Source organism: Wolffia australiana, chromosome 5 (genome assembly GCF_029677425.1).
Source record: "Wolffia australiana isolate 7733 chromosome 5, ASM2967742v1".
Lineage (NCBI taxonomy): Eukaryota > Viridiplantae > Streptophyta > Magnoliopsida > Alismatales > Araceae > Wolffia > Wolffia australiana.
Window position 1 is genome coordinate 2,345,565 of NC_135839.1, and position 71,936 is coordinate 2,417,500.

At 38.3% G+C, this 71,936-nt stretch overlaps 4 protein-coding genes across 12 annotated transcripts; 1 reads left to right on the plus strand and 3 right to left on the minus strand.

Annotated features, from left to right (window-relative positions):
- Positions 1-4,364: 4,364 nt before the first annotated feature.
- On the minus strand, positions 4,365-10,872 carry LOC144702896 (Vacuolar protein sorting-associated protein 26). 3 transcript variants are annotated; one of them, XM_078574908.1, is made up of 11 exons: positions 10,688-10,872; positions 10,490-10,582; positions 10,337-10,401; positions 9,433-9,487; positions 7,392-7,481; positions 7,190-7,274; positions 7,008-7,103; positions 6,195-6,379; positions 5,546-5,634; positions 4,615-4,714; positions 4,365-4,542 (listed from the first exon to the last, which is right to left on the minus strand). In XM_078574908.1, the coding sequence occupies exons 1-11, from the start codon at positions 10,739-10,741 to the stop codon at positions 4,507-4,509; spliced, it is 948 nt and encodes a 315-aa protein (XP_078431034.1). In that variant the 5' UTR covers positions 10,742-10,872; the 3' UTR covers positions 4,365-4,506. The 3 variants fall into 3 exon arrangements, with proteins under 3 accessions (XP_078431034.1, XP_078431033.1, XP_078431032.1); XM_078574907.1 differs by lacking the exons at positions 10,337-10,401; positions 10,490-10,582; positions 10,688-10,872 and adding an exon at positions 9,653-10,221 and having other exon boundaries at positions 9,433-9,572; XM_078574906.1 differs by lacking the exons at positions 10,337-10,401; positions 10,490-10,582; positions 10,688-10,872 and adding an exon at positions 9,653-10,221 and having other exon boundaries at positions 6,195-6,382; positions 9,433-9,572.
- Positions 10,873-17,081: 6,209 nt separating this feature from the next.
- On the minus strand, positions 17,082-32,041 carry EMB1895 (ARM repeat superfamily protein). Of its 6 annotated transcripts, none has more exons than XR_013581498.1 (9): positions 31,933-32,041; positions 29,948-30,390; positions 29,665-29,850; positions 28,729-28,839; positions 27,357-27,560; positions 25,504-27,281; positions 23,029-23,521; positions 21,976-22,047; positions 17,082-18,279 (listed from the first exon to the last, which is right to left on the minus strand). XR_013581498.1 is itself a non-coding variant. In XM_078575317.1 (9 exons), the coding sequence occupies exons 2-8, from the start codon at positions 30,327-30,329 to the stop codon at positions 23,035-23,037; spliced, it is 3,039 nt and encodes a 1,012-aa protein (XP_078431443.1). In that variant the 5' UTR covers positions 30,330-30,390; positions 31,933-32,041; the 3' UTR covers positions 21,794-22,047; positions 23,029-23,034. The 6 variants fall into 6 exon arrangements, 3 of the variants coding, with proteins under 3 accessions (XP_078431443.1, XP_078431444.1, XP_078431442.1); XR_013581496.1 differs by having other exon boundaries at positions 21,954-22,047; XR_013581497.1 differs by having other exon boundaries at positions 17,082-21,740; positions 21,954-22,047.
- A 7,793-nt stretch (positions 32,042-39,834) lies between these two features.
- On the plus strand, positions 39,835-49,790 carry MGT10 (magnesium (Mg) transporter 10). Of its 2 annotated transcripts, XM_078575131.1 has the most exons (14): positions 39,835-40,309; positions 42,123-42,195; positions 42,907-42,977; positions 43,563-43,648; positions 43,778-43,868; positions 44,461-44,529; positions 45,656-45,736; positions 45,820-45,979; positions 46,598-46,643; positions 47,078-47,158; positions 48,558-48,640; positions 49,363-49,406; positions 49,523-49,584; positions 49,669-49,790. In XM_078575131.1, the coding sequence occupies exons 1-14, from the start codon at positions 39,872-39,874 to the stop codon at positions 49,670-49,672; spliced, it is 1,389 nt and encodes a 462-aa protein (XP_078431257.1). In that variant the 5' UTR covers positions 39,835-39,871; the 3' UTR covers positions 49,673-49,790. The 2 variants fall into 2 exon arrangements, with proteins under 2 accessions (XP_078431257.1, XP_078431256.1); XM_078575130.1 differs by having other exon boundaries at positions 49,523-49,790.
- An 11,472-nt stretch (positions 49,791-61,262) lies between these two features.
- LOC144702890 (uncharacterized) lies at positions 61,263-68,650 on the minus strand. Its single transcript, XM_078574894.1, has 10 exons — positions 68,411-68,650; positions 67,069-67,242; positions 65,826-66,231; positions 64,720-65,000; positions 64,556-64,624; positions 64,399-64,455; positions 64,265-64,317; positions 64,112-64,187; positions 62,758-63,084; positions 61,263-62,087 (listed from the first exon to the last, which is right to left on the minus strand). The coding sequence occupies exons 1-10, from the start codon at positions 68,452-68,454 to the stop codon at positions 61,442-61,444; spliced, it is 2,133 nt and encodes a 710-aa protein (XP_078431020.1). The 5' UTR covers positions 68,455-68,650; the 3' UTR covers positions 61,263-61,441.
- Between the last annotated feature and the right edge of the window lie 3,286 nt (positions 68,651-71,936).

The following is a 71,936-nucleotide window of genomic DNA, read 5'->3' on the forward strand; positions in this document are numbered from 1 at the left end:
AGAGCGGGCATCTAAATTGGGTGCTGAGTTTCTCATTAGTGTTTTAAGCTATGGATTCTCCTGGTAAGGTCAGAATTTCAAAACCATGACAATCCCCTTCACTTTAAAATGGATTTCATGTCATTATAGTTATGAAAAATATTGTTTTATTAGTGTAATGAAGATGTATGATTCTTTTAGGAGTACAATTAAAGCATTAATGGAGATATTTGGTGATCATGGTCAAGAACCACTCACATTAAATTATAGTTTTGTTATGGGGAAAAGCTAGATCAAACACTAATAAATCCTCCACTAATAGAAAATTATTGAAAATAATAAAGAAATATGTTGCATTAGGCCCAGATTTTTCTGCCATTAACATATTGTTTTTTTGTGGTACTCATCCCACCTGCATATATGACCAGGCCAAACTTATGCTAATGCCCAAATAATTCGTTAGTATATCCATAATTGACATCCACTATATTTTTGTTAAATTCATGTAATATATTTTTTTTTTACAATTAAATTCATGTAATATATAGTTAGTATTAAGGAAAAGTTTAATATAGCACTATTTTTTCTCATAAAAAAGTACAATTAAAGCATCGCTTATTGAGATACATTACAAAAAGTATTAGATGCCTTCAAAGATATGAAATGAAGGTCTAGAATGATTCCCTCAATATATTTTACCGTATTCCAAATAGGAAATACATATGATGGAGTAAGCACGAAATAAGAGAGTAGATTGACAGGACACTGCATCTTCAAACTGACATATTCCCTTACACCTGACGTCAAATCAAACCCCCGAAATTTTATAGACACTTCCTAAAATGAATATCTGTGATATTTTTATATTCTGATAAGACTTTTAACCCATATTAATTTTTTAATATTATAATACGTGTGAAATATATTGTTGCCAATGTTGGATGATTCTGATAGTGGCATTTGGCTAATTTCATAAGTTTACTTTAATATTAATATAATAAAGTAAAGAATTTAGTCAACCTTATTGCAGTTAAAATTTTTTGATGCCACATCCTCAATTGTATCTAACATTAATATTCAATTGAGGAAAGGTTAAGAGAATTACAAAATAGTAACAATGTCAGCTGAAATCATCTTATTTGTGTTTTCAATATTGTATTCTGTACAATGCATAAGTTAATATGTATTCACTGACTTAAAAGATATAAGAACAAAAATATTTATTAACTCTTAAGTATAAATGAAGATCCTAAAATGCACCAATCTTAACCCAATTGGTAAAAATTATATTTTAAATCAAGATCATTTGAATACATATTAACTTATATAATTTGTTGCATGTAAATTATTTTCATTGATTCAGGTTTCATTGTAGTTTCTTTAAATCATGTAAAGCAAACAAAAAAAAGTGACTCTTGATGATCTGTTTATTTTTAGTTCACTTCATATTTTTTCCTACAAAGTGACCCACATTTATCAGGCTGTTTGCAAATTATTTCAGAAACTTCAGAAAGAATTAAATCAGTTTATTGATGATGTATCCAAGACATAGTCATTTAATACTGATATCCCTCGTTCTTGTACCAAAAAATCACATTGCAAATTTATATATATAAATATATCTGTATAAAAAAGAAATGTAGGCTTATGGGTGATTGAATCTTTGGAAGGGTGCCTCTGGAGAGACACTTTCAACAGATGATAGAAACTTCAAACCTCTTTCAAAGATCTTTCATCATAGGATTAGATTTGTCTATTTGTGTGTGATATTGTAATTGGAGGGGCCAATACTCTAAGATCTTTCATCATAGGATTAGATTAGGCTTTGATATCAACTCAAATCATTTGATTATAAAACATTTTATTATGTATATATATTTAATTATTTTTTAAAAAATCACTTTTTAAACATCACTAAAGCTTATTTTCATCAATAAAAATATTAAAATTTAATGTGTACGGAGAAAAGATAATCTTTAGATGACATCTCGACCCGTTGGTTTTAGATGAAATAAAGGTATATATATCAAATGTTCCATCAAAAGAGTGCTAAGTATAGATACTGTTTCTTTCAGAATTATGTAAACATTTTTTTCTAAAAAAGTTATCTTTTAAAATGTAATTAAATAATTCATTTAATACATATAAATTCAAATAATTGATTATAAAACATTCGGTCCCCATCTTACAGAATTAACCATTAAAGTTTTACATACATGATTTCAGTACAGAAAATAAAGATGATTTATAGATAACAAAGAGCATATATTGTGATTAATAGGCAACCAAATTTTACTTTTTTACTAATATTATCTTATTTATATATTAATTAAGAAGTGATCAACTTAATCATTGCATTTCAATACTGATAAATTTATAATATTATTATGTGACATTTTATTTCAGTTTTTAATTATTACATTTCTTAAAAGCTTGATAAATAGCTTTATAAAATAACCCATATCATTTACCAAGACTTTTTACAAAAAAATATTATTAAAATAATTTTGATTTAGAAAATCTAAAAATAAGTATCCCCACTCTTATTATAATAAGTTGCCATAAAATTTTCATATTGGAATATTATATTGAAAGTGTTGAACATTTATCTGAATGTATGAAATCGATGCTATAATGTGTCTAATATCCAATGATATGGAATTGATTCTGAATCATTATAGTTTTTTAGACATAAATTTCAATTCAAAATTTAAATTTTAAATTCCCTCCATGAAAAATCTATCTACCTTTATCAGTAATCATATCTTGATGTAGCTCCACTTTGTTGTTCATCATATGTGGGGTAGAAGATATCGATAAATAAAGGACAGGGACCCCAAAAGAAGTGTTCAATTTATATACATTAGGAAATTCATCCTTAAATTTTCTTGAATTCCTTGATTATCTGTGGTGAAATTGTTTATATTCACCCAAAAATAGCTAACATGTCTTAATATTATAAATACATTCATAAACATGTGCTTACCAACTCTTAGATGCTTATTTAATGAGACGATGGTTTTAATTTAAATGAATTAATTAATCTCATTTTTTTTCAATTTGTATAAGTCGTCCTAGTTTATATCATATCGAAGATCAAATTCGTTTGGAAATGTTTTTTAAAGTTTAAAGACAAAGCTTATGTGATTTCAAATGTTGTAGTTCTAACTAATGTGCATGATTGTTTTTAAATAAAATGAATCCGTGGAGTATTTTCTCATGCCATGATAAAATTTGAATGTCATGTTATTTATAATCTATTTTCCAAAAATAATTTTTAAAAATAAAATACAAATGAAAATTATCTAAATCTAATAATAATATATAAAAATAAAACCATGAAATATATGCCTTAATGCCTCCAAATAATGTTTACACTTACAGAATCACCTAAATTTCTATTCAATTACAAATAATTTTTCATCAAAATGAATAATTTTTTCATATCATCTTGTGTGAAATGCTTTTTATATTATGTAAATATATGCTTTCCCTAAATCAGACCATTTCTTAGTATTATTCAGTTCTTGAAAAATATATTAGTATTTGCAGTCACACCTTTTTATAATTTTAGCCCATCAACCAGATCTAAAGGCACTCGCAAGTCTCCTTTGTTTCTCCTCAAATTTTTTCTTCATCTAGTGTTTTTATATCATGCACTTTCATTCCAGTTTCACAATCCCTTCATATATAATGATTTTCTTGCAATAATTATATCTTCAATGAATTCTTAATCGAATTAAAAACTTAGTGAGTGTTATACAACATAATAATAATACAGTTTTGCTTTTGAGGAGATGGTCAAAAGCCATATTCGCCAAATAATATTTGTGTTATTTCTATTTGTAACTAATATATGACACATCGATGTAGCTAATTTAAATGTATCTGAAAGAAGTGAAATAATTTGAAGAAATTCGAAAGTGCTTGAGGGAGGACTATTTGTCATAATTGGAGAATTTCCAAATTAAAGTTATATCGAGTACACTTATATGGATGTGAAGAAATTACTTCAGGTATTCTAATACAAAAATTGACATCAAGTGAGCATAATTCCAGGGGATAACTGCAAAAGTTTTTATAGTTTTGAGGAATCTGAATTCCCTATATACTGAAATTTATACATTTGAGTTTTAATTCATCGTAACCAGGAATCCTTTTTGAGATCGTTTCTATAGTGCATACCCTTTTCAAAAGAATTAAAGTCATTATCATTTGGATATTAAAGTTAATATTGTGTCTTCAAATGATTGATCATTTGAGTACTATGAATAAAAGTTATCAATTTAAATCATACTGGTTTAGTCTATTTTATTTAGAGATACACATGATCATATTTTGGAGAAACTCTGGTGGATATATATATATTTTTAGAAGAATATCTCTTGGGAATAATCTAGAAAGTTTCTATTTTAGATCTAGAAAAAAAATTAGAATTTCATACAAAAAACTAGTCTCAAGCTTAATAAGCAATACAATCCGGAGAATGACACCTTTTTCATCCGTATTTTTCCGTATTTCAATAAATCAATATATTCTCAATGGCAGAGTCTCCAACACCACCTGAGGATGACAAAAAGATGATTTTTTATTTCTTCCTACTTAAGATAAATATTAAATATTAATAAAACATACCCATGGCATTGGAGTCTTGAGATCAGACTTTGAGTAGAGTTTTGATAGCTCTGATTCGAAAGTAATAGAGATAGAAACCTGAAACTCCACTGAAAATGGCCTGAAATTGAAATCAATAGCATACATAAAAAGGAGTATAAATAATGGCCGTGATAACAATAAAATGATTCTATAAAAGATATATTTTAACAAAAAAATAAATGATATTACAAAGGGATCTTCTCATCTGACGTCCAAGAATCATACTTTTAGGCATTTTTATACTATTTCTTAATCTTCATGACTTAAAAGGGGAAAAAAAGTCGTCTCATATGAACATAAATGTACAGTATCAGACTTGTCGTATTACAAAAATGCCAAATGCGCAGGTAAAATGCACGATCGGAAAACTCAGAAGGCAAAATATCCTACAATTCACACGGCCTTACTGATACTTAATAAAGTCACTCTTTTTTTATCCTCTCAATGTACTCATTACACTTATGGGTTACTTAATATTAAGGCCAGTCATGTGACCAAACTTAACGAGTCCCAACACAACATATGTATATAAAGACACACGTCTAAGTGAATGGCAGATTGAGACTAGGCAATCTTTAACTTTTATCTCTCTTCTACAAAAAATTCGAATTTTGACTACTAATAAGAAACTGTTGAACTCCACAGTGGATAAGATAGAGTGCAGAAACAACGACAGGAGAGAGATAGGAGGGAACAAAACCAAACAAAATTAAACTATATCGATAGAAACCTTAATAACGGGAAATCAGAATGATACCCATACTTTGAAAATAGTCAAATCCAAGTTAGTAATCATGCAGTATAAGAACGAATCATTGTACATTCGCTCATGCTAGAAATAAAAGTACATCGCATAAATCTAAGAAATGGATGAAATGCAATAGAATTTCTGGAATAGTACAACACTAACCCAGCTATCAATGTAGGACAAACCAAAAGGCGTGGAAGAATAACATATATAGGAATAGCCAGCGATCTGCATACATCTCCATCAGCAATCTTCAGAGAAATAGAGAAAGATTATAACCTGGTATACATAACATCGTGCACTTTTCAATAGAAAACCATTCGAACTAAATAGATGATCACAGGAAGAATGAGTACCAGCCATGGGTACATGCAAAAAAAAAGGGTTGGAACCAAATAGATGAACAGGAAGCGAGAGAACCGATTATGATTATGTCATGGTCCCAGACGGGCTGTAGAGAGTGAGCGGAATGGGTGAAGAGTGATAGATGGATGTACAGAGATGTGGAAAGAGATAATGAACAAGAAGATGATTATCTAGATGAATAACATGAACATAGATAAGGCTGTGGTTTAAGAAACTCTCCCTCTCTAAAGTCCCCAAATTCCCAATATATTTGGAATAGGGATCAAATCACCTAATATTGATTGATACAAGATCCTTCACTCCTTTGTATAGAAGGGTTTACATTAATGCTCCATTGATCCATATTCATATATACACCTTGGGATCTAACAGCTTACCTGCCTTGAGAATTATTAAAGCAAATACATGACCGCAGGATGTATGAGTATTGATTATGTTTTCATGCCTGCGTTGTCTGGACAGTGGCAGCCTCTGTAATAATCCTTTCTCCAGCAAGAATGGACTCCACGCGGAGTAACAGTATATCTATCGACCTGATGATTACAGCAGATGATTCAACGATAAGCTCTCCACAAAGGGGACTAGAAATGGCGCACTCTGTCGGAATCGTTCCTGTCACCCGAAAATGTCCTGCTTGAAAACCAGTTGATATTATTAACAGAGTGAAACTAAAGCCAAATGAACTACGGGAGAAAATGGCAGTTCCTCAATCCAATTGTTAATGTTCGAGTTGTATCATTTGAGGAAACATTTCAGCGAGGAGAATGTAATTTTCAAATCTCTAAAAGGATTAAAAGTGAAACAAAAGAAAAGCTCAAAGAGAACCAATTTGATAAACAACCGGCGTTTAGTAAAAGAACAAATTCGTAATGTACAACTTCAAACATTAACTCGTAGCCCTTCTAAATGTATGACCCGAAACTTTTGATACGAGACCTGTAAAAAGGAAAACATCAATCTAATTTGTTGTTTGCCCTTAATAAGCAATCTAAGAACTAATACGCTTGTTTAAGACTCAAGAAGAAAAGGCCAAAAGCTACATGATCCCTATTATTTCTACCGAGACTTTAGGAAGCCATTCAATACAAAAGAATACGAGTGATTGACAGATGGACAGACTTTTGTTCATTCGCTGTCTTAATGTCTCGTGAAAGTTTTAAACTATGATTGTATCTCTGTCTGTAGTCAATTCAGAATCCAAAATATATAAAGTAAAACAAAATAAACTTTAAGGGATAACTCAACATTGCTTGCACACCAATGGTAAGCTCGGGCATTAGTTGGTGTTTCTGAGTGTCTTGGGTAATATAAAAGCTCACGACATTAGCTCGAATAGACTGCTCTGATGTAAAGCCTGGAACATTAGTCAAAAGATCAATTTGCTTTCATCAGGCTATAGAAACAAAGGATGATGCATTCAAGAGAAGTGGGTAAATTTACCTTTGTCACATTCCACTATGTATTCTTTGGTGACAGACAAGGACTTCTGAAGATATCCTCTGCTTAACTCTGCGGTTACTAAATACTTACCAACAAAGTGCATTGAAATAAGTTACAAACCTCCCAGAATGAAAAGGACAAATCTCGCACTCCACCTTAAAATGAATTAGGAACATAACAGCTTGCAGGTGAGAGCATTAACCTGAATACTAATATTTCCGCCATGAAATGTGTCATAAAACCTTTGATAACCAGTTTTACCATCGTTGCTCAGAGATATGGAAAAAGGTATCTGGATAACAGGAAACAACTGCATTAGGGAGTATGGCCCTGCAGTCAGAAAATGACTCACTCAAATATAGATTAAATGAAGCTGTATGTTCATTAAAAATCTCAGATAATCTATCTATTCAAATGTCAATTCTCATTTTCTGAAATACAAGATATGGGAAGCGTGCCAATCGTAGCAGGGCTTTCATTCTGAGGTGACATACGACTTTATACCTCTAGTTTGAAGTGTATGGATAATATATTGAAAAGCCAGTGGCTTACTATCAGGTGCACTAATGATAGTTAATGGCTCAAAAATGACAAAACTCTAAGTATACAGTCAGGTACTGTTTATGGTTTGATTTACTGTTTGCGTTTTTGCTTCTATTTCTGCATCACTGGTTTTTCATTCCAGTAAAGGGTGACTAAATGAGCTTTTTTATTCTTCTTTACTTATATGGCCACAACCCCCTACTAAAGTAACTGGAATCTGATATGTTCCCCATCCTATCTAGGGTTAAGTTTGTCATGTTAGGCAACTAGAGGCATTTTGGTCATTTACCCAATGCATCTCCTTTGAAATGGGGAAGGCCCACTCTAGGAGGACATCCAAGAAGAATGAAGTTAGAGTCCCCTAATCATGCTCTTGTACCTGAGTACGGTCCACTTGTTATAATGGGGATAACTTAAAGGCAAGCCTACTAATTATGTAACGCGTCCAACTTGTTACTTAAGTGGCACAACCTTGATGGGAATATGACGTGGGTGCAAGGATTGTCCAACGATTCAGTAAAAAAAAAACACTTTGATTCAGGGAATTGTTCCATATCCAGAAGATAGAGAGGTTGAGGGAGAAGAGAGAGAGCGATTCCCAAGATAAAAGGGAAGAAACAGGAGTGGGAGAGGATGACAAAGTATCGTCCATAGAAGGTTTGAGGGTCAACAAGGTATTCCCACTGTTATCCAGGGGACATCGTAGAGCCTATAAAGCAAGGGAGGAGGCACGAGAGAGAGAAGGATGACAGCTAGGGTTGCTTATGTCTCAATTCCTGCTGAGCCCCTCCATGAGAAGGGGCTTAAGTTCACTCATTGGTGGGCCTGCCTCTGGCAGAAGTTTCTTATGCTTATAAACACGACTTTGGATCATACCAATAAGCAAAAAGAATTTAAACTAGCACTGCATAATCAAGAGAATGTGACTTTACTTTATGCAACAACCCTAGCACTGGAGACCATAGAGAGGCTCTAGTGGCTGACAGAGTGTATTAGTGGCAAATACAGTTCAACCATCTCAGCAGTGCAGAAATAACCACCACAAACCAGAACATTAGTTTGGGCCGTTGATTTCAACTGTTAAGAATAAATCTCAAACTGGTTAGCAGAAAGTAGGATGAACTTTTGAACCCAGAAACTAGAGAGAGGAGTAGGATAACCTCTAAAACAGAATTTCCCCATCCAATAATCATCAAGATGAGCAGAATCTTTAGATGATAAGTTGTTTCTCAAGAACAACGATAAGGTTCCCTTATGGACTTATCTTTTGTTCCTTCCTGTATCCACCCTTCTTTTGTTCCTCGGAGAAACGGTGTTCTTGAAGTCTTTCTTCTAGAGAATATTTTGTGGGGACTATAGTCAGAAATATATTGAGGGAGATTCACAATCCAGGATCGTAACAAACAACTTGACAAATTGAGTACCAGAATTCTCCCAAACTGTTGCCAAAATGGCCAAATCCATTGATCAAAGCATTAGCTGAGTGTCGGCTCAATGAAATATTAAGAGTCTCCATTTAGGAATTGAGATACCATCAGCAATGTTTCAGATATCTGAAAAAAGTCCTATATCACTCAGATGGAAATATTATACAGTATTTATTAAGAGGCTATTAAGTCCAGACATATTACCGGATGTAAGAATATTTGAAAGTGGATGCTTTATAGACAGAACGTACATCAAAAGGTTTAATTTTTCACCTCATTTGTCCCCGGCGCAAGCTTCCCTGAAGATTTAATAACAACACTGCTATTCCTGATCTCCAAAAGATGAAGACAAATACACAGCAGTAACATCCCACCAAAAGCCATAAAATTTTAAAGAAAGAGGATCCAAGAAACTGAAACAACGACATTAATTCAATATGATATGTCTGATACAAACCTCCCCAGACACAATCGAGAAACAAATAAAGAAAACCTGTGTTGCATGTGCCACTTCAAGCAGCACGTGTGGCCCTGACTCGGGTGGGAACTCCAGCATATAAGTACTGATCCGAATGAGGAAGAACGGGCCATTCTTAGACGGGCTGAGTGGGAGATCCTCCTCAGAGGGAACATAGGCGATTCGCCTATTCTCTCCATAGTTCTTGGAAAATCTGTGGATCGTCTACATCGTCGGAAAATCTGAATCTTCTTGGAATATTTGAGCTATATGTTGCGTGTTTAGTCACAGATTCATAGATATCTCCATCAGAAGCATATCAATGTCATACAATTTTGAAATACATGCATCCAGGGGTTATAACCAAATTTCCCGTCCCATAAAACTGATCAAGGGAGAGCCTAAACTAAATTTAAGGTCCAGAGCCCCTAATCTGGAAATTCTACTAACGAGAGACACGATTAATCTATAGATTTTGATTCTACTCATCGTTCTAACAAGAATTTCCAACTGTTACTAGATATTTTATCCATTCTACCAAGATTACATCCCTCCTATACCTGAAATCATGCGTCTTCAACAAAGAATGCAATTAATCTAGTAGATTATCTTCTACGATCGACGGAAATCTCCGTAGAAATCGAAAAATCGTTCATTCGACAGCAAAACGAGATACCGACGTGAGGAAACTGATCCTGGAAAGATGAGTCGGAAATTAACACAATCGAAAGAAGCTTGACGACGGTGTACAATGATTCGACCATGCCCGCCAAACCACCTCGGACCTTCATCCAACGAAAAACAAAAAATTACGCCAACAACAACGAGAGATCAGAAGAAGAAGATCGAAATTTTGTCGAAATACATACATGCCTGAAGATTGACGGCACCGGAGATTGACACGCGGATTTCTTGGTGGGAGATCGAACTCGTAGACGTCGTCACAATCCTCCCCTCTATCAATTCCTGCCGATATCAAAACTTATACTTAAAATAATCAAAATTGCGTAAAAAAAGCCGGAAAACTTCGATTGAAAGCGTCAATCGCTAGATTTTGCACGTAAATCCTACCGATGGACGATACGTGCGATTGGATCGCGACAGCTTCAGCTCGATCGACGGCATGGCGGCCTCCTCTTCCTCTTCCTCTTCTTCTTCCCCTTTACCAAGGTTCAGAGTTCAGACGGTCGTCTCCTGACGGCGGACGACGGATGACGAATGACGGATGAAGACTGTTCGATGACGGATGATGGATAATGGTTGATGGATGATGGATGATGGGTGATAGATGATGGATGATGAATTATAGATGATGGATGATAGATGATAGATGATAGATGATGGATGACAGATGATATATGAAAGATAACTGATGATGTATAATAGATGAGGGATGATGAATAATAGATGATGGATGACAGATGATAAATGATAGATAACGGACGAGGAATGATAGATGATGAATGATAGATAACGGACGAGGAATGATAGATGATGAATGATAGATGATGGATGACGGATGATAGAAGACGGATGATGGATGATAGATGACGGATTATGGGTGATAGGGATCAGCAAGCGTCATCCATCACGTCACATGTCACAGTGACGGAAACATGACAGATGACATGACGGTGATGGTTTTAGGGGTTCATGACAGTGACAGTGATGAATGACGAAGTCGGCGTGACATTGACGTGATGATGACGGGGTGCCAAGAATGCGTGACGTGACGGAACCGCCCATCACGAATGACGGTCAGGACGTTATTACTGAATAGTTTTAATGGTCAGAAAATACATTTAAAAACCATTATTTTAAAACATTTCAATTTTCTGGCATTTTGCACAGAAGTCCCTGGTTTTTTTTGCGCGCGCAAACCGACACCGCCTATAAATAATTGGAGATATATCCCTGAAATTTTCTGTCCTCTAAATTTTCCCTAGTAAAAACCAAAGGAAATTTTAACAATTATATCACTAAGTGTAGAAATTACCGAAACATACTAAAAAATAAAAAACTAAAAAAATAAAAAGGAAAAAGTGTAGAAATTACCATATTATCCTACTTTCTTGATAAGTATATCTATTTTATACTAAAAAATTATTTTCTTTGAGCAAAAAAATTTTGCAAAAATCAATTAATTTCTAAAGAAATTATCAAAAATTCAGGGACCCATCCCGACATTAATTAACAATAAAATAATTTTGAAACTTGGGTGAACCTATTGATATAAGTTTAAATTTGATATTTACCTGGTTATTCGCCAATTTTGTAAAGTATATATTTAAAATTATGACATAGTGTGTTCACATCAAAACATATGCCAGATTTTTCAAAGAATTTCACTAAAACACATGCCAAAATGGAGCGCACCATATAATTAAATTTTCACTAATTTGTGCAATTGTTTTCAGTAGTTTTAGCCATTTCTCTAAAGACTCTCCTCAATGAACTTCAGCCCGGAGCACCAGTATTTTTCAAAACTGCCTCAAATGCCACCTTCACTCATCAAGATATGCACCAGGAGAAAAGCTGTGAAAATGCTATCCACCCATCTGCAAGGACGACAACTCCGGAAAATTGGAAAAAGTAAGTTACTGATTGGATTAGTGGAAAGTAACGTAAACCATAAAAAGTGAAAAAATAGTTGCAGTAACGACCATGAAAAACACATACGAATAATACGTTCCTGAGGGAAATTATAAACGATCGCAGCCTAAAAATTTATAGGATATCAAGACTACTGTCAACAATTAGTTTAGCACGCCATGTAACTAAAATAGTTGAGAATAAGTAGTTATCATGGTTACATGACACAATATTTCCATCCTAAAGATGAAGTAAAAGACTGAAAAAAGAAAAAAACACAAGGCATAGAATTTTTAAAGACACTAAAATTAGAAACGGTCAGCTAGGAAGTAAAACCACAACATCTTAAAAAAGGTCATTAGGAAAATAGCAATGAATGTAAGTTTAACGGTTAATCACTCGACTGATAGCAGACGTGAATAAATTGACTAATAAGAAAGAATTAAATATATAAAGAGAGATGTCTAATCAAATGAAGTATTTTAATACTCAGTCGAGTATATCACACAAATAATCAGATTCAAAATTATACATGAACATCCTTTCCCTCCCAACGCCCTAAATCATATGCCTCATTTAAAACATCTGTCATCCATTAGCACAAATAGAATACAACATATAATGATCCTACAATTAAGGCATAAATAGAATACAACACCAGTTGCTATGGTATGACCAAAATGAGCAGCGAAATAAGGGTTTACGCAAGAAGTAGATAAAGTACATCAAATGTACTAAAAGAATCTGTCAACTCCAATGCTGACAGAACTAATAAATTTGATCTCAATTCCAAAAATATCTAAGTTATGGTTTACCACAATAAGAAACATGGATATGAAATGACAAAAAAATGACAAAAAACCAGATAAATCAAGCCAGATAACTCAATTATGTGTCATAAATCAATAGAAAATTGAAAATCATAAATCATAAATAAATTACACAGTAATAACTATTTGGGAAAAATAGATATGTTTCCTGCGTTTACCCATTATATCTGAAGCATCAACACAAATTCATAGAGTCATTTGGTCTGAACGGTAGATCAAGACCATAAAAAACTTGCGTTAGAACATAGGTTATTCTGATGTGTTGTGATCGAGGGTCGTTTTCAAAGATTTTGGCCTTCTGAATCCAATGAAATAGATTTCATCTCAATCTGAGATTAAATAAAGAAGTTTCAAGTGAAAACTTCAACTCATACGGCAAAATTAAGTTTCGATTTTCATCAAATTACTGTTTGGGAGTTAATCTTGATGCGAATATGAATAAAAAGGAAAGCACGAGCTATTCCGGCGAATCAATCATGAAATTTGGATTCAACATTCAGTGGAATACTTTTAAAGAACCTAATCTTGTCGCTGATCGCATCAAAAACAAAATCACGAGGTAAATTGACAAGGAATCAAAGGAGATCTCGGCGAAAAACAAGACGAAATTGCAAAACTTACAGCCCAAAGAGGATGCTGGGCGCCCTCCTGGTGACGATGAGCCAGACCCAGCCGTAGCCGAAGAGATTCTGCAAGGTGAAACTTACAAAAAAAATGGTCGTCGCAAGCTTGCAGCCTGTAAATTTTTTGTAATGTAGGGTTTTTTCACGTCACCGGTGATGGTGACGGCGTCACGGTGATGTGGACTTAACGGGATGCCCTATGGAGGGACGTGTGATGGAACGTTACATTTTTGTATATGCTGGGTTGCGTAACGGGTCAGTGACGTGACGAAACTTTCATCACGTCACCGTCTGTCATGTTCCGTCATCCGTTCTGTCACGTCTCATCCCGGACGTGTCGTACCCTAACGGGTGATGAGTGATGGGTGATGGGTGATTGGTGATGGATGACGGATGGTGGATGGACGGATGGTGGATGATGGATGAGGGATGACGGATGAAAGATGATGGATGATGGGTGATGGGTGACAGATGGTGAAAGTAGGATGGTGGATGATGGATGGTGGATGATGGATGATGGATGATGGATGATGGATGATGGATGATGGGTGACAGATGATGGAAGTAGGATGGCAGATGATGGATGATGGGTGACGGATTATGGATGGAGGATGTCGGATGGTGAATGATGGAACAGGATGGAATGGCATTTATATATATATATCTTCGGTCGCAAATTCTGTAGATCAGTTTCGGAATGTATGGCTGAACAGACAGAAGATAGTTGTAAACCTAGAGTAGATCTGGGACAGCCCGAAGAATGGACATCACAAAGGATTTTGTTCTGTTGCAATTCTGAGGCCAGGGCAAATGACTCCTGATGTTAGGGGAAGGAACGGAGGACAGATCTCCATGTGTCCACTATATAAGAATGTCTCCTATCAAAGGATGATATGTTCCAAATGACAGACGAAGATGTCGGATGATGGATGGAAAAATGATAGCTGATGGATGATGGTTGATGGCTAACAGATGATGGATAATGGATGATGTCTAACACATGAAGGAAGACTGATGACGGATGATGGATGATGGCTAACAGATGATGGATAATGGATGATGTCTAACACATGAAGGAAGACTGATGACAGATGATGGATGATGGCTAACATATGAAGGATGGCAGATGACTCATGACGGATGCTAGCAAGAAGATGGGCAGATGATGGATGACTCATGACAGATGATGGCTAACAGATAGCGGATACATGCTAATAGATAACTGAACAAGATGGAACGGCATTTAGATAGGTCATCCACCTAGGGAACGGAAGCCATCATCTGTTACGTCACACATCACGGTGATGGCAACGTGACGGATGACGAGATGCCGACGGTGATGAAATGAGGGGCCCGTGATGGTGACAGTGACAGATGACAAACTAGGCGTGACGGTGACGCGACGGTGACAGGGGACCTCCAACGAGTGACGTGACGGGACAGCCATCATAGATGACGGCTGTAAGGGATTTTTAAAAATGAGCAAAAAAGCTTAAAATTTTTTAGATGTAAGCTTTTTGACGCACGAGATTTCTCCATGTGGTGTCGCTAACTCTATTTCTTGGCATTTTGTAGAAAAGTCCTTGCATTAGTTCATGCGCGCAAAAGGATGCCGTCCAAAGATAATTAGAGATATGTCCCTCTAATTCTCTCTCCTCCGCATGGTTGTTTTTTTCCGTCACACATGACGGTGATGCCGTCCGGTGACAAGGACGTAACAGGGACGCCACAAACCATGACGGAACGTGATGGATTTTTTCAAAATTCTCGGACGTGTGACGGGATGGTAATGTGATGAAACTTACGTCACGTCATTGTCCGTCAGGGATCGTCATCCATCCCATCACGTCCGGGGCGTCACGGCCCGAACGTGCTATTCCCTACATCCACAATAATGTCAATAGTTTAGTTCTATTCTGGTCTATAGTCTATATGGCTGGACGGAATGGATAACTGGACAGATGCAGAAAAGTTGTAAACCTTGAGTAAATCAGTAGCACCAGGAGAATGGAAGGCAAAAAAGGCTTTTGTTTTGTTGCAATTCCAAGGTCAGGATGGAAGACTGATGACTGTAGGGAAAAGAACGGAGGATGGATCATCTTCTGTCCACCATCCAAGAGTGTCAATAAAGAGAGTTTATTCTCTAAGTATTTCTTTCATTACTTTCGTGTCGGTCTTTTGTATTATTCTCTAGAAGTTGATGCAAAGTAGAGAGGATCTCTAAACTTCTGTATTAATTTACCTAAAACTGATTCCTCTTTGGTCTCCTATCTATGAGTTTATCTAAATAATTTTTGGTTACTCGAATATCATTTCCAAAATTGTAGTATTTTCCTCGTAATACCAACTTTTAATATATCCAACAATGGGACGGATGAGATAGATTCTTGTAGACAAATTTAGAGACTAGAATCCCCAATCGACAGCCCAAAGTCATGCCCCATGTCTTTACTAACTGGCGACCCTAGTTATCTAGTAAAATGATAAAAATAGTGTCGATATCAAATATTGTGTGTTTTTGAGCCTTAAAGTTGTCATAGTACCATGGTGTACCCATCAGTATCTTTTAATGTCTTCCTAATCAAGAGTTTTTAGATACAATTACTTTTAACTTGGTCTTTATAATTGCTCTACTTAATTTTATGAACTTGACATGTACATAATAGTCCATACATAATCTTTCACATGAATTCTTCCGGTAACTTTGCGAAAGTCTGCGCACACATGAATGCCTATCAGTTATTTGATGACTATCCACGCTTGACTTCTCTGAAATTAAGCAGTTTTATTTCTAAAAAAGATTTTCTTGTAACTGGTCTGCATATTTTAGGTTGACTTATGATGATCATTGTTAACAAACTAATTGGCCAAGAGAAAGTATACGTTTTGATGTGACTTTTTGTCGTCGAGGCAATTAAAAATATCTCGAAAAATTAGGGGATTTAAAGAGGAAAATTTGTGGATTTTCTGGTTGATGACCTTCATCTTCCACTCATAAATGGAAAGACCCCAACTTTTCAACATGCTATGGTAGGGAATTAGATTTTGGAAGTACTAAAAGGGCATTTAAAGAATTTAAGCCATGTGTACAACTTTTATGTAATTATTTCTCTTTATTCATTGTTGGAGATGAATCCAACAGTGGGTAGTTGCATGACAAAGCTTCTTCAGAGTCCACATTGACGCAGGCGGTTGAAGATTAGTCATGCAAAGATCATGGCTTGATAACTGGGAATGTCATTCATGAAGCAAATGCCACACTTTGGGCAGTATTCATATCTAATATATTGTTTTTTAATCTTTAAAGTGATGCAGGACGATTAGGGAAAACTGGGTACGATGACTATATAGTGTTGGGTGGGATAAAACAGACCACAAATCATACGATTGAATCCAAAAATTTAAATCTGGTGAGAATAATGATGGTGCAGCCCATTTCCTCGTCGAGTTCGGAATACTTTCTTACAACCACCGCGGTGAAAGAAAAGCAACAAGATCAATAAATTTAAATGGGTGATCGCTAGAGGATTAAAAGGCCTATTCAACTAGTCGCTTGAAGATTCAAAATCCCAAAACTAATCCGACAGCGGTGGACAAACAATCGAAGAACAATGGTCCTCGTACCCAGCCTGAGCGACTAGCAGGGCCGGGCGGACAGCCCTACATGTGACGGAGCGAGAATGGCATCCGTGCGCGCGGCACTGGCAGGCAGTTGTGCGCATGGCAGTGCAGGAGGGCGCCTGTGTGCTCAGTGGCGTAGGAGGATGCTCGTGCACGCGGCGCGCAGGCGGGCAGCCGTGCGCACGCGCAGCGCAGGCTGGCAGCTGTGAGCGTGGTGGCACAGGCTGGCGTTTGTGCGACTGGCGGCGCGAGCAGGCCACCGTGCACGCCCCCAGTGCTAGCGGGCGGCCGTGCGCGTGGGGCTTGAACGACGGCGGGCGTGCGCGGGCACAGGCGACTGGCGGAGAGGCGGAAGGCCCAGCACGCAGCGGGCAGGCGGGAGCGAAGGTGGTCTTCCCTTGACGACAACGATAGCGGCAAGCAGCGGCGGCTCAGAAGGGAAGAGAGTTAGGGCAAACTTCCTCAAAAAGAAAGAAACTTCAATTCATAAAAAAAATTCACCAAGTGTTTCTCACAACATTGGCCTATGTATAAGCCTTGGAGGAAAGAGAAAATAAGATAACCTCGAGTCGACATTGGCGACGTGTCGACTTGTCACGTTAAAGGACGATTCTAAAGTTGGCGTTGACAACGTGTCATGACACGGGATGACTCGTGTGTAGGTGGAGGCGCGTTTGATGCTGGTGCATTGTCGTGGTCGCCATCACAACAGCTCTGAAGTTGGTGTTGACAACGAGTCATGACGCAGGATGTCCCATGTGAAGGTGGAGGCTCATCCGATGTCAATACGTTGTCGTGGTTGCCATCAAAAGGTCTACAATATTTTCTTTCTTCAATATCCAAATAATATTAAAATTATTTCTCTTTCTTCTCAGCTCGTTCCGGAAACCAATCCTAATCCGCACACTTTTCCTTGGAAAATTTGAGGTTCTTGAGCGAAGAAACGAAGAAGAAGAAGAAGAAAACTGACTTTGTAGGAACATTCCAAAGGCGCGACCTTAGGAGCAAAACGATGATTAACCAGTTGTGGAATCGCATTTGATTTCTAGTAAAACGGTAAAATAGAATTGATGTAGTTAATAATAAAAACTAACTAGAAGAATTAAGAGCCTTATGGATCCATTATCTGATTCTCCAGAGTGTACCCTCAGAATTTATTCTTTTGTCAAGACAATCGAATGATTCTTTAGCCAATGAAGGATTTTTTAAAAGAAAATCAAGATCTTCTCCGTTCTCTCATCTTTTTCTCTTGTTTTCTTCTCCAAGCTTGTTTCCCCAATATCTAAAATCAGGATCTTGATTTTTTTTTAATTATTTAATTTCTTTAAAATCAAAAACTTTCTTCTCGTACTTTCCCCTCAATTTCATTACCCTACTCTCTTCTCCCTTTCCTCCCTAGAATCAAATCAGGAACCCAATATTAATTCCCTGAGGTTCAATCGCCTGCTTTTCTTATTCCAAGGATAAGTGTAATTAAGGATAACTCTAAACTATTTTGCATAAACTCAAGATAAGCTAATGACTATAAACACCCCAAATTAGATTTTATCATCCTCCAAGCCAAGCTCATGAATCTTTGCATCCAAAACAACATTGGATGGAAGGCAGTTGCAAGCCCCAGCCTGTAGGATTGTATCATTGCACTACAAAGTTTCTTGGACAGAGTTTTCATTCTTTAAGCAGAGGATCTCCATGAGCTGAAAATCCACTAAATAAATCTAAAAGTATTGTGTATGTGTGAGATGCTTAGAGCCCCAAAGAGCAACAAGCTGCCACTAGATTTTATAACGCGTACACAAAGTTAGTAGCCATCCACGCGAAGAGATGGGTATAGTTAAACATGGCAGTGGTCGTCTCTGGTCAGGTAAGAAACCTCATCCTCACAGTTGAGAAATGGAATAATTAGGCAGAATTAGTCGCAGTCTACGACCAGACATAAAAGTCAAGAGTCAAAAGAAGAAGAAGAAGAAGGTGACCAGGATAAGAAGAGGGAAACGCACGCCAGATGGGATCAGAGAGAAATGACATTACTTTGACTAGTCAACATGACTAGACCGGGACCAGACGAGACCGGACCGGAGCCGGACCAATCCTTAGGTACGGTTTAGGTTCTTGTTAAACGTACGAACCAGACCGGGACCGTCAAACCCTACTCACACTCTAGGTCTCCAAGATTTCCATATCAAGGACAGAGAAGAAGGGGGAGATGCACGCCAGATGGGTTCAGAGAGAAATGACATTATTTTGACTTGTCAACATGACTGGACTGGGACCGGACCGAAACCGGACCAATCCTTAGGTACGGTTTAGGTCCTTGTTAAGTACGAACCAGACCGGGACCGTCAAACCCTACTCAAACTCTAGGTCCATGATTTCCATATCAAGGACAGAGATGGTGGGCACCCTTTCGCACCATGGCGAGCATTCTACCACACGCCTATTGATGTACTCAACGGGACTGGACTCGATAGCCTCTTCAGCCCCTGAATGTTCTCCCGGCCTGATCAATCTGGTACACCTCCGTAACCCCGTGCTGATCAAAGCACTGCTTCCCCACCACATTGAACCCCCCCGCCCTCTTCTCAATCTGCCGCTCTCGAACACAGGCAGCTTGAAGGTGGTCATCTCCTAGAAAGGAGACGGGTGGACGAAAATTCTACTACAAACTCTTCAATGGCAGCCCCCCATTCATCGTTGTCAACCATATTAATAGTTCTTCCCTATTGGTTTGGCATTTAAATCCGATTCCGTATAATATAGCTGACCAAGTCATTTGGTCAGATTGAACAATCGAGCTTTGAAGGGACATACTCATAAGATCTAATCAGGGTCTGGAAACTGCAATTGACTGAACTTTTCGATCAGGTCATGATATGGCCAATGTATCAATAGGATCTCGATAAATCTGATATGATCGTTGAATCGTAGACACCTGCAACCTTGCATGGGATCATACAGAGACGACCCAGGCACATGACTGCTGATGGGGCCGGATATTAAAAATGGCTAGGAACTCACTTTCTCTCATCAATCTATCTCTCTCTCCGATTGTCTCTTTCTAGCTCTCCTCTATCTCTCTCTTCTTTCAGTCTCCCACTCACTATCTCTCTATAATCAATCTATTCCTACCTCTCTATCTCTAAGGTTATTACCATTGGTCCTATCTGCCTTTACAGGACATTAGACCGAGTCTATCTCTCTCCCTCTTGCTATTCGTGTGTCCCTGTTATGATACCCATGAGGCAATATGATGCGAACCTGGATCTAGGCTTGTATCGGAAGGAGAGTAGGGGACGAGGAGGGTAGAATTTCCCGGGGTAGAGAGGTGAAACGGGAATGATAAGAGGGGTCGAACAGAGGGGGTAGAGGGGTCGACCAGGGACGAGCGGGCTGAAGATCCGGTGAGACGATCACAAGGATAGGGAATCGTAGAGGGAGAGAAGGAGACCAGACCCAGATGAGGAGAGGGGAAACAAGAACTTCTTTCTTCTATCTTCTTGCCTGCCCTCCTAAAGAGAGGGCATCCCTATTTAAAGGGAAATACATAATAGCAAATGTCTAAAATGCCCATGTGGGCTAAATGACGAAACTACCCCTAGACAGGTTTAGGATCCTATCAAGGATCCTATCACAATATCAAAGAAATTATGAAATAGAAAAGAGGAGATAACGGCCATGGCTGAAGAAGAAAGGGTAGTGCCAAGTGTAGAAGCACATGACAATTAAAGAAAGGAGTAACTATCTACCCACTGAGGATGGGAATTATAAATAAAGGGGCAGATGTAAGAATAAGGCATCGGCGGGATCAATAAGAACATCATCAACACTTCCTGCCTTTACTCCCACGAGAAAGATTTATTCGCATAACAATAATTTCAATAATAGGTTGATAGACCTAGAAATTGATAAGATCCTCAATCGAGGTCCGTATCTGAAGGTGGACGAGGGTGAGACGAGAAGGGGATTCCTGGGGTTGCGAGGTGAAACGGGAAGGGTCAGAGAGGAGGCCGAGCCGGGGAGATAGGGATCGGCCGGGGACGAGCTGCCTGGAGACGCGGTGAGGTAGAGACGATCACGAGGACGGGGATCGTGGAGGGAGAACGCGCGTAGACATAGGAGAGACGAGAGGGAAAGGGGAGCCACTGAACTTCATAACCAAATCCCAGTCTACCCTCCCCCGAAGGAGGGCTGTGCTATTTAAAGGAACACAAAGGTAATTATGTCAAAAATGCCCTCGAGAGGCACCTTGTCGGGACCGCTGTCGCTTTCCTCTCCCCCCCCGGAGTTTCAAGCAAGCTTTCTTCGTTCTGATTAAAATCAGGAGGTTCCCTCCCTCAACCCAGCTTTCAATACTAATAAAACGTCACGCTGCCATTTCATTTTTCCAATATCATGGAATAGCATGGCCTGGGGCTAAGGTAACTCAAGTGGGAGAGCCGTGTTATGGGTGCAGGAACCCTATCAGAAATCAGGAAAAATTATGAAAAGTAGCTGAAACAGCTATACTCGAAAATTGAAATGATTTCTCATCATTGAAGGCAAGGAAAATACATGGCAGATATACATCGAGAGAGTAAAAGACAGAGAGAGATATGTCACGGACTATATACATATGTGACATGTAACAATACTCATAATCAGATGAATAAACATAGGAATGTACAAGAGTACCGAGATTTAGAAGCCAAAAGACCTTTTGGCAACAGTAAAGGTAAGCCAAGAGCTGAGAGAAGGCAAGACCCATGTAACACCCATATCATACCACCTGACAGAACATGAAAAATAAATATGAGTACCAGGATTTAGGCAGGTATAGACATGTGGAGATCGATAAAAATTATTAAATAATAACAAGAAAAACTAATCAAAATCAAGGTCAGAGAACAAATGACAGAGCCCGAGAGTTGTATCTAGGAATCGTTTCCAAATATTCTTGAAGATGGAGGAGTAATAAGACGGGGATAAGACGAGTAGACTGTAAATGATTAAATTTCCACTACCAATAAAAATGACAAAAATCCCCTAGATGCAATGGAGATTGTGTCAACAGCATAAAAAATTGAGTTCCAGGACTAAAGCAAGTAAATAAGTTAAAATTTGACAAACTTGCTCAAAAAATGAGAGAACTATTTAAAACCGGAAAATAAGAATGAAGTTCCAGGATTTAGCTAAGGAAGTACGCCTAGAAATGGACAGATATGATCTAAAAATTGAGACACTATTTAGAGTATGGATCAGATAAAAAAAAGAACACAAACACGAGTTCCAGGACTTAAGAAAGGCAAATACGCCTAGAGATCGGTTAAAATTCTTTGTAAAATGAGAAAAAATAAAAACTTTTAGAATCAGAATCAGACAAAAAGAAAGAACCAACAGGATTGCCATGATTTTTAGGCAAGTAGATGCGCCTTTAAATTGACAGAAATTTATTTAAAAGATGAGCAACAACTGTTGAACTCCACAGGGGAGGTGTACTGTAGAAACTAGATAGCGAGAGAGAGAGAGAGAGAGAGAACAAGAGAAGTAAAAGAGCTCATAGAGAGCAAACCGCGGGAAGAATCACGCCCCCCCCTAGAGATTAACGGTCGGCGAAGACAAAACTGAACTCATTTAAACTAGAGGGTCCTCTAACCTTAATTAGATATAGGAATTTTAAGAAAAGGAAATTATAATAAATACCCATATTTAAATCAAAAACTCTTCAGAATCAGAAACAGATAAACAATATGCAAATAAACATGCTTACCAGGATTTAAGAATCCAAAGGCCTTTTGACAACAGAAAAAGGAATTGCATAATTGAGAGAAGGCAAGGTCCATAGCTGATCATCATCATCCATGCAGCATCCATGCCATATGATCCGATAAAAACCTTCTGGAAAAGATGAGACATCAAGCAGGCAAGATGAGAAGCCCTGGCCAAGAGAATTGGCCTCCATTCTCACATAGGTCACAGCTGCTGAGTCAAATTTGGCATTAGTTCCCTGCTTCATGAACATTAAAAGCTGCTCGTGCATATTCATCGATTTGTCTATCTCTTCGAGCCAGCTGGATGCAGATTCCGAGGAATCAACCGCCAGGATGCAATGTAGCTCGCCAATTCTACCTTGGCGGATGGATGAGATGTTCTTTAGCTGGATGCACAGATGAAGACTGAGCTGATTCCCCACGAAGGTGTACAGTTCATTTGGGTTGGCTGTCTTCTCACCGATAACAAAGAGCTCAGCGCCAGCACAATCTCTGGGGAAAGGGTTTTGTTGGGAGTCAGGGTGACTTTGTCATTTTCATTTATACTATGAACCTTATTTAATTATTTATTTTTTGCGATTTTGCGGTCTAAACAGGGTTCTCCCAAAGTAGATGTAAAGTAGGTTTCATATTTCTTTAAGACTGCAGAACAAAATACATGTTTTAATGAAGAGAAGTGAAGTAGTACTCATATGAGGTAGGACTAGAGAGAGATCCAAGAGAAACGAAAGACAAAACAGAGAGGGAGGGATGAAGAAGAAGAGAGTAGGAAGAGAAGGGAGATGTTCTTTAACTGCCGGTGAATTGCGCAGTTGATGGAGATACTTTTTTTTTGAACAAAGTTGATGGAGATACTATTGAACGTAACTAAACTAAAGGGATCCCCACCCTTGCAGAAGGATCAGGAATCTTAAGAAAGGAAAATTCAAGTATTATCTACTTTTAGCATGATTCAGTTACTTAGAAAAATATACGTGTATATAGGCTTTGATAAAGAGATATATTGAATTCTATATCCTGATGTGTGGATGAACCATTGCAAGACTTCACTATGGTTGTGATGGCTCAAGTGAAGCCTAATGTAGTAACATCGGACTCTGGAACTTTGAATAAAATTCGCAAAAAATATAAAAGTCGGGAGAACCTAGTCATCCAAATCCTGTGAGACAGCTACGATTGGGGATTAAACTGGGATGAGAAAGTGACCCCAGGTAGAGGGATGCCACCCTTTTGGCAGGGCCTTCTGCCAATTTTCCCCAAGTTCAAGGCTTCTTCTTCACCCGACTAGGAGACGGTTCCCTATTTCCCTTTAGGACAGATCATTGGCCGTCCGGTAACCCTTTGTGGGGTGCATTCCCTCGGCTTTTTGCACTTGCCCAAAGTCCTGATGCCACAGTGGGGGACTGCTGGAACAACACATGGAATCTGAGGGTAGAGGGTGCCCTACCAGACCAGAGGTTGGCGGACTTCTTGGGCATGCAACAAACCTTGAATGAATGTCGTCCAAGACCCAGTGAACAAGACAGATGGGTTTGGACCAACGCTTCCCTTTCAGTTCAGAAGGCTTACGCGAGGATCCGTCAGGGAAATGAGGACCAGTCAACAACCCAGGCATGTCATTGGCACCTAAAGGTTCCGCTAAAGATAAAAGTTTTTTGGATGGTTCTTACAGCGCAAATGATTGGCTGCCCACGTCTTTCGCAAGAGGATGTATCTAGATACATTGGCACTGTACACTTTTATGCACAAGAGTCGACGAAGACTACAATCAGTTATTCTTAAAGTGCCCCTTTGCCTGCTTGATTTGGGCAATCCAAATGCAGCTGGCAGCGAATGCAACATTGGAGGAGGCCTTCTAGGAGTTCATACGGAGAAGCAACCCTAGGAGGCGGGAAGAGGGGGCCTGAGCGATGATAGTGCTTTGGGTGATATGGCTACACCGTAATGAGGTGGTGTTCAAGGGGAGCAAGGCTTCTACGGATTGGCTCGCCCACATGGTTGAGGGCCTCATGGTGTCATGGTTCCCTCGAGGTGTAAACAGACAAGGGAGGGGTTGACCATGTATGAGTAGAGCTTTGGGGCTCTTCACACATACCTTTGGGTGGTTACCGCTTTCTCGGGCTACCACCTTAAATCATCTTTCAGAAAAAAATCAGCTGCCAGTATACATATGAAACTGAGATGGTTCTCAGATGAAAGATGCTCTTGAAAAGGAAAACAAGTCTGTGAGCAAGATTGACGACACATAAGGACTATAATAACAAAGAAAGTTTATTCATAAGAAAAGGAATTAATGTCAATTGCGATGATATTAAATTCTTTTTTTTTGAAAAATCACCATTTAGGTGATGGTGGTGTTGTTGAAACCAAGATTGGCAGGGAAATTTTGATCACAACACTAGAATAATTATTTTCACGTCCTGACACAGGTGTGTCATTTAAGTTGGACCAAAGGTTTGATTCTGGAAACGTACCTGAGCCTGAAGAAATATGGTGGGACATTGAAAGGTAGGCTCATCCACTTTAGAAGAACAGCGATAAAAGAATGTAGATAATTTTGATATACGTATCCCAACTGTTCTTCTTTAGATTTAACATGTTTAGCTTCCTTCAGCAAGCAATGAATGCTGTCCGTGGCAAATCTGCAAATGGAAAGAGTGCCCTGATCTGATCCGCAAACCCCAAATGATTTGTTCAGACTTCTGGACATCGAAGGGAAACCTCTAATCCAATCAGAAAATGGCAGCTGTCCCCTAAGGTCTAGACCATCCACTTCACATAGTCTTCTAGATAAATCTTCCAGAAGAAACAAACCCGAGTCCTCAAAGTACAGGGAAAAACCAGAAAAATATCCTAGCAGTGAGTAATAAAGTGCAAGTCTTGATATCAACTCAGAGCTCTGAACATCCATTTCCATGAAAGATATAATCATGAAATCATATTCTCTTGATATCTGATTGAATCTACGAGATATTTGCAACAAGTTTGTCGATAAAAAATTGATCTCATCGGCAGAAGGTGAAATAGAGCCGTATTTTAGCAGTAAGTGAAGAAGATCTATGACAGTCTCAAGGCCCTTCTTTCTAAGGCTCAATAACCAGGTTTGGAACCAAAAACCCCCAATCTGAGTCTTAAGAGCAGATAGGACTTCTAGGGAAGAACAAATCCTTTTATGAGCTCGAGATAGCTTTTCGCTCTCTTCTTGCCTCAGAACACTGCAACACTCATAGATTCTCTTCCTTTCCTCGGTGTCTTTGATAGGCCTCTCAATATCAACATCAGAGCATAATTCGTTGACAAGCCCTGTGGAGAGATCTGGAAACAGAAGCAGCCTAATCTCACTTTCAGACCCTCCAAGTAACATTAGGGCTTTCAACCAGGAACGGCAAGAATCGGACTTTGCTTTGGGTATTAAATGTTTAAAAGCATTAGTAGCTGCAAACCAAGCACCATCCATGCACGAATATTTTCCAATTTTATAAAGAATCCAGTAGTTCTTTCGGGATGTCATCTTTCTTGCTAATTGAAGGCCAAATCTCTCAAGTCCAATCCATCGGTTATCAGAGATGATCATGCCATCAACATTGTTATAACGAAGAATTAGATGAAAGGATTCGAGTTCAAGAACATCACTGCCAAAATACCCAAAATTCTGTAAGACATTCAAGAGAAGATTGACAATAGTGCACATTTCAGGAACAGTCTGATTGTTGTGTTTAAGCACATTGAGAGATGGGACAACAAAATAACGAAGGCACGATATGATCACCTCAGAAAAGTTTTGTGCACTCTCTTGAGCTTCCAAAGATGGGTCTAAATGGCCAGGTTTAAGTTTCAGTTGAGAGATCTTATCCTCAATTGTGCCTCTTAATCTGCTCAGAAAAGATAACCCTGACTCTGGGCACATCTGCACAAGTCTAAGTACACAAGTGGAAAGAGTTATGCACTTTTCTTTAAAATCATTGCCAATGAGATCACCGTCTTGTTTATTTACTGCAGAAGAAATATCATCGCCAATGAGAAGACAAATCTCTGTGGTCAGAAAATCTAAGGCACCTGCTTCAGGAAGTTTCCCAGTCTTGGAACAGTTTCCTTTTTCTGCTCTCTTGTCATTGCAGTATATGTCTGTGAGCAAACCAAGGGACAAGTATCTCTTTGAAATCCACGAGGATTGGGCTGCGTCTTTAATACAGATGACCAAACTTTGAAGATCTGGCAAATCAAGCCATGATTCCGGATGATCCCTGAAAATCTACACCATCCATGGATCAAGCCAAAAAGTAAAAATTTTAACCCCATAAAAAATCTAAAACATCAAATGTGTTACCTGGTGCAGGATTTTCAAGGCTTCACACTGGAGAACAAGAGAAAGATTCTGATCATTTATGATTGGCATTAATCTTGATAAAACATTCTCTTTTGCCAGAACATGACAGAGCTTCCAGAAACAGAGTAATCGGAAACACTTCAGCACCACAGATTTTGTGACAGCAGAACATTCTTCAGCCATGACGGTCAAAAGGAATTCGACCTGCGCACAACGGAAAAAAGATTCTTAAGGCAATGCAGAAGAATTTTTCCTCTGAAAAGCAGAGGGTTAACATCATCAGATTCCTAGTTTTGAAGGGCCCTGATAGGAATCTCCCTTGTTTCTATCAGAGTAAGCATGCAAGGAATCTGTCTATCCCCAGTAAAGTGCAAGGACATGTGTCAGGTCAAGCATAGTTGACCGACCAGTTTTAGACCCTATATAAAGGAGGGAGCTCAAGTCAAGAAAGGAAATGAAGAAGTTATTACTACCGGAGCTGGCTGGAGTGCAAGATTGCGATTCCGATCCAGAGGAGAGGAAGACCAATCCGGCCCCTCTTTGATCTACCCTTTCTTCCCTTTTCTTTACTGATCCTCTGAGACTGGTGACAGAGACATTTATCTATTCATTTTCCAGTGGCATTCATACATTTCCTTAGACAATTTGATTGATTGCTAGGTCTTGTCAGCTCAGTTTCTGGCTTTTTCTCCTTTTATCCGAAATTAAAATGAAAAGGATATTTTTATTTTCCGTCAGTTGTTAGACTATTTCTGAAAATTTTTGGAAAAAAAATAAGAAAAATAAAATTATCCATTTTTCCTCAGAGATTAAAAATTCCCCAGCTTATTGAGTATTGGCACATACAACTGATATGATCCCTGAACCTCCTGGGGCAGTAAGATCTTTTGGCCATTAGGACCATCTATGTCTCTCCTTTTCCGTGTTTCCTTTAAATAGCACAGCCCTCACTTTTCGGAGGCCACACAGAAAGTTTTGCAAGCAGTTGTTCTTGTTCCTTCTCACCTCTATGTCCAAGTCCTGTCTCTTCCTCTATGATCTACGTCCTCATGATAGTACCTTCTTCACCGTGTCTTCAGGTTGCTCGTCTCTGGTTGATCTCCTCAGTTCGGCCTCTTCCCAAACCGTTCCAGTTCTCTTCTCCATCTGAGAATCTCTTGCTCATCCCCTTCGTGACCCCCTAGATCTCTATTGAATTGGGGTTTTGCGTTATTAGAATTACATGGAAAAAGATATGTTCCGTGGGAAATGTATCAGCAACATTGTTCATACCTGTATTATTTTTACGACAAAAGCCAATAAGAAAGATATATTCATGAAGTGGAAATCTGCCTTCTGCATTACGGTTATCCTAATCAAAAAGAGCAAGTACCTGCTCAGAAATTAAAATGACAGACTTCATAGCAAGCTTTGTCAGGGAGAAGAGAGATTCCAATCGGGTGCCATCATCTAAGGGTGCCTCCAGAACCAGCCTTTTACAGATCTAGAAATAGGAATACATTGAAGAATGAATATAAAAGAATCAAGGCTCAAAGTATGAAAAAAGTATTTGAAGTATGGCAGATTTTTTTTCTTGAAAAAAAAGGATATCACGTATAACAGATGTTATCATCCTAATCATTACAAAGTCAAATCTGCAAATACTTGCATCCCCGTGGTCATCATGAGAGAAACGAAGGTGCACCAAAAAGGTGATACCTCTTTTTGATTAATTTAATTTTAATTGTTTTACCAGCTGCAAAGAGGATCGGGTCACTATTTCATTTCTAACAGAAAAGAAACTCTCTTTACGCAAAAAATGATAAAATCGATCTCTTAAAAAAGTTATCACTAGCTATACCTGAAATAAACATAAATAGTAGAAAATTGTCAGTGAACTTTATGAAATTTAATGAAACCAAAGAAATTTTTTTAACACCGAAGTACTTTGGTGGAAAGATGATACATCAGAAGTGCTATGAAAGCTGAAAGCCCTACATAAAACCAGCAAAGTTGGTGTTGACAGGGTTAAAAAATAAGAGAAAATGATCCACCAGATTGGTCTCATTTGGAGTCTAACAGGGGTGGCAAAATCTTCTACCGAGTAATAGAGAGTTCATGAGGCAACAACATGTTTCTGAAGATGAACTTATGATTTTTCATGCACAGCCCAAGTAGCAGAAGCAACAGATATTCCAAAAGAGAATACTGATTTAACGCAAAAAACGGAAACTCAGAATTTCAAATAATACCTCCATAATTAGTCTGACAGGTAAGGATTGTTAGGATAAATTTCCAAATCAAATTACGAGTTTTTATAGAGTAGTACCTTGTAAGCTTTGGAAGCTAACAATGAGGAACACTGGATATTACCAAATGTCCTAGCTGCCTGCGACTTTAGATTGGATGGAATGTGCATCGATCGAGTAATATCTATCAATATGCTGACAATGGCATGAACAAAATCTTCAGAGAATAGAGACAGGCATCCACAAGCAAACAAAGATGCTTTCACCTGCAGATAATTCCCATGATGTTACAATTCAGTGGAAAAAGAATTTCAAAACGTCTGTTTTGGGGATAAAACTCCAAATAAGCCACGATCAACCTACCTCTAAAAAATTTTGTGACCTCAAACCTGATATAATAATATATTGTCCATCAGCATTATCGTGAGTTAAAGGTGCCCAACAACCCAAAAGGCGCAAAGATAGAGCTCTTGCTTTTACATCATCTGTGTCGAATACTACCCAAAGCCTTTTCAACAGTTGCAGGTAATTAGGTAACCGTTCCTTCGAGAGTATGCCTTTATATCTCTTACCCTTTCTCCTAATGTGTCTCAACTCCAGCATAAAAACCTTCAAGATAGAAGATCGAATGCCGTTATTGCCAGAGATAAAGGCATCCACGAGCCTTGTAAGAATTGTGTTTGAGAAAGTTCTTTCCTCTCCAGGAATCAAATCGTACATTTTTGAGGCAGATAAAGAGACGCATGGTTCTCGACTCCACGATAGAAGTCTAGGTGAGAACTGTTCGATCACCTCTTCTTGGTGGCCTGTATCAAGAACACAGTAACAAGTGAAACAACCGACCGATTCAGAAGAAAAGAGAAATTTTCAGATCATGATTTCATTCGAAAATGGAGATGAGAGCCAATTGAAAAAGACAGAGTATCCTCGAAGAAAATTAGGGGTGGCCTGGATCAAGAAAATAGTAACAAGTGAAACAACCGACGGATTCAAAAGAATAAAGAAAATTTCAGGCAATGATATCTTGCTATCATGGAGACTAGAACCAATTGAATTAGGGGTGGCCTGGATCAAAAACACAGTAACTAGTGAAACACCTGACGTATTCAAAAGAAAAGAGAAACTTTCAAGTCATGATTTCATGCGAAGATTATCTTCGTATAAAATTATGGGTGGCCTGGATCAAGAAAAAAGAAAAAAAATGAAACAATTGATGGATTCAAAAGAAAATAAATTTACAGATGATAGATCCACGAGCCTGACAAATTATCAACACGCCTTGAGAAGATTATGTTACCAGAATTCCAGAGCTCGAGATTATTGAATATTGTTGAGAGAAAACAATGCGCGATGTCCGGAGAGTAGATAATGCTCGGGGGTCTTGAAAAATGATTGATTCGTAGAAAACCACGCACAGCGGTCTATACATTCCAAGAGAAATTACTATGGAATGGTACTATGAAAGTAAAGCGTGGCTTCGAACAAAGAACTTTCAGATGTCGAATTATATTCTTAAACACTACGGAATTTTTTTGATTCGTAAGCCTTTCTCGAGCAACGCACGGCAGTTGAAGTATGTTCGTATAAATTAACAAGGCAAAATTAGGCTAATATCAAAGCACTATAGAAAAAAAATCTTCGGAGATCGAATTAAAGGAATACAAACATCGTTTGATTCTTTCTCAAGCAACGCACGGCAGTTGAAGAATGCCCACATAAATTAACAATGCGAAATTACGCTGAAATCAAAGCACTAAGCAAAAAAAATCTTCGGAGATCGATTTAGAGACTTACAAACATCGTTTGATTCGCAAGCCTTTCTCGATCAACGCACGGCAGTTGAATAATGTCCATATAAATTAACGAGGCAAAATTACGCTAAAATCAAAGCACTATGCAAAAGAAAATCTTTGGAGATCGAATTAAAGGAATACAAATATCGTTTGATTCGTAAGCCTTTCTCGATCAACGCACGGCAGTTGAAGAATGTCCATATAAATTAACGAGGCAAAATTACGCTAATATCAAAGCACTATGCAAAAGAAAATCTTTGGAGATCGAATTAAAGGAATACAAATGTCGTTTAATTCGTAAGCCTTTCTCGAGCAACGCACGGCAGCTGAAGAATGTCCAAACAAATTAACAAGGCAAAATTACGCTAAAATCAAAGCACTGCGCAGAATAAAATCTTTGGAAATCGATGCAGAGAACTAGAAACATCGTTTGATTCGTTAGTCTTTCTCGAGCAAAGCACGGAAGTTGGAGTTAGAAAAGGCAAATTTACGAGAAACCAAATCACTACGCAGAGGAAAAAAATCATTGGGGATCGATTACAACGGAATACAAACCTCGTTTGATTCGTAAGCCTTTCTCGAGATCAATACTCCAGTTCATTGCGCAGGCTGCTGGAATCCTCTCCATTCAGACGAGAGCAGGGCGGGGCAGCAAATACAGTGGCGCTTGAAAATTAAATTCAAATAAGAAGTGTCCTGGCTATTTATACTATTTCTCTTAATCGGTTGTACCCACTACCCAGTAGGGTGCTGCCGTTCAAAGTAGCGAACGGCACGTCCGGGACGGACGGATGACGATCCGTGACGGACGTCTCTTTGGGGCGTCCCGTCATGTCCCCATCGTCATGTGTGACGGGAAAAACAACCCTGTTAAGTGGAGGAATACTGTTCTCTCTTTGTTTTATCTCTCTCTCTCTCTATTTCTCCCCCTTGTTTTTTAAAATCTGTCACAGCCGTCATCCGTGACGGCCGTCCCATCACGTCACCTGTCCGAGGCCCCCCGTCACCGTCGCGTCACTGCCACTCCCAGTTTGTCATCCGTCGTTGTCACCATCACGGCCCCCTAATTTTGTCACCGTCACCATCACGGTGCCGTCACCGATGTGATGTGTGACGTGACCGATGGCGTGATGGTGACGGTGACAAAATTAGGGGTTCGTGACGGTGATGGAGACCGACGATGAACTAGGTGTGGCGGTGACGCGACGATGACGGGGGGCCTCACACGGGTGACGTGACGGGACAGCCATCACGGATGACGGCTGTGATGGTTGATGGCCGTGACAGATTTTTAAAAGCAAGAGGGAGAAACAGTGCCATCACCATGACGTGTGACAGCTGTCATTCCCAAGTTCAGAATATGGATGCCAATTGGGCATAGGATACTGAAAACGGAGTGTGTTTCGTACTAATTGCATATGATATCTGATTACATATGTAGGACAAATTTTCGTACTTTATCTGATACGAGTTGTTATCTGTCCCCATTCTGGATTTTCATAGAATGTCTAGTTTTGATATCCGATATTGGGAACGGATTGGGTCGATACGCATGCTTCGCGTTCTGGAGGCCCAATACTCATTGTGTATAACTTTATGGCTCACTTACTTGCACGGCTTCGACGGAACCAAAAGTGAGACGGAGTTGTGATGGTACGTCACCAGAGTCTGTGACAAAGGTTCAACGGGGATCCTGTAGCGAGACGGTGGTAGGACAATGATGCAAATGAGAAGCAACACTACGACAATGATGAATGTGTCATTTTTGTTGTGTTTCAATTTGTTATTTCAGAAAGTATTATTAGGTATGGGCAATCTTATCAGATCAGATTGTAGTTGATCATCAGACTTAAATGAGCTGAGGATTAAAAATATGGTCTGATTGACAATTTTAACCAATCTGATCTATTGACGGATCTGGATCTTATCCACTTGGTTTGATTGGCATACACCACATGATATCCATTATGTTGATCGGATCCGATTAGTTTGGGCTGACGAAGGAACAAACTTAATCACCAAAGTGTCAGTTCGATCAAACAAGGGTCGGCTATCAATCAAAATCTAAACGTATAAGATCAATCGATTGATTGATCTCGATCAATAAGATTGATCACAGTTATTTAATGTTTTTCATGAGGATGTTTTAAATTTTACTTCGGCTATCTCTTGAGAATCATATCCAAATCGGTGTCATGCTTCCCAGAAAAGCGAAACAACACGGAGAGAGGTAATAATTTTAGATGAACAACTATGTACAAATTCAACATCTCTATATGTGACTTCTTCATATTTGAAAACGGAAAATCCATAAATCTCATTAACCAAAACCTAGACCAGTCATCTCAAATTCAGACATCATCAAGTTATTACATTCTTAAATAAGAGAATAACAACATGGCACATGGTTTATTCACACTTTTTCTTGTTTGTGGTTAATACATATGTGATTTTTTATTTGATTTATTTACTTTGATACATTGATCATGTGATATATATATATGATTTGGCATAGCATTTTCTAACTTTATTGGCTTTATTTTAAGTTTACTCAGTTATTCGTGCATTTATTGTTTACTCGTTACTAAAAGTTCGTTTATTTAGTAAGAACTGTATAGATTTTGTTATGTACAGAACTTAATCTTCGCCCAACTAGATGGTAGTACAAGTAACTTTTGGTGCCATTTTAGATTTGTCTGTCTGAAATAACAAAATGGTTTGAAGGGCAACACTAGTATGCAACGGTGTATAGAGGAGCTAGTAAATGATGGGACATCAAGTCTCCTCAATGGAAGGTGACCCTTGAGGGATCGAATGACAGACCATGTTTTTATTGAAGTTCACTGAATAAAACATTAGTTTGTTATTATTACAGTGTGATATGTATAATGAAATCCATAAATATGTGCAATGATCTAGTGAATTATGATGAGATCATAATATAGTGATTGCTATTCTTCAAACATGTATTCTAATTATTCATTTTCAGGCGGATATTTGAAATGGACATCGAATTATCCAGATAGAATAGTACATATCGTCCTACTTATATGATAGTATGGTTGATCATGTGGCCATTAGTGTGGCACACTATGGACAAGTAGTGGCCGCTCCTTGGAGAAAGAGTACATTGAATTGATCGGAAGAATCCCTGAATTGTTTTATACATGAACCTCGATTAATTTAATTCATGCCACAGTTGTATAAGTGATCCATTGACTTGAGACACCAAGGACATCTCGTGGATGGACGGCTATAGCTTAAAGGTCTCTAATCACATTATTCAAACAATCATAACTCATATGTAGGAAGAAGCCCACAGAGGTGATTAAGTGGTTAAAATGCAATCATCTGCCCTCGGTATATGATGAGATTGACTCAAGGAAGACAATGCAGTTAAATCCCAATCTAGTATAGTGAGGATATAAAAGAAGGTGCTCTATAATGATCCCCATTACGCATTAGTACTAATCAAATGATGGATTAGGGTTTGACAATCAACCATACCCTAAGTCATTCGAGAGTCTTGTGCGGATGAAGTTATTCATACATGGTAACCAAAGACGGTAAGAGATTCATGAGAGAGTTTGCACACTACTCGGTATATTCTAGAGCACCAGGTGTAGCTTGTCACCCTATGGGCTGGAAACTTAACCTATTGATTGTGTTAAATCAATCATTAGTCAATTAATCTAGATGTTGATATAGTTAATTAATAAGGTCGGCCAATAATTATTATTGGGTCATTAAAGTTATTAATTAGAATGATACATGGGCTTAGAGGGACACATGCATAAGATCATAGGGAAATTGGCGAATATATTTTACTAATGGGTTTTTGAGAAAAAAACTGAAATGAAATATAAATCGGGAAGGGGCACTATTTTTAAGCACTCATGCTAGCCAGAATTGGGAGCCCCTATTTTCTCCACTGTGATTTCTTCTCCACTCAACAAGGAGAGTCTTCATGGTGAAAATATCTTCAAGATTTTTAAGGAGAGTTGAAGTGGAAGAAGTGGAGATCAAAAAGCAACATGATTGTGTGGATACTTTTAGAGGTCGGGCAAATGAACGACTTCAAAATGATTGTGCTCTAAAATATTGAACCAAGGCAGCTAGAAATATCATAACCCAGTTGTGGTGTCAAAGCCAGGTTCTATGTGCCTTGATTCAAAAAGGATGGAAAACCATCCAAAATTTTGGACGCCCCTTTGGGCATTTTCTAGGGCCAACGGTGGCACGCGCTTGCACTGACAACGACCAATGCTAATGCCAGCCGTAGTGCTGGACGCTGGCACAAGTGCTGGTGTCGCGGAAAAAATAAAGGGTAAAGTGTTTGTCTTCACAATGACATTATCAGCCAACTAGAAATATCATGTATTAGTCATCTTTAACCATCATTTATTTTCATCATATGGATTTTCCAATTGTTGTCTATTAATTTTTATTGTAAAATATTTATCGTAATTTCAGATGTTGTGGCTGCTTGTAGGTGATAGAGCATTTGGAAGATAAGGCTTTTGATTTAGTTCGTGAAGGCTCGTCTTAGAGACACAACACCATTCCTGATTTACAATTTCAATCACCACTCAAGAGTGTCATCCTATTTTGTTTAATGACAGGGGATTCAAAATAGTAGGATTATATTTGTTAGAAGAAAAATATATATTTTAGTTTTTCACTTCCTTTCAAAAACTTACATCAAATATCACTCGTACCATTGAGTACATATTATGCTCCATATGGCCACTTGAGGTAGCAGAAGCCCAACCTCAAAGCATACCAAGTTGGAGTGTGTGGTTGCTCCCTCAACACCTTGCAAGCAACCACAAGACTCAAGTATGCACATCATCAGCTCGATTTCTGAATCTAAGTACAACAACAATTATGTGCCTGACTAAATTTATGAAGACACCACAACCAATGTTCTTCCATTCTCATTGACTCAAATCAAAATGATTTAGACTAGTTTTAAACAAATTTATGCAAGCATTCACCACAATCCATTTGACCCCACGACCAAGCCACACATCCCAATTAGCCGTGATATGTAATATGTCCATGGGTTGATTACGATGATTGGAGTTGCCACAACTTCCCCTCGATGATGATTAACTCTAAACAACTTCCCCTCTATTTTACCAAAGACACCCATTAACTTTACTTACCATATTTGGTTATAGACTCTACATTTCGTTAATTTTCATATATTGACTTCAATGTGGATGATAAGCCTAAAATTGGTGTGAAAATATGTCGTTGGTTGAGCTTTTAGACTCATGCAATAAAATTTATAATATCCCTTAATCATTAAATACTATATATAGAGTAAGCAATGAGTCAAAACACGGGGAGGCACTCTGAAATAATTTTTATCCAATTTAAAATTAATTAATTCAAGAAATAATTAATTTTGCATTTGATACACCTTAATTATGTTCAATTATATTTATAATTAATCAAAATTAAGGTGTATCAAATTTGGATCTTAATGTCTTCTGTCAAGACATTAAAGATAGGATAATTTTGATTATAATATCAGATTAATTCGGATTACCAATTTCCCAATCAAAATAATTTTTATAAGACAACTTTTATATATTTAAAATTGGGAATTAATAATCAAGAAAGGGGGTTTTCAAATTGGACTTGAACATGGACGAATTTTTTGATGAAATTTTGGATTTAGGTTTTTTATATATTAAATTGAATTTCTAAAAAATCAAATTTGAAATATAGAGAGAGAAAACATGCAATCTAACCTAGAGAGAGAAAGTAGATGAATTTGGGGGGAAATGGATTAGAGAAGAAATTCAACCCTAATTTATAGATAAAAAAAATGTAAAATGGATCCAAATCAATGTAGAACTAAAGATTAAAAATCAGATCTTGAATCAAAATTAAAATGCAATGCTAATTTCATTTCAAATAAACTTCAAGGGCATGTACATTTCTCCCATGCCACGGCGTTTTAGAATCTTTCAAGAAGAAGTTCAAAAATAAAATTTGAAACTTATAACTTTCAATGATGAATCAAGATATGTCAACTTCCAAAGCAGCTCACGTGTCCTCCCTGGCCAACTCCTTGGGGAGAGCATCAAAAAGTGAATTTTGCCTTCTTCCCAACCTCTATTTAAAAATCCAACAGGATTGTAGAGGGGGGAAAGACAAACATGCCCTCAAAATTTCAGCTCAATTGGACAGGTAGATCTCAAGATATCGTCATTTTACTGGCTTTTAATCTCAACCCTTGGATCATTTGATTATTTAATAAAAAATAGAATTTTCTTATTGGCTGACGCCTTTTTCTTCATTTTCTCCATCCTCGGATCGTGTTCTCACAGGTCTTTGCGCTCTTCCACAGGCCGTAATCATCGTGAAATGATGCTGCATTTTAAACAGAGGAGAATACGCCACGTCGCCGTCGTTTAAAAAAATCCTAAAAGACAAAAAATACTTTTCGTTAGAAGTTATTACACACCATTTTTTATTCTTGCGTGCATTTAATGCACACGGCAAATCGATTACGGTGTGTATTTAAATACATAGAATCTTCTTTATTTATAAATGCGCGTGTGTCGATGCCGCGTGTAATCAATGTACGCGGCTTATTGACTACGGTACAAGGTAGATTCTCATTTAATAAATGCACGGAGAGATTTGTCTCCGCGTGCATTTATTGCATGATTTTTTAAAAATCATACATTTACCTCGCCGCCCGTGCCACGTTGCTCCTTTTGAAGCAATCATTTGCTCATTACGGCATCGCGCATTGCGATGCCATAATGAGCCAATAATGCAATGGCATTTTAATGCATCCACTCATTCGCCGAAGTTCGGGCGAATGACGTGGATGCCACGTGATATATATGCATATATATAATAAAATGCTTTCTAAAATGCCAACTAAATAAAATATGTATTCTTTAAATTTGTAAAATCATTTATTGGCTAAATATTGGTCAGAAAATTATAAAAATATGGGAAAATTCCTGAAAATTAGTAAAACCCTTACCAACCTTTAGCCAAGTATTCTAAGCCCTGTAAAAAATATTTATTCAATGCATAGAGGTCAAATACCATGTAAAACATACTAACAATTCAAAACAATCATAAAAATCACAGTGCAAGTCATTTATATCCATATATTTATGATGACATGCAAATATGGCCATTAAAACACATAAATGTAATGTAATATATATCAATTTAATATTATAATTTGCAAGTTATCAGTCGAACATAAATTATGCATCTAAAATTTGTTTAATTTATATTATCACATAATCTATATTACCAGGTCCAAAGGTTGTTCTGTAATAAGTTTGTCATGTTTTTCACAATCATATCCTCATTATAAAATAAACCAAATTTAATTGAATACACCAAAATTTTGATGCTCAATCAATATTTCTCATGATATCGTAATCGGTATTGTAATCTAGTGTCCATTCTGATATCGTAATCAGTATCGTTGTCATTATTCTGTTAATAATATCCTATGTCAATATCCACCTAACCTTGTACGTTTAGTATTAAAAAATCATTTTTTAGTGTCAATATCCGAAGGCAATATCGTATGTGCTCCTCATTTTTTGGGTAAAAGATATGGGGGGTTGTCTGATAACTGAAAACACATATGTATAATAGTAGTCGCACCCTAATACCCATAAGGTTAAAATATTTAATATTCTGATTTAGTTGAAGTTTTTTTATTTCATCATCTTCCTTATCCGTCCTTGTCTTCCCATCTAAAAAAATGTACAAATGATTTATAATTCAAAAAATTTCCTAAAGGAAAGACTTGTTTCACCACCCTAAAAAAACGGTTTATATAGTGGAATTGGGCTTTGATGAAAACATTTCTCTGTTCTTCGTGTTATTTCTCATAGGGTCTTTTTGCACTTTTTAGTGTTTTTCATTTTTCGAAGGTTTAATTTCTTACATGAAAGATGAAAATATACGAAAATAAACATTTATCAAGCTTTCATTTTATGTTATCCGGATAAATGATGTATTATAGGAGAATAAAAGATGAAACATAGGGAAAAACAAATGATGTTTTTCGAAAAGGGACTTTATGTGTCCAAGTTATTCCGCCAGTTGGATTAGTTTTTTTTAACTTGAATTTGAATGATTATCCTATTTTTTGAAATGTAAACGAATTTTTACATTTCAAAATATCAGGATAATCATTCAAATTCAAGTAAAAAAATAATAATAATCCAACTGGCGCAATCCCCTTGGACAAATCAAATCCCTTGAATTTTTACTTGAATTTGGATGATTTTCCTATTTTTTGAAATGTAAACGAATTTTTACATTTCAAAATATCAGGATAATCATTCAAATTCAAGTAAAAAAAATTAATCCAACTGGCGGAATTCCCTTGGACAAATCAAATCCCTTTTCCAAAAACTATTTATAGGCTGACTCTCTCTCTCTCTCTTCCAAGATTCAATCTTGCAGAGGATTTCGAAGGGAGGAAGCGGCCATGGCGGGGGCAGCGAGCTCACCAGCGCTCTCCTTCAACCCGCTGCTACTTCTCCAAGAGCCTCTACCAGCCTCCCATGGCCTCTTTCGAGCTCGCTCCTGCGCCTTCCTCGAGCTCGGATCGCTTCTCTCGACCTCTTCCCCGTCCATCCATGGCGGAAGATGGTGCAGAACCAAGGCCCCGCCGATCCCCGTCGTCGATGCTCGGATCTTCTCTTGGCGGATCGGTTCCACCGGGGAAGAGAGGATCGGAGGCGGTGCCCCCGGAGTGGTGAAAAACGACGAGATTAGGTCGGAGGGGAGCTTGGAACCTGTGAATGATGCTTTGTTCCCCGGAGCGAACATGCAGGATGGTGAGGCGGCGGCGGAGCTTGCTTCTCGGACTGCATCGGTGCCTCCGGAGTCTATTTCGCTGGGAATTAGAGAGCCTTGTTACGAGGTTTGTAAGAGTTGAGACTGATTTGTTTTTCTGAATTTGTGGGCGATGATTATTCTTTGTGCTGTTTATGATATCGAAATATACCTTGGTCTTTTAAAATTTGAAATTTTAGTTTAATTTTTAAAAACTAGTTAAGAATTCATGGAAACTAGTTGAGAACGGTTTGTTTGTTTGACTTGGGTGGAGGGGGGGGCGATTATTCTTTGTGCTGTGTATGATCTTGCGATATGCTCGTTTCTTCGTTTAAGTTCTCGTATTCTTTGTTGCAACCTTGGACTTTAAAATTTGAAAATTTAGTTTAATTTTTAAAACTAGTTAAGAATTCGTGGAAACTAGTTAAGAACGGTTCTTTTGTTTGACTTCGGTGGGGGTAGGGGACAATTATTCTTTGTGTTGTTTATGGTTTTGCAATATGCTTGTTGTTTATCTGAAGTACGAGAAAATTACATAATTTGAGCTTATTTCCCATCCCACGTTGCAACACTGGACTTTTAAAATTGGAAATTTTAGGATCCATGAAAACTAGTTCAGGTATTATCGTTGGAATCTCGGTCGTGTCAGGGCTGCTAGCTGTGGTGATCTCTGAGTTCTTTTCCTTTTCTTCGGTGCTACTTCTATAGTAATTAATCGTCTCTTTACCACAATATTTGATCTGCTCTTTTTTGCACTGTTTCTCTGTGTATTAGACGGCTAGTCTACTAGGTTCTGTGGTTGAAACTGAATCTGTAATTTGAATTGGGGGGCGATGAACATCCTTTGTGCTGTTTATTTTTTTTAAAAGTGAAAGATTACGGGAAAGCGGTGATCAACCTGATGCTATTAATATAGATAAACATTCCATACACACAATGACCAAAAAGACCCCCCTTCATCCCCGTCTATACCAGAATCCCACAAGAGACTCCGCGTCATGAAGAATGTTGTTTGTGTGAGGACATACTCCGCTTAAACACAGGCTCATTGCTATGCAACCAGATCACCGTTAACGCAGCGAAGAGCCTTTCCCATTCCATCTTTCTCCTGGATCTGCCTTCCCTGACAGAGTCCTAGAAGGCCTTGTCAGAAGAGACATCCACCCCTCGGATCTGCCGCATTGCCCATATCACATGCGCAAACAGACATGCGAAGAAGATCTGAGAACAGTCTTCCTGGACCTATGTGCTATGTGCTGTTTATACTATCGTTACGTGCAATGTGCTATCATTTATACTTTCACAATTCAAAAAATCTTCATCATCTTCATCCAAACTCGGAAAAATTACTCAATAGAGTCAGATTGATAGTTTGGACGTAGGAAGCTCTTTCTATCACACATTGCAGTCCCTGGTTCTGAATCTTGGTAAATTTTGGATCTACAAAAAGAAGTTTAAATGATATCATTGGAATCTCGATTACGTCACTGCTACTCTATTATATCATTGGATGGCCTGAAACGGTTTCCAGAGGTACCATTTTTTTTTTTGAATGAACCAGAGGTACCATTATATGGAACTGTCTTATGACTGATACCTATAACGGATGGGTACCATCAGAAAAACACCATTGGACAGATGACTGACAGAAAATTTTTCCCATCCGTCCTCTAACAGTACCCTCAGTCTATCCCCCAACCTTAATTGAAAGTTCCAGGTTTCTGCATCCGTTGTGAATTTTGTGTTACTGATATCAGCTCTTTCATCTTTGAATGCAAAAGGCAAATCCCATAGGCTTCATTGTTCGGTGGAGCATCAAAATAATGTTGTTTGACGTTTGATGTTGCTGGCATCTTAAAGGTAGTGCTTAATACAATTTTAATCTTGAGTTTTTCCTGTAGGTGGTTGAAGTAAGGTCCGACGGTTTGATGGCCACGAAGAAAATAAACAGGAGACAGTTACTGAAGTCTAGCGGTAAGTGAAAAGAAGAGCAGACTACGTGGCCTAGAATAGCGCCGTCCATCACTTGAGAAGATATTCCTTTGAATTTTTGCAGTAACTTTTTTACATGGTGAAATGGTGCTTTTAATTTTCTTTTTTCGGGTATCATGGCAAATCAGTAAGTCCATTGCAATAAGTTTAATTAAATGTCATAGCCTTTCCCAGTCTATTGTCTGTTTTTTGTTTGGTTGATTTATTATTTGACAACAGGGAAGAATATCCAATCAATTTTTAGTGGGGTATTTTTACAAAATTCATTTGCCTATCCTTGGCTTATTTAAGGCAGAAGAAATGGAAATAATAAATGGATTGGCTTCAAAACATCAGTAGGATAATTCACTCGACGGGTTTCAAACATTTAGATTAGATACAAATAATAAATTGATTGGTTTTGATGCTAACTCAAGTTTTGGCATCTTATGAACGGGGTATTATTTTTAAATCAAGTTGTTGATTCATATCAACTTTGGGGAGTGTAGCATGTTAACGTCAAAAGTTACTTCCCATGAACTACTTTGAGGAATCAAAAACATCTACTAGAAGATGTCAAACATTGTGATGATTTTTGGTCCTAGTCGAGCAGTAATGATCAGTTCTACGTCCCCTTTTTGTCACGATTTCTCTCTTACATATCATTTTCTTATGTCTCGCTTTACTGATATTATTGATATTCAATGACTGCAGGGCTCCGCCTTCGAGATATCAGAAGTGTTGATCCATCTTTATGGTTGACCAACTCAATGCCTTCTTTACTGGTAAGACAACTTTTCCTCACGGTGTATGGAAAAATGCATCACGCATATCTGAAAAAATTAGTTCTGTTTGCGAACTGTGTGATTTGTTATTACCATGAGTTGACGTTATGTGAAATGTTTTTTTTTAACTGTATCATAAAAATGTACTTCGTGTTTGCCAAGATCTCGTAGGAAGGAGACAGCAGAAGAGAGCTCTCGATGAGAAAGAGATTAGAGGAAGAAAGATAACCTTAAGGGCAACGAGAAAGATAACCAGAAAAAAGATATATTCATTGCTTGTTTTTAGGTGATTTTATACAGGAGCCGTTATAAGGGCTAGTTGGATGTATCACGTGCTGCACATCACGTGATACGCTATCATAGTGTTAATGAGAAACTCAATGCCTGATTTTTATGCATATCTATCTCTCCTTTTCTTTTTAACGATAATTTAAGGCGGTCACCCGACAAAGCGCTTACCACCCAAAATATTTCTGTCTTTCAACGGGTTGATCTGTATCTTTATACATTAATTCCACCTAAGATGAAGAAGTGATAAGGCAAATATTTTTCTCACACAATGTCTTTTCTGTTTGTTCTTTTCAGGTCCGTGAACATGCTATTCTATTGAATCTTGGCTCCTTGAGAATAATAGCCATGAAAGAACGAGTTCTTTTATTCGATTATAACCGGTACTTATTCTGAAAGACAATATCTACTTATTCTGAAAGACAATATCTACTTATTGCTGGACCATTAATTCATATTAACTGGACTGCGCCTATCATTATTTATCGGGAAGTGTTCTTTTCTTTTTGTAGGAAAGGTGGGAAGGCATTTCTGAAGTTGTTATTGCCGCGCTTAAATCCTAAGAACCACAACGGGGCACCATCCATGCCCTTTGAACTTGAGGTGAGATATCTGAATCTCCTTTGTAGAACTCAGAAGTCTTCTCTTTATCTATCTTTGTTCTTCTCATTGTGGAATTCTGTCCATCATTTCCTATTCATTAATACAGTTCCTTGGTTATTTTTTGGTATGATCTTCTTTCCTGTTACTTTGCGTAATAGAAACTAGCCCGCTGAATTGATTAAGTGCCTCAAGAGTCGGATGTTTGGTAACAGGCTGTGGAATCTGTTTTCAGAAGTTTTACAAGAGATCTTTAAAAAAAAAATCTTTACTTGTGTGTATATTTTCAAAAAAAAATCATTACTTATTGATCATGTCTGTTTCATCACATCGGGATGGTCACTGATTTATCTGGTGATCTTCTCTCATATTTTTTTAAAAAGGATATTTTCCTAAAGAATTCATTCTATCATTGGGCTTTTTAATCAGCGATAATCATCTTGTCTTCTTTTATGCCTATGGCGAGATTTATCGTTTGTACTAGTTTATCCGTTCTATGAATAATAATCCTACAAATGAGCTTTTCAAGAGATCCTAAAAAGTTTTTAGATCATGTGTAAGCGCTTCTAATGAGCTTCGAAGAACTTGACAACAGGTTGTGGAAGCTGCATTGCTCTCCAGAATACAACGTCTAGAACAGAAGCTTTTCGATCTTGAGCCTCGCGTGAGTATTTTGACAATTTAATAAAGTATCTATCTGCCAACTTTGCTGTTATTTAGTTTTTTGGGTTGTTAACTTAGTTTCCATGGCATATATTGCTTATGTTTGCACTTAACGTTTCAGACCCAGAGTAAAAACATCATCAGAAAATCGTATGCACATCTCATTTCAATCCTGCCTCTGGCCGCCTGTTTTCTATTTAAATGGGCGAGGAAAGGGAATCACACGTGCGATCTCTCTGCACGTGCGAGTTGTTTTCTTCTCTTTGGGTTTTCATCGGCCTGAAGCCTAAGATATTAACATGAACGTGTTTTAGCATCATACTCAGCAGTCAGCATATCTTATACTCAAACATTCTTACCACTTTATTCGTTCCTATGCTGGCATATTTTTTGTGGACCATTTCCTATGACCCATTTAGTGGCTTGACCTAGAGCAGAATTAGAGTATGTAGTTATATTCCGCCATCTTCCTGAGATATCATTACAATGGGGTGTCTTACAATTTATTGAAGTTGGCTGTGGAAGATTTTGTGATTTCTAAGTGAAGTCATTTGAGTTCTTTGATAAAATATTCTTTCTGATTTTCATATAGGAGTGATGCATTAGTTTCATTATTCAGTTTTTTCAAGAACTTATTGTAATAAATGGGGGAAAACTTTACTGAATTTACAGTTATCTGGACTTTATTATAGTTATTTTCTCATCCATCTTCCAATTTAACACTCATGGCATGGAATGAAATGCAACGGTCAGGATTTGAGAGACTTGGGAGAAGGTAGGGCGGCAGGGGAAAATCCCGGAGCACGAGAACACAGCTTTGGTGTTGAACTCATATGGTTTCATTCATTCCTTATTTCTTAAATGGGCAGCTAGGACTACAAGTTTACATAAAACACCCTACTTAAAACCGATTGGGCATTCTCCTCTTGTCATCTAACAGTTACGCAATTCTGTTGAGTGTGATCTGGGGTAGTGGAAAACAAATACTCCCCACCATCTCCATTCTGATTCAATTTTGAACAGTTATGTTTAAGTCTCTTCAATCTCCTTATTTAAGATCTACACCGTTCATGAACTATGGTATTCGTGACATTCAGTCGTTTGATAAATGTTTGCTTCTGGAGTAGGTGGTTGCATTACTTGAAGTCCTACCAAATCGTTTGACAGCTGATGTCCTGGAGCAGCTCCGAATTAGCAAGCAAACATTGGTATGGACTTAAATCTCGCAATTTCTTTTTCCTAGTACTGTTTGCGATTAGTGATGAACTTAAATCTTTTGTTGAACGTGCAGGTAGAACTTGGGTCGCGAGCTGGGGCCCTCAAACAAATGCTGCTAGATCTCTTGGAGGATCATCATGCAATCCGTCGAATTTGTGTAATGGGGAGAAATTGCATAATCCGAAAAGGGGAATTAGAGTGTTCTCTTCCTTCGGAAAGGCATGTTGCGGAAGGTACTTGATCTATCTTTGTCTTCTTGTCCATTCAGTCATTTCAGAAGTCTAATCACTCTTAGTCCTTTCCGTGGGGTTAGATGCCGGAATATCAGTAACCATACTTCTAGGCTGTGTTACTTGGGGTTGGCGGATGATGATGAATTCATCATCTTCATTGTCAACCCTATATTTTATCATTGCGATCACCATTGCCATCGTCATCCATGGATGGTCGGTGGAAGATAATGACACTCAACTTGTCATCGACAGCTGGATGATGAGAGCGATGATTGATGAAGAGTCATCATTATCTTCTGTAAAATTTCTCCTTTTTTGTAGGAGGAATAACGAATTTTTCATGGTCATCGTCATCCAGAAGTTTTGTCATCGTCAACATCATCCCTGTTCGACATGAAGAACTGACGATGATGATGACTAAATCCTTCATCAACAAATGTACAAAGATGACGATGAGAATGACGATTCATCATTATCATCCTCATCATCATCATCATCAGCAGTCATTTCTATTTCGAGTCTGCTCAACATGAGTCGAATTGAAGTTATCTTTAGCAAATTTAGCGCGTAATTTTATTTTAAACTTTGAGATGAACGTTATTAATTATCTTTTCACAGAGGAGGAAGAGGAAATCGAGATGCTACTAGAGAACTATCTGCAAAGGTTTGTAGAAAGTCTAGTTTTCTTTCATCAAAACATTTACATTTCAAACTTCGAGTTCATGTTTCAGTCGATTGATTTTATTTTTTTGAAGTCGTCAGTTCTCTTTCTTGATTTTTCTAACAATTTAGTTTCACTAAGACATGTTCATAAATTCGTCAAGTTCCTGAGAACTTGACTGCATCCTTTTCTTTAATCTAGTTATTGGAACTAAAAACCAGTTAATAAATACGAACACGTTCCTACCAGTTCCCAAAAATATAAAATTATGAAATTAGTCCCGACATTGAGGGGCATTAAAAAAACTCAGATAAAGCATAAATAGAAAAAAAAAAAACAAGCTTGCAACTTATCCTTCTCTAATCTGCTTAACTTTGCTTCCTTGAATCTTGTCCTTCTACTCACCTTTTCATCCTTGAATCTTTTTCTTACCACAGATGTGAATCTTGTCACGGTCAGGCAGAAAGGCTCCTCGATTCAGCAAGGGAAATGGAGGACTCGATTGCTGTAAACTTAAGGTACTTCGACCAGATTCCCACCCCACCGCAACCTCCTCGGCCAGAATCCCTTTTGCAAAATCAACCCTTTATAGTTAAAAAACAAACAAAATCAACCCTTTTTATAAATCTATGACATTTGAGATCCTCACAAATTCAGCCACCTCTCTCTCTGTCTCTCTTCATCTTCCTCTCTCCTCTCTCATTCTCTCTCTATTGTCTTTTCCCCCTCTCCCTTCCTTTTCTCTCTCAATCACTCTCTCCTTCTGTCTCTCTCTTCCCTTCCAGCATATCTCTCTTATTTTCTCTCTCCCTCTCCTCCCTTCCAGCATATCTCTCTTATTTTCTCTCTCCCTCTCCTCCCTTCCAGCATATCTCTCTTATTTTCTCTCTCCCTCTCCTCCCTTCCAGCATATCTCTCTTATTCTCTCTCTCCCTCTCCTCCCTTCAGTATATCTCTCTTTCTCTCTCTCTCTCTCTCTCCCCCTCCCCCCTACCGGCATCTCTCTTTTTCTCTCTCTCTCATTCTCCCTCACCCTCTCTCCCCCTCCCCCCTACCAGCATCTCTCTCTTTCTCTCTCTCTCTCTCTCTCATTCTCCCTCACCCTCTCTCCCCCTACCCCCTACCAGCATCTCTCTCTTTCTCTCTCTCTCTCATTCTCCCTCACCCTCTCTCCCCTACCCCTACCAGCATCTCTCTCTCTCTCATTCTCCTCTCTCCCCTCCCCTATCTGCATATCTCTCTCTCTTTCTCTCTCTCTCATTCTCCCTCACCCTCTCTCCCTCTCTCCCCCTCCCCCCTATCTGCCTATCTCTCTCTTTCTCTCTCTCTCTCTCTCTCTCTCTTTCTCTCTCTCTCTCTCTCTCACTCTCCCTCTCCCTCTCCCTCTCTCCTCTCCCTCTCCCTCTCTCCCCTCCCCTATCTGCATATCTCTCTCTTTCTCTCTCTCTCTCATTCTCCCGCTCCCTCTCCCTCTCTCCCCCTCCCGCTTACCTGCATATCTCTCTCTTTCACTCTCTCTCATTCTCCCTCTCCCTCTCCCTCTCTCCGCCTCCCCCTTACCTGCATATCTCTCTCTTTCTCTCTCTCTCTCTCATTCTCCCTCTCCCGCTCCCTCCCTCCCCCCTACCATCTTATCTCTCTTTCTCTCCCTCTCTCATTCTCCCTCTATCTCTCTCTCTCTCTCTCTTTATTTTTACCCCTATCTTTCTCAACTGTCTTTCTCTCTCTGTATTCCTCTCGACTCTCTCTCTCTCTCTAAGAAAACTAGAAGATGGTATTTAATAATTTCACAAGGAAAAAAATGCGCAGAAGAAAGGTAGTTTTAGTTATAAAAGATATCCAAAAACAAGCTGGACCTGTTAAACCAAGCATTTGCTTTCACTTCCCTTAGAGTGAGAAAGCTTGTATTGCTTTCAGTTCGCGGAGGCTGGAGGTCAGCCGAGTGGAGCTTCTTCTTCAAGTGGGAACGTTCTGCGTTGCAATTGGAGCGTTGGTTGCTGGTAAAATATCTCTGAATAATACAATTTTTCTTTGTTTTTAACTGATTTGAAATTATCTATCTTAATTTTGTCTATGTTCATGTTGAAAATTTTCGTGGTAGATCTAAGGCCAAATCTCTCCAGAGTTGAATCGGAAAAAAAACTACGTTTCTCCCTAATCCTTCTTTTGAGAAACCCAAAACGTCAGTTGATACACCGCAACTATTTCATGCAGATTTCCTATCTTTTTGTAACAATTTGAACCTGTTTTCGTCCTCTGTAACTAAATCTTTTCTCTTCCATCATGAATCTTTGAGATGAACTTGAAACCCTGTTTCTCCGAAATCCTTCTTTCTGATTGAGCCGAAAACATCATAAATCACGCCCCAAATATTTATACAGATTTCCCTACTTTTTTTTGATAAATCGGATCAATTTTCATCCCCCATAATTGTATTCTCTCTCTGAAAGCAAAAACCCAGTTTCTCCTTATCCTTCTTCCTGATAGACCCAAAACATCATTTCATACAACCCAAATATTTTATTTGGGTTCCACACCTTTTTTTAGCAAGTTGAACATATTTTCATCCTCCATAATTATATTCTTCGAGACGAATTTGAAACCCAGTTTCCCCAAACTCCTATTATACACTCCCAGTAATTTATTCTGGGATTTCCCATGTTTTTTAAACGAGCTGAACCTGTTTTCATTGGTCATAACTATATTCTTTCTCTTCCACCAGGAATTTTTGGGATGAACTTGAAATCCTATCTCGAAGAGCATATGGTACGACGCACCGCCTTATATTCTACTTTGTTTCTATAGTTTGAAAAAAAAATATTCTACTTTGTTTTTGCGTTGTTCTCAGCTCATGTCTCCATATTCTTCTCCCCTCTGTGCAGTGGGCATTCTGGCTAACAACCGCAGGAATCGTCGTTGGGGGAGTGATTGCCTTTTTCCTGATGTATTATTACCTCAAGTCTAGAAGAATATTATAGAACTATTCCCAAACAAGTTGCACAGTTGTTTTTTTTCTGTACTAATCCAGGTGAGCAGCTGGGCTTTCTATCATCTAGGCCCTTCCGGTTAGAGATAGAAAGAGAAACAGAGACAGTTTCTCCCTGGTATGCATTATCTACCCACAAATTTATTTTAAGTTTTTTTAGCCAATGAACAGCTTAGAACCGCGTCGTTATTCAATTGATTTATTTCATTTGTTTTACAGCATGTTGTTTCCATTAGAATCAAAGCTCTTTATGCTCAACCTTAGAGCAAGTAGAGAGAATCCTATCTTTTCTCTCCCATAAGACTATTTTTTTTAAAGAAGCTAAGGGATATCACGCAAAATCGGTGACCCTCGCAATGTGATAAATAAATATGTTCGTTAAGTATACATAAGCACCTAACGGGGCCGCCCCGCGCTCTACTTGTACACCAGCGTTCGTCGTTGTTTAGTCTTTTAGCCAATGAACAGCTTAGAAAACGTGCACTGACGGATATTTTGGTCATCCTACCGTGTCGTTATTCAGTTGATTTATTTCATTTGTTTTACAGCATGTTGTTTCCATGAGAATCAAAACTCTTTATGCTCAACCTTTGAGCAAGTAGAGAAAATCCTTGAATAAAGGAATTCCTTTTTCTCCCACAAGACTATTTTTTTTAAAGAAGCTAAGGGATATCACGCAAAATCGGTGACCCTCCCAATGTGATAAATAAATATGTTTGTTAAGTATACATAAACACCTAACGGGGCTGCCCCGCTCTCTGGCTCGAGGTCCTTTAAACCATGCAGAGGCAAGACTCGTCTCTACTTGTACGTCAGCGTTTGTCGATGCTTTCCGTTTTGAAAATGACGTTGTCAATGTGTCGCCATATTACTCCCATTAGACCATACCCTCCAAAAATCTAAATTTGGATAAACTAAATCATTTACTCTGCTGTTTAGTAGATTCCTCTTCATTTATTCATCTGTCAAGAAAGTCCAAAATCAGATTTTATAAACTCTGAGATCAAGGTGAGAGATGAAAATTTCTTAAAGAAACTTCCAATTCCGTGTTTTTTATGTTACTTTGTGAACATGCAAATATCTTTGATGTTAAATACCATTCATTATGTGAATATTCAATCATAGAAGAAGTATTTGCTCCCATTTCCACATGCCCATTGCAAATTTCCTTAAATGAGCATATAAAAAGATAAAACAACACCTTAAATTCATCATCATAATCAATATTTTAAGATTAATGATTCCTTGTGTCGAAGGATGTACTGACCTACATTAAACCAGTACATTAGTGACTCTAAAAATTCTTGAAGATTGTTGTTAATTTGAAGCCTGGAATCCTCAGCAGGTAGATTTTCTCTTTAGTAACTGAAACAACATATCTTGCCGGGATTTTGAGGCAAAATTAGTTTTTTTCTGCAACAATCTCTTATAATCAACTCCAGTAGATTAGGGTTCATATTTGTTCTTGAGAATGATGATGACAATGACAGATTAATATTCTAAAATCTAGTCATCTTCACATCATTCATTTCATATCATAAACTAAAGATGAAATTTGGCTTTGTCAATGACATAAATGAATTTAGTATTATCTGCTATTTGTATCTCAAATGGGTAGTTAGAGCGGAATCTGAGGACTAAGCCAAATCATTAAAGTCACGGAACCATTAGTCTCTTAACTATATACATTTCTATCTTGTTCTATCAATGTCTTCAAAATTTTGTCATTATTTTATCCACTTAGTATATACTAGTATTGTAGCTCCTATTAATTGAGACTACCCTTAAAACACCCAATCGCTAGTGTGATGAAATACTTACTAAATATGTAGGTATGCTGTATTTTATGTGTTGATCACATGCATATTTTAAACATGATTGCAAATTCTCAAGCTTTGATAATTCATGTTACTTTTCTCTTTATATAACCTAGAATACTATTTAGTAAATGGGATATTGATATGTCTGATCTTTAATATCATTTCTCATGATAAAATTTAAAATCTGCCAACACAGACAAATAATTAAATATTCATAAAGAAAGAGTACTAAGTTAGATTATACCTCATTTTCCAGAACATTTCAACCAGGCTCCCAAAACTTGAAATCTGAAATTTGGTAGCCATTTTATCATTCGGTAACGTAAGTAATTTTACCTTGGCATTAACCTATACTCCTATTTATTGGCATGTTAGTATATGTTTTCTGATTTAGCACTTTACCCTAAGAATCAAACAGTTATAATAAAAGTAAAAATATAGATGGCGTGTTCTTATGACTTTTCTATATCACAATGCCCACCATTTTCTAAAAATTTACATCCAAAATCATTTTAAATTCATATTGTTGACATTTTATAGATGACTTTTCACCATAACAATCGATCATTTGCATATAAAATGAGAGATATCTCAAAGGGAAAATAGTTATACATATGATATCATTATCATAAGAAGCATTGATTGACGCCCCTAACTATATCAGGCTTTTAAGGTCCAAACTAGGATGGTTAAGTAAATTTGCCCTTTAATATATTTAAATAGTATTTATGATAAAATATTACTGGAATTTTATCATATTTTTATGACATATGAATCACAGCTCTTCTAAGAAAGAGAGAAAATCTTAAAACATATACAAGAATAAAAAACATTTTTTGGTTCCTCTATGGGCTAATGAAAAATACTTGATGTCGGACGTCGTCGATGGGGTTGTCCGACGGGTAAAATCGCTAAGTGAATGTAACTACGTGGATACAAATGTCCTAAGTGGATTGTACGTGCAGGGCCGACGAGTGAGAATTCACCGAGCTCCGAGCTCCGAGGCAGCAGCCGGGGACGATGACGGTGACCTTTTGACCCTCGTCGGAACAACGACGACGACTATGGCGCCGAACGGAATACTTCCGTAGGGGCTCGCATGTAACAGACGGGTTCGCCCCATACCTAGGAAGACGCTCAACGTCGTAGTTTTTTTTCTCGATAATTTTCTCCCACCTAAACTAACCCCAGCGCGGTGGAGTTATACTGAAAAATATACTGAAATATACTAAAAGACGTAATATAACTGGTGAGCAATGGGAACGGCGTACTACGTCGGTGGCAGCGTTCGTCGTTGACGTCTTCGTCGGTGCACAGAGGGATGGGGGCAGATGCGGTGGAGACGGGCCAGAGAGGGTCGGCGTGCTCAGTGGGCGGAGGAGACGCTGCACTGGACCAGGAGTCGGCGGAGAGACGATGTCGAAGAAGATGACGTGGCGACACTACGTGGTAGTGGCCCAACCGAACAGGCATTATGTGTGGGCAGGACAAGACTGACCACAATGTGAGTGCCAGAACGGATGGTGTCTACCGCTGTAAGGTTGACCTCGAAAAGCGCACCAGTAGTGCGTAGAACAACTATAGTGCTGGGATGAAGACAAGACGGTTTTCTCGTCCCCGGACAAAAAAATCGTCACGTCCGGGGGCAAGCACAAATTCTGGGACAAAAATTCGTCCAGGGGACCGCCGGACGGGATGGTTTTCGTCCTCTGGGATGAAAAAATCTTCCGTCAGGAGGTCCCTGGACGACAGACGGATGAATCTGGACGGGAAACCGTCGGATTCACATCCGACGGTTGAGATGTTGACACGTGGCCTGACGAGGACAATTTATAATATATTATAATATATAATGTATTTTTTCGTCCGGGACGAATTTTGGGACGAAAATTCATCCCGAGAGGACTGGACGGGACAAATTTTCGTCTTGGGATTATTGGACGGGACGGTTTTTTTGACCGCAGACAAAAAACCGTCCCGTCCTTCGTCATACTCTACCATGGGACATAGGACGGGACAAATTTCGTCCCGAACCGTCCACGTCCCGTCCCGTCCGCATCCCTGCACTATAAGAACAACACGATCCCGTAGTATCCCAGGGCCGGTGAATGAATGAGTCTGAGGCACCGTTGGCGATTCAACTGGAATGGCGCACTGGCGAGGACTACATGGAGGCTTGATAGTGCCTCGCGGACAGCGTGGGAGCTGATCGTGTAGCCAAAGCCTCGGCCAGACGACACCCCAAAAGTCGGTCAGCTTGCTGCAACTGATCGTGTGTCGTATGGATGGCAATCCGCGTCGGTCAGCAGGCAACCCGCGATAACCCCCGATGTCATCGTGGGGCTCTACGGGCGATGGTCCGGGTTGTGGCGGGGGCACGTCGTGCGCTATGTTACACGGTCAGTGGAGTCTGACCTGGTGCCACACGGTCAACTCTCGAGCTAGGACTCTTTGCTCGGAATTGACGTGTACCGGCCTCAGTGCTTGGGCAGAACACTGAGCGGCCTTGATCTCTTGCAGCGGAAGCTCTTGGGATTGCTTAAGATCACATAGAAAGGTTTAGAGGAGTCATTGGTGCTAGGCACCGTCAGTGAATATGGTCATTGCATTGATATCATCAAGAATACATTGTAGATTACATGGGGGAAGACGAGGGGTGTTACAAGGAACGAGACGAGGTGCCTTGCGCCGAGGTAATGTCGCCGCACTGCCTCAAGGCCGTCGCTTCGCGCGCGCGCGCTCGCTCTGCCGCCCATCCGTGCGCCGGGCCGGGCGCCGCGCGCCCGCGGACATGGCGATCACACACGCCACCCCTGCCTTGACGATCACACACGCCACCAGCACCCGTGTCTACACTCTGGCGCGCAGTCTGCGCGACGCTGCCGCATTCAACGCCAGGAGCTGGGCGCTGCGCGCCCAGCATTACCCGCAGGAGCGCCACGCGCCCGCTGTGCCGTCGCGGCGCTCTCTGTGCGCCACATGCCTTAGTCTCCTGGCGGGATATCTCCCAGCCGCGCGCCCCGCACACACAATGCGCGCTCTGCCCCCGCAGCCGCTACGCGGTACCCGCGCAACTTCGCGCGCTGCGCCCGTGGCATGCCGCCCGGCCTGCGCGTCCCGCGCCCGCGTGTAGCGCTTCCCGCTCCCGCGTGCAGCGCTCGGCGCTGGCGGGTAGCGTTGGCGCCTACGCGTGGTGCTCGGCGTTGGTGCGCGGCGCTTGCGCACGCGTGTCGGTGCCGTTCAGCCCGTGCGCCCAGCACGCGCGGACTGGACCTGATCCACGCCGCCTTGGGCATGGACGGGCACGTGCACACTCTGCCGGGAATCACCACCGACAGTGGCAATGGCCTAATAGATCAGGTATTGGGCATCACTACCCATTTGACTCAGTACTCAAGACTTCGTGAGTTGATTACACGGACAAACCTTTCCAATAAGCACGCAGGCCTCTGGGCAAGGAATGCTGCCTAGTTAGGGGTCTAACACCTGGGGATACATCAGAAACAGAGAGCAGAAGTCAACGAACCTCTTCAGCCCGCGACAGCAACACCCGGTGATACTCGAACACCCACCCGAGATCGTGTGAGAGTCCTCCTGGTAGGGGAAGATAGCGTGTGTGGCGTCGGTAGCGTGGCATGCGTGGTGTCAGGCGACAGTCACGCGCGGGAGTGCACCGTCTGATCGGGAGATGGAGGCATGCACACGTCATGGTAGCGGTGGACCAGCGTTCGAGGAGGGCCGACGAACGGGCAGTCACCAGCGGCAGACTACCAAGGGGAGCCGTCGAGTCTCTTCCCCTCCTCTCCTCCTTTCTCTTCACCCTTCTCCTTCCTCTTCTTCTCTTGGATGATATCTGAAAATGACGGTAACTGCAAAAACACAACTTCCAGATCTGCGGTAGAACGTGGTCCCATCATGGCCTTATGTAGGGCCATGATGGGCCCTTACAATGAGTCCAGGAGGAGGAGCCCAATAAGATCCTCCCCCCCATTTTACACCATTAAAAAAAAGACACTACAAAATCAAAAGATGCGAAACTAAGAGATATGGCGGGACTGAGAGCACGACGACACGGACGCATCACGATGAGTAGGGTTCATTCGTCGTGATGAACAAAACACAGGATTTAAAACAACTGAAAACAGAAAAAAATGAAAACACGAAGAGACAAATGCGGACGTGCTCCACCCGGGGTATTTAAACCTAGGCGTCTTCACGGACCCTTTGGCGTGCCGGTCGGGCTGGACACGGACCGGCGGCGATGCTGATGATGGCGATGACGGCTCCGCTGCTGATTCGTTGGCGACATCTGGATGCGCTCCATCAATACCAGATTTAGATTTTCAAGTTAATAGCATGCGTAAATCCTAGATTACCAATTGTCAACCTGTTAACATCCTCTTTTTGAAACAGGATTTCATCACAAGATGGACTGCAAAGCTATATTAATAGAGAAATAAATATATGTATTTTGAAACAATAAAGCATAAAGAAATATTCTTATACCGCTAGTGGTAACATGTCCAAAGATTTTCAAACTTGGATGTCTAGAATAGTTTGACATGTCAAGAACCTACATTCAAATTTAAACATATCTTTGTGTCTAAAAGCTTTTTCTTACCATAAAATATGTGAATAAATGAAGAGAATCACATATTTTTCAGAAATAAATAACCATCAATAGAGGGGAATCATGTTTCTCACTCTCCAATTGGATTCAGGTCTACATTTCAAAATATTCAAACTATCATAAAAATTTATGCTGGAAATCCTAGCTTTCTGTCTATGTCCTAATATTTCCTTATTTAAAATTACTTTTCTGTGAGAAAAAAAGGGCAATAACAACATGAATATATAGATATGAAAAATTATAGAAAGTAGGAAGCATAAACTGAAGGATAATTATTTCCGAACTCCTAATAGACTAGGGGCTGGTCTAATAATATTTCCATACAATGACACCCACCTAAATCTTCATAATTTGATAATTCAAGTCGTTTACCATATGGTCATCCTTAATTCCTAATAGTTTGTGTCAATGAAAATACAGTCTAAATTATTTATTTACATTCCTCAATGGAAAGCCGTGATGGATGAAAAAGTATATTTTATTCTAAATCAGTTTCAAATTCATCATTTAAAAATAAAAAATGTACAAAAAATGAACCTTGGCAAAGAGAAAAGAGAATGCAAAAAAATAGAATTATTTTTTTCTCTCAATGAGATCATGATCTCTATGTAATAGCATCATCTTATAGCACATGTTTTCCATATTTCCTGATTTGGATGTATTTTTTCCAAATTTTCCTATCTGTTCATCTCGTTTGTATTCTCCCCTTGATAGCAGCATGTTTCAATTTAAAAACTTGAATGATGTGTTTCCACTAAAAAACTTGAATGATGTGTTTCCGTCAAAAAAACTTGAAAGATAACTTTGATAATAGACCATGGAGAGATATAATTAAAAGAGATAAAGAATCACTCAATTGGAACTCTAGACATGAAAGCCAATCACACATTCTACATCTCATTCAAAATTCATTTATACAATAAAATTCATTATAATGCATGTGTGATGCTTATAATTGAAGTCCATAAATGCAATGACTAATGAGTTATGATGAAAACGTAATATGGATATTACATATCTTTTAAAATATTTTATAATTATTCATATTCAAAGGATGCTCAAGAAGGACATCAAAATAAATGAAAATAATAACACTGTCTAGTCCCCATTGAACTGATGAGTATGTTGATCTTGTAGCCATTAGCATGGAGATACGAAGGTCACATATTGGGTGGTCTCTGAAAAAATAATTCAATGAAATGATTTGGATACATCACTGATTGTTCATGCCTGAATGGGTCATGTAAGAGTTGGGTAAGCTATCATTAGACCTAAGATACCAAAGACACATCGTAGACGAACTTTTGTGTTTTGATTATGATCTATGAGTCTCTAATCATATGATTTAAATCAGTCCTAGCTCGGATACAATAAAAATTCTAAAAATGTACTTGTTCTGTGAAGAGGAGATCATCCACAATTAGTATAAAAGAAGATTGACTTAAGTTAGAATATGTAATTGACTTCCTCTCTAAACTAGTGGAAACATTACATAATGTATTCTCTACTAATTTTTGCCATCATTACTAACCATAACTACCAGGTAGGGTTTGATGGTTAACCATTCCATAAGTCATTCAGAATTCATATATATATTAATGACGCATAGTAACCCCTACCTGTAAAGGTTACCTGAGAGAGTTGACACTATCCATTGTATATTCCAGAGCACAAGGTATCACTTGGCAACCCACCGAATGAAAAATCAACCTATCAATTCGGTTAAATTGATCATTGATTCATAAAATTTTGTCTAGATATAGGTTATGAATAAAGTTCATCAATCTGGATTATTGGGTCATTATGGTTGCAAACAAGACTGACAAATTAGAGTAGAGAGCCACACACAAGATTTTTGAGACTTTTTTTTTTTGGGACAGGGACTATTATAAATTTTTATCCATGACTTTGATGAATACAAGAGGAGCCCTCTTGTGATACCCATGCAAATCATTCATTAGTGCCCTCCCCTTTCTTCTGGTATTCTTCCTAAATGCATCTTCTAGTGAGACTAGATAGCGAATAAAACTGATTTCTATCACCACAGTTTGAGGAAAATACAGGAGATCCAGCACTTTGAAGATCACAGGGCTACATCTAGAGGCTGGATAAATGACTCAAAGAGAACCATTCCAAGAACAAAAAAATTGCAAATTTGAACCATGCAAAAGTGATGTGATCACTCATATTTTTAATTTTTAAGATCCATTTTTTATTCAGTATTCTGCAATACGATCGATCTCTGATTGATTTGATTAAGGTGAAAAATCTCAGCACTGATCAAACACTTACTGAGATGAAACTACAAAAATACCCTAACATTTGTTGGGAAACATATTAGCATAGATAGGAGCGAAACAACACTCCTCTTAATTTTTATTACCCTATCTAAGAATAGATGTCAGGAAAAATTCACAGCAATTTTAGAGGGTGCTCACCAAGTAAGCTTAGAGAAGTAAAAAATGCAACCATTTATGACTAGTGACCTAAAGGGAGATGACCTGTCAGCTAAGTATGATTTAGGATGATGACAGCTAATCATAATTTGGATTTTGGCTCCACCCGTGAATTCAACTTCATGAATCATAATGTGTTGATGATTACAGGTTGATAAATTATAATTTAGGGTAAAAAAGTCAGTTAAGGCCTCTTATTTATGCAAAAGTATTTTTAAATATTTATTCCTTAGTAACGCATGGAAGTTGAATTCTATGGAGACCACAATGAAATTGGAAAATTTTGGTTCAAAACTGTTTTTTTAATGATTCGTGTGTTTATTTTTCTCATGGATTTGTATTTAATTTAATGTAAGAAAAATAATGAAAATTAGAAGACAATGGTAAATGATTGTTATGAGTTTTAGACATTTGTTTCTATTTTTTAATTTTTCTTGAATCTTTATGAAACTAATTAAAAGGTAATGAGCTGCGTTGGCCCAGACTCGAGCCAAGTTGAATTTGTTAAATTTTTTAGATATGATATTTTCAGTTGGGTGCGAAGTTCAAGCAGCTGTTGGCAAGATCATGCAAATGTTGGTTGCTGCTGCCAGTGGAGCGATGAAAATAGCGATGGCTTATTTCAGGTACAGGAGATATTTAGGATTATTTTTTTTTTTTTTGATTAGTTATCTATTGATCTTGGGCAGCAAATGGAAGAGAAATTTAAGTTAAGAAAAGGAAATTTATGGATGTTCGTGGTTGGAAATGTTGATAATATCAATTTAGTTGTCAATCCTAGAATGAATAGTTTCTCCAGACCCCTGATGAGCCTCACTGAGATCTGGACTCTACACTCTTGAATAATAATGGAACCAGTGAAGATGCTGCTTCACTCAGGACACTGTTAGAGAAAAATCCAAATGTAAAATTACAAATGAGAGAACACAGCTTAAATTGAGACACTCCATTTTTGGACAGCTTGAATTTGATTCCATTAGATTAGATAGTTAGGATGGCTTGAAATGCAGTTGAAATCCACACCCTTTGCTGTCCCAGATTTTAAAATTAACTGCAGGATGAAAAATCAGCTCAGTTATGGAAATTTGTTTTCATTTGGCTCAGGTTTCTAATTAGGGTTGTTTAGGGGTTTAAAGTATCATTTTTATGTTTCGGCCCTTATCTTCTAGTTCAGGTCATGGCTTGGGCTTCCTCCTTTAGTTCAGGTCGTGGCTGAGGCTCTCTTTTTCTCCCATTTAACTCCATAAATTCTCCTTAATCTTCACCCAAGTCCTTGAATTCCAATAAAAGCAAGAAAATAAAGGAACATAACCACTTCACTTCTTTGAAGTCAAGTGGAGCTAGTCCAAAACTAATAATACATAGATAAAATAAAGAAACTGAGGACTTCAGATGTCATTTCAGGTTATTCCATATTTCTTCAATAAATAATGCATGATAGGTTATCATCGTAGAGATTTCACGAATATATATTGAATACAAACACATTGATGTATTCATCAATTTATGAGTATCACAGGTTCACCATATGCCTTGTGTAATGGGGGGTTTTCTAACATCAGATAAATGGTCATGTGGGGGGGGGGATTTCTGGCCAAAGTACTAAACCTGTGTTATCACCCAGCCTTGATAAACATATCTACAGAGAAAGAATCAAATAGTAACACAAAGATACATGATTTTACTCATAGTATTTTACTCAGACACTACACTACAAGTAATAAGCTTGATACCAAATATCATTTTTCCACCATAAGTGGGAAGATAAAGTTTTCACTTAACCTTGAGGAAAAAACAAGGCGAGAGTAAAAGTATACATTGAGGAAGCAAATAATATCAGTAAAGACCCATACTTTTCAGCCTCCCACTTCCAACCTTGGTTAAATCATCATTGATGAATTATACACTATTAGATAATTATTAATTATGTAATAATATTATTTCAGTCTCCTATTTATGAACTTAGGTAAATCACATCACTTTACTTAAATATTTTTAACATAATTTTTTTGCATTAGCTTTCGGCAATAAGTATTAAGTTTTGGCTATCACAGTGTCAACTATGGAAATAAAAAAGAGCCATACATTGAGAAAGTAAATAATTTCACCAAGAACCTATACTTTTCATTGTCCCCTCTCCAAAAACTTGGATAAATCATGTCATTTTACTCTGACATAACCCTAAATGAAAAAAATACATGATTTCAAATATCATTTTTTCCCATATAGCTGTTAAAACTGTGTCCTAACTCAACCTTGATGACATATCAAGGAGATAGACAAACACCATGAGAGATAGTAGTACATTAAGGAAGCATCCTTCTCACTCTCATCCCTGATCCCCTTTCGCATGTTTCCATTTAAAAAGGACAGCCGGGGAAGTGTTTTGCTATTCAAAGTATCCATCCCTTCTCCCCTCTGAATAGAAATTCCCATATAGGGATAAAATTTTGGGAACGAAAATTCATTCCGGGGACCACTGGACCGGATGGTTTTTGTCTCGTGGGACAAAAAAACCATCTGTCCAGAGGTCTCGGACGATGGACGTACGAATCTGGACGGAAAACCGCTGGATTCACATCCGCTGGTTGAGATGTTGCCATGGGGCCTCGCAATGACAATTTCCATAAAAGTCCCTGTATATTTACGTGCGTGCAAATGGACGTCACTCAGAAATAATTGTACATATGTCCCTTTGCGGTCTATCTCCTCAGTAATTCCCTAAAAAACTTGAAGAAATCTATATTAATCTATTAAAAATATAAAATGGGTTTTTCTTGTCCGGGACGAATTTCGAGACAAAAATTCGTCCCACGAGACTGGACGGGACGGAAAACCATCTCGGTAAGACTGGACAGGACAGTTTTTTATCGTCGAACGAAAAACCATCCCGTCCTTCGTCCCTGAACTTACTCTGGACGTCCCGTCCATCGTCCACGTCCGGGACGATCCGGAACTATATCGACAACCTCATCGTCCTTGGCCGTATCTCCATTACCTTTCTTTTGCTTGGTGCTACTTCCCCGGTATCCCCTCCTTCCCTGTACCGGCGCAACGAGCACGAGCCTAGACATGACATAAGCCAAGAGCTCCTCCCTGTGAGAGAAAGTGAAGTCCAGATGCGCGTACTCGTACTCGTTCAACGTCACCTCGATGCCGGCCTTGATCATCATCCTGTAGTGCTTCCTCACCATGGAAGCTCTGATCACCTGATCCTTGCGCCCTGCCACGAGATCCACGGGCACGTCGATCAAGTGGTAGAGCTCGCCGAGGTCCGGCGGCCTCGGCGACCCGTACGATGCCATGTTGGCGGCCGCAGTGCCGTAATCGTACATGGCAAACTTCCCGGATCGCTTCATCTGTGCCAGGTGGATGCACACGTGGAGGGACATGCCGGGCATGTCGTAGACGTTGTAGTGGGGAAGGCCGAGGGCGCCAATCCAGTTGGACGCGTCCCCTCCCGCTACGGAGCCCATCAAGGTCTGGACCAGCCCCCCCAGAGCCGGGTAGTTGTGGAAGTCCCTGGCCAGCTTGTTCATCAGCAGTCTGAAGAACCTGATACATGGGAAAAAAAATCATAATCAAATTAAAAAAAAGATATATGAGAAAAAAAATAGAACTTAGAATCTGGTGTAATTGAAAAAATATATTACAGTTATATTAAAAAACTTAGGACTGTAAAATGCATAATATCTGAAAAAAAAAAATGGGAAAACAAATGTCTGGTATATATGAGAAATAAATGGTGCATAGTTGAGATTCATTGAAACATAGAACTTAGAATCTGGTGTAATTGAAAAGATATGTCATAGTTATATTAAAAACCTTAGCACTGTAAAATGCATAATATCTGAAGAATAATAAAAAAAGGGAAAAAAATGTCTGGTATATATGAGAAAAAAATGGAGCACAGTTGAGATTCATTGAAAAATAGAACTTAGAATCTGGTGTAACTGAAAAAATATATTACAGTTATATTAAAAACCTTATCACTGTAAAATACATAATATCTGAAGAATAATAAACTAGAAGGCCTGATTAAATTAAAAAACTATGCAAATCTGTTTATTGTAATTATAAATAAACAGATGAAGCGACATGTACAAATACTTCCTTGCTGTAAGAAATATATGAAATAAAATTCCAATCCTCATTATCATAAAAACATAGAAAACTGGATTAAAAAAAAATAATTAAACTAAAAAATATCTGTAGTGGGAAGAACCTGGTTGGTATGTAAAGTGCTGGGATGAAGTACGCCAGTAGAGGGCCAAGGAATAAGACCAGGTACTCCATGAAGGTGAATACAACGGTGGAGTCGGCATGGAAGCCTGCCGGGGAGAGGAGGATCAGCCTCGAGAGATGGTGGGGCCGCCCCGTCATCCTCTGTGTGACGACGTACATAATCATGGCTGCCCCTCCCAGACTGTGGGAGACGCCACAGAGCTTATACTGTTGATCTGCCAGCTCAGACCTTTTGACCCGGTCAATCTCTGACACGATCGCTGGCACGTCCTCCGTCCCATGCTCGTTGACCGAGTAGTTCCAGTACCTGAGAATTTCGAGTTATTTCGTATTTTCTTCACTGCTGAAAGAGATTTATACAATCAGGACGCAAATATACATGATTTTCAATTTTTCTTGATACAGGGATCAAAACTGTGTGATAAGTTATCTTTGGGAACAGATCAAGGAGAGAAAAAGCATACTGTTAGAATTCGACACTTTTTATGACCATTGTAACCCGATTGGATTCAGATCTTAAAATCCGAATGTGTTTCGTAAGTTATAAGGGTCATTAGCCTTATAAAAAAATCTTTTTTTTGATGTTTCTTCAAGGCTCGAAATCCTTTTCTTCCTCCTGTCCTAGTTCTTCACGCGCTGTGATCCTCCAGAATCAGAACAGCACATTGAAAGCACAAGAAATCCTTATCTCACACAGATCTTGTGAGAAATATTCATAAATGGAGGCGGAAAATATGCAGGATTTTGAATATATTTTTTGATAAAGGCGTTAAAACTGTGTAATAACTCAACCTAGAGAATAGATCGAGGAGAGAAAGAAACATACCTTGGGAGAAAGATTCATCCATTGAGGAAGCAGATCCACATAATTTCGAAAACCATTTTTATATAGGTGTTAAAACTAAATAATAATTGACCCTTGATAACAGATCAAGAAGAGTGAGAAAACATACCTTGAGAGAAAGATTCATACATTGTGGAAGAAATATACGTAATAAAAAATAAATCATAATTTCATTGAAGGTAAAGAGATTATTCTAAGTTTTTTAAAGTTTAAAATGAGTATCCCGAGAAGAAAAATATGGCTAGCCTTCTATAAAGCATCCTTTTAAAAACAAAAATCTCGAATTATTTTTTTACTGTTGAAGCTCATTCTTCTTACAAAAAGAGATTCATTTGCCCTGAAATGACCTAGCCAATTAGGAAATCCCAATTCATTGGTCCTTCCTATACAATTGAATAAAGTTTCAGTTTGGCGACGTATTCTAGGAGAATTAGTTAGACAGACTGGGGGTAAAATGGTCATCTCTCATGGAGGGTTTAGGGGAACTCACTTGCGAGAGGATATGTTCTTGTCGATATGCTCCTTGGACACGAGCCCTCGGAAGTTTCCCAGAAACACGTCAAAACCTTTTTTTACAATAATAGAGATAGTGAATGAAATTGGTCAAAGGCCCTATCAAAGATTTGGTCAAAGATATGCGTACCTTGGTCAAAGGCTGCGAAGGCAGGTGATCCGACGACACCATTAGACACCCACCTGGACGGTAACACAGTTTATCTCTAGAGAGAGAGATGGGAAAGAGAGAGAGAGAGATGTTTTCTAGAATAATTTGCTCACCCCATTGAAGAGTCTAGGATACCATGCTGGAGATAAACTACCTTCTGTGAGTCACGTCTATAAATAGTAAAACATACACAAATATCATATTTTTATCCAGATATTCAAGGAAGTGTACGACAAAAAAAGTGGAAAAATTCTGCGTCGCATATGGTACCTTGGGATTCTTTCCAGCAGTAGAATATAACCATCAGATGTCACAACTTTGTATGACTCATATGGGTACCTAGGAAATACGAAATTATTAACTAGCCGCATTCAAATATCTTTCAAAAATAAAATTCAAGGACACCTTAAAATGAAAAAGTGAAAAAATTGTACCCGTGCTCCCTTATCACATCCTCACACGTGCGAGCATCTGTGTTCATAGAATGGTGAAGGCTGCTTTGTCTTTCGGTTAAACCTGGTTCAGCGCTGGCAAGAGTGGCGGAAGGGACAGAAGTGTCCACATCACCCATGAATTGCCCATCTCTCTCCTCATGGCCAGTCCACCAACCCAGCACAGTCAGAAAAGCCTCTCTTGGTGAAAGAATAAAATACGCTGCTTTGTGAAAAAATTGAAAAAGTCCTTCGATAAATATCTCAATCCCCAGCTGTAGATCCTGTCCAAAGATAACAAAAAAGATCAAACAACTCAGAGATTCAAATAAATTCAAGTTAAAGAAAGACATTGCACAAAATAGGGATTTTCCTGTAATTTTCCTATCCCTTCATAAGGGTGTGAATGAATTCATTATTAGAGTTAGAAATTTATTCTTCTCTTTGGTCCTGACACCACGGTTCGCTGTAATGAGAGAACGAGAGAGAGCAGGGTGGGTTTTTGATATGATTGCTGATAGTTCTTGATGAGAATTCGACATTGGAGAAGTCAGAATAGGGGTTTCACCCAAGGATTGTTCCAGAGAAACAACTCATCTTGAGGAAGATCATGAATGGAAAGACTGAAAGCAATGCAGGACTCCACGCGGCCGCATTAGAGATGCTCTTCTGAATTGGAGGATCTCCTCTTTCCATCCTCTGGACAAACCAATAACTTGAACTTGATTCTTACTGGAGACCCCCCCCCACTTATTTATTATGTTTCTTTTTTGGTATAAGCTCTTGTCTCATGTGCGTCCTGAAATCATGCCGCACGTGCCTCGCTCCTGGCTCTCTTCTTGTGGCCCCTTGAGTCGGTTTTAGGAAGAGTCGTATCAGCTCTCCCCCCTCTCTATTTTCTCTCTCTATGAGAAATACTTTCCATTGATAGTAAAATATGGAAAAAATTTATCCAGCAAATATAATTCATTGATTGTAAAAAAATGACAAATTATTAGGACTTCAAATTGTCAAACAAAAGAATGATATTGTGAAGGAGAAACAGGGTAAATGATCAAGAGTAAAATAATTAAAGGTATGGCATAATATTTGGAAGGAGAAAAATTGACCTCCACTACACCCCGTCTCCTGTCAGTGGCACGATGAACGATGTGGTCCTTAACATTGGCGCTTCTCTCCCTTCGGAGGGAGGATGGACTCTGTTCTGAAGAGATATCTGATGATCTAACTTCTGCTCTACCGAAACCAAGAGAACGAAAGACAACGAGGGGCAGGAGGAAAAAAAACTTTATGGCCCAGAAAACAAACGAAATCATCCGTCTGATCTTGCGCCAACGGCTACGATCATATCTGGAAAAGCTGCTGGCACGGGACAGGCGTGATGATTGAGACAAAGGGGAAGCTGGAAGTGAGTCTTCATCATAATAAGTTTCATCACCAGACATGTAGTCAGCATCCGGGGGTTCAAACTCTAGAGAAAGATCGTGAATGAACTGATTGAAAGAGGATACCCCACTAGCATCATACGAAGGATAAGTTAGTATTTCATACAATCTTGTTCAGTCAAAAGATAATCAAAAAATGTAAACGATAGCACAAAAGTGGGAAGATATAAAATAGAAGAAACACCACAATGTGAAAGCTTATGAACCAGCACTTAGGAACAACAAAAAGATGAGGCCTAATGATTTTTAACTATGAGATCATTCAGACAGGTTATGATGTTGTCCAGTAAACATCTACATCTCTTTTGGCCAAGAACTTCAATTTAATTTAATTGTAAACAGTCCTCTTTCTAGCTTCCTAGCCATGTTATATAAATGACAGGTGGCTTGATTCTCATTGAAGGATAACTGTCGGATTCCAGCTGTTATCAACTGTGCTGTATGCTATAATTTTCATCTTTAAGCGGGATATTGTACTTCAACACTCTGTCGCTGGCCAATTGTATTTCAACCTGCCTCCTGGCTCTGATACCATGTCGGATTTCAAACGCGTACCGACTGTGCTAAAAGCTATAGCTGATTGCAAGGATGCTACCTTTCATCTTTAAGCAGGATGTTGTATTTCAAACATAACTAATCGCTGTCTTTCAGCAGTAGAACCTTCAGAAATCACAAGTCTACATGAGAAATATTAGTTGACATGTAGTGGCATAAAAGATTCACTTAATTTTAATTCAGTTATAACAAGAAAAAAGAATAACCAAAAGAAAATTCTTCACAAAACGGAATGAATTAAAAGAAAGAGGCAAAATTTTGAAAAAATATGTAAATCATTTCAACTTGTAAATCATTGAAAGTACAACGTCGACTTCAAATAACTGCTAGAACATGAAGAATGTGGCCTTACTTGTCCATCCAACGGGGAAGACGAGGGCCACGAAGAGTTGGCCTTAGTTCCCAGCCATGAATTCCTTCCAGTATTGGAGTTTTTCCAGGTATGAAAGCCAAAAGGAATGCAGAAATGCCATTGATGAGCCGCACAATATTGTTTACAGATTCATAAGTTAACGTCTTTACGGACCTGAAGTCAGGAACCCCATAATAGGCGTTATTAGACCTAAAATGTCTTCTGGAAGAAAAAAAAGCCCCAGAAAAAAAGGGCAGCATTCCATCCAAGATCATGATATCAGAGATGGTACAGAACTTCACAGAAGTCTTAACGATTTGAAAACTTTAAAACATAGTTTTCCCACGTAAATAAAAAAATTATGCCAGGATGGAAACGAAAGGAAAGACCAGATAAAAAGATCTATCAAGAAATTAATGGCTCTGTCGTTCATATTATTACAACGGAGATCAGCTCAATTCTGAAAGACAAAATGGTAGAATTGTACTTAAGAATGATTACATAAACTCGGTATTACAGAGCCTATTAATATACTTTTCAGAAAAAGAAGTAATAGCATTATATGCATTTACATCGAACCTAGTTCATGCGCATCGTGGAAAGAACTGCCTTCTCGATGAGAAGAAATAATCTCGATATCATAGCGTCATAGACTAAAAGAATAACTCCAATTCAAAACATTTCTATACACTGCCATCCTTCCTTTGATTATCAGAGTTCATTAAAAAAGAGATATATAAATGAATGCCAACGGTTCGCACAAATTCTCGCATGTATGCGAATGAACTCACTAGAAAACCAAGATAGCGGGAAATGAAATCACTTACTCCTAGGTAATAGCAAGGACGCTATAGACTAAAAAGAATGATTCCATTCAAAAAAGTTCTATTTCCTTCGAATAAAAAAAGAGCTATTTATAACAATCTTTCCAGAAAAATTAAAACACGAGTAATAAATACATAACATCAATTAAAAGAACGAAAAATTGAATTTTCTCCAACGGTTTGCACACCATTCTCGCATGCACGCTGCCAACCCAATGATCCCGGTCTAGAACCGAAAAAAATGGCACAAAAAACAAGATAACGGCATAGACTAAAAGAATGATTCCAATTCAAAACAGTTTTATTCACTCAGAATTAAAAAATAAGTATTTTTAAAAATGTTTCCAGGAAAATTAAAACACTATAAATAAACACATCAACAAAGAGAACGAAAAAGTTATTTTTTTTCCAACGGTTTGCACACCATTCTAGCATGCACGCTGCCAACCCAATGATCCCGCGCTAAAACCGACGAAATCACTCAAAAAACAGGAAAAAGAGAAATGAAAATCACTTACTCCTTGGTAATCGCAAGAACGTGGTCCACGAACCGCTGCAGCATCTTGCCCTCCCCTCAATCGCCTTTCACCAGCCTTTCCTCATACCCATCGATCAACCGATCCAGAAAAAAATTTCCGAAATTAAAACACAAGAATCTCGCCAACAACAATCCGAAATCGAAAATCGTTCCCTTCGATCGGATTCCGAGAATTTCAAGCGAATTTGGAGAATTCGATCGACGAATCGAGCGAAAAGTTTAAATCAATCAGAGATCGTATATATTTAAATGTAAGCAATAGAGGAAAATACTATAAAGCCCATAAAAGTCGGTTCGCCACTAACAGGCGCCGCGAGTACGTCTTTACACGTGGCTGATTCTCATTCGTTGTTTGACTTCTTGGTGCGTAGAAAAACACAGAAACGTAGGATTCTGGTGCATCGCGTAATTTACGAGGATTGGGAATCTTTCTGGTAAAAGACCGGTAAGCGGAGGCGCGTTTGACAAATAAAAGTTTTTTAGAAATAAAAATTATTTTGAAAGGTGGCAATAAATAAATAAAACAATAAATAGAGGCAATGTACAGCTGGCAGTTTCTTCAGTGGATACGTTGCCACGTGGATGTGCTGACTAGGAAGGAGTTGAGAGTCAGATCTTATCCACTTATCTTGAGGCTGTCCTTAGGGCTGACGTGGCATTTTTGAAATTTGGATCTATTATAATTTTCCAACATAATAAGGGTTTGGCTGGCTCATTATATTCATGGTTCACCTGATTAGGGGCGAGTTAGGGGCAATTATGCTCGTCAGAAGTCAAAATAAAAAATAAAAAACACAATAAAATTGGTACTTGGGATTTGCAGCAATTAAAAAAATATGCAATATATTTTTAATCATCATTTAAATAAGCTGAGAGCCGTTAGTGCATTCTCTGCTCATCGGCTATCCGTCACCAAAATTTATGTATTATTCCATATTTATAAATATATAAAGGACCTATACAGGTAAATACTTGAATTATAAGCTCTTCGTCAAACCATCTTACCTACCCTAACCTTAATAATAACTTTTAAAAATTTTATTTGATTATTACATTTTTTTTGGGAGTCAATGGATATACCTGCTTGATCTATTTGTAGGTTGGACTGACCTCGAACAATGGATTGCACACTTTTGTTGTGTAGGCCAATCCCTCACCCTTACTCTCGTAAATATTTACGTTACCCACTGTTTACTTGATTAGAATCTGATTATCAGTTTAACATTATCGTATTTGTAAATAAATTAATTTTTTAATTAAATAAATCGATAAATCATCCATACTTGAAATATATGATTCATTATAGTTTTGAGTTTTTTTATAAAATTGATCACCTCTTCCCATTTGATGACTTACCATGATGACTGAGTTAATGCAAGTGCTGCCAAGCTTCAAGATTGGGATGATATTTCTTGAAAGAAGAAATAAATAAAATTCTAAAATATAGGTAGGCATCAAACATGATATAACAATGAAACCATGAAACAGAAGTGAAATGTGAGGTCCCCTCAACTGATATGAATCATAATCAAGGGGGAGGGAAATAAAATAAAGTGCTTGACAAAGCTTAGATAGCTAGATTGACAATCCAATGATGCCAAATAATTTGTTATTTGGACCAAAACGATGAATCCTACTATTTACAAGAATGAATGGGGAATTAATAACAAAAAAGTGTTGGAGAGTGATAGAAAGGTAATGATTGTCGTCACGCATTTACCCATGAAAATACAAGTACAACCATCAATAGTGGGTATTCATTAACGTTAAGTGAACATTGAAATGTTGGTAAGAGGGTAATTCATGCTGTGACACAGTCAATGATGTGGGAATTGATGGAAATATATGTGGTCTAGAAGCCAATAACATATTTCACCTATTATTCATTATTTATTAATATGATTTATTCATTATAATGAATGTGTGGTACTCATAATGCCATTAAACATTATCTGACTTAATGAATTATGATGAGATCATAATACGGAGATCAATTGTTTTTAAACATGTGTTCTAAATATTCGTATTCAAAAGATAATCAAGAAGGACATCAATGTATCCAACTGGAAATCACTATCTAGTCTTAGTGATACGATGAGTTTTGCAGATCACGTAGTAATCAGTGCAACTACACTTAACATAGATAGTGGTTTCTCCTCAGTGGAAAGAGTTCACAAAATTGATTCATATGAATCCCTAAATGGTATTAAACCAAACTTTCAATCAAGGTGATTCATATCAGGGTTATGCAAATGATCCTTATACTTGAGAGAAGAAGGAAATTTTTTAGATAGACGATTGTACTTTGACTATTACCTACGAGTTCCTAATCATAGAATTCTGAAAAATCTCATCAAAATATATGTGGCTGGCAAGCTAATCACACATTCCATATCTTGTTCCAGTTAATTTATAGATTATATTCATTGTAGTACATGTATGATACTTATCACGAAGTCCATGAATACATGATCGGACTTAGTGAATTGTGATAAGATCATAATACGGAGATCACTAGTCTTTTAAGCATGTATTATAAATATTCCTATTCGAAGGATACTCGAGATGGGCATCAAAGTGCTTGGATAGAATATCACTATCTATCTTGACTCATATAATGAGTACGGCCGATCCCATAGCTATTAGTATGGAGATACTAAGGATAGATAGTGGGTGCTCTTTATTAGAAAGTGTTCACTGAATTGATCCATATGAATCCCTGAATGATATTATACCAAACTCTCAATCAGGTTGATTCACATTACAGGTATGTAAATGGTCCTTAGACCTGAGACACCAAAGACATCTTGCGGATGGACAATTGTACTTTGACTATGATCTACGAGTCCCTAATCACGAGATTCAAAACTGTCTTAGTTTGTGGGCATCAAGAAGTTTGCGAAGATGATTGAGTGGTCAAGATGGCATCATTTACCCTCGCCATAAGAAAAGACAAAGCAAGGAAGTCAATGTAATGAAGTCCTTGCACAAGGAAATGAAATATCAGAGAATAGATCTTCATTGATTTCTCAATGCATCAATATTAACTCGGATGAACGATTAGGGGTTTGAAAGTTGACCATACCCTAAGTCATCCAAGGAGCATTAAGTAGACGAGGGACTATATGCACACAATAATCAATGATGAATATGTTCCATGAGTGAGTTGATACACACTCCTAGGTATCTTATAGAGCTCGAGGTGTAGTTTGTCACCCTACAGGTTGGAGTTTCAACCTATCAATTGGGTTAAATTGATATGAAATTAATTAATCTATATGATGCTAAAGTTAATTAATTTGAAAGGCCAATAAAAGTTATTGGGCCACTGTAGTTGTTAACTAGACTGATACATAGGCCTAGAGGGTCACACGCAAATGTTTGTTTGGACGTTGGAAGTTATACTTAAGTTTGGGTGTTTTATGAAAAATACCAAGTATAAATAGAGGAAAGCCTTGAATGAAATTCATCTAGGCCATAATTTTTCAGGGACCTTCCTCTTCTTC

Excerpts from the sequence above, each read along its gene's own strand:
- EMB1895 (XM_078575316.1), bottom strand. The coding sequence starts at position 32,005 with ATGGAGAGGATTCCAGCAGCCTGCGCAATGAACTGGAGTATTGATCTC. Across the intron at positions 30,391-31,932 it reads AGGCTTACGAATCAAACGAG|GCCACCAAGAAGAGGTGATC; the intron begins GTTTGTATTCCG and ends TTCTTGATACAG. Across the intron at positions 23,522-25,503 it reads CCATATTTCTTCAGGCTCAG|AGATTGTGCTGGCGCTGAGC; the intron begins GTACGTTTCCAG and ends CCCTTTCCCCAG.
- LOC144702896 (XM_078574908.1), bottom strand. The coding sequence starts at position 10,741 with ATGCCGTCGATCGAGCTGAAGCTGTCGCGATCCAATCGCACGTATCGT. Across the intron at positions 10,583-10,687 it reads ATCGCACGTATCGTCCATCG|GAATTGATAGAGGGGAGGAT; the intron begins GTAGGATTTACG and ends TGATATCGGCAG. Across the intron at positions 4,715-5,545 it reads TGTCCTACATTGATAGCTGG|GCCATTTTCAGTGGAGTTTC; the intron begins GTTAGTGTTGTA and ends TTTCAATTTCAG.
- MGT10 (XM_078575130.1), top strand. The coding sequence starts at position 39,872 with ATGGCGGGGGCAGCGAGCTCACCAGCGCTCTCCTTCAACCCGCTGCTA. Across the intron at positions 43,869-44,460 it reads CCATGCCCTTTGAACTTGAG|GTTGTGGAAGCTGCATTGCT; the intron begins GTGAGATATCTG and ends ACTTGACAACAG. Across the intron at positions 46,644-47,077 it reads CTAGAGAACTATCTGCAAAG|ATGTGAATCTTGTCACGGTC; the intron begins GTTTGTAGAAAG and ends TTCTTACCACAG.
- LOC144702890 (XM_078574894.1), bottom strand. The coding sequence starts at position 68,454 with ATGCTGCAGCGGTTCGTGGACCACGTTCTTGCGATTACCAAGGA. Across the intron at positions 64,625-64,719 it reads GATGTGATAAGGGAGCACGG|GTACCCATATGAGTCATACA; the intron begins GTACAATTTTTT and ends CGTATTTCCTAG. Across the intron at positions 64,318-64,398 it reads ATCCTAGACTCTTCAATGGG|GTGGGTGTCTAATGGTGTCG; the intron begins GTGAGCAAATTA and ends GTTACCGTCCAG.